General features: G+C 35.8%; 1 protein-coding gene across 1 annotated transcript; it reads right to left on the bottom strand.

Annotated features, from left to right (window-relative positions):
• Nucleotides 1-26,028: 26,028 nt before the first annotated feature.
• On the bottom strand, nucleotides 26,029-58,337 carry LOC150110680 (uncharacterized). Its single transcript, XM_090400296.1, has 6 exons — nucleotides 58,112-58,337; nucleotides 47,413-47,565; nucleotides 45,101-45,186; nucleotides 39,549-39,640; nucleotides 33,693-33,750; nucleotides 26,029-26,730 (listed from the first exon to the last, which is right to left on the bottom strand). Exons 2-6 carry the CDS (start codon nucleotides 47,480-47,482, stop codon nucleotides 26,689-26,691), a joined length of 348 nt encoding a protein of 115 aa, XP_090256422.1. The 5' UTR covers nucleotides 47,483-47,565; nucleotides 58,112-58,337; the 3' UTR covers nucleotides 26,029-26,688.
• Nucleotides 58,338-72,089: the final 13,752 nt, after the last annotated feature.

Below are 72,089 nucleotides of genomic sequence, written 5' to 3'. Positions count from 1 at the left end.
GCCAGTAAAGCTAAGATGAGTCCATGTATTGTTCTGTCACTGCGTATATTCCCATGAGTGTTTGTCCAATTTTCAGAGTTGTCATGGATGAGGAAATATTATTCCACCTCCGCCAACATTTAGCATATGCTAGTTTATTTATTTGATGTGTTGCTGACAAAGATGAATTGGTTTGAACACCCAAGCAACTAAGGCCCCATTGTAATTATGCCTACTAATTGAGCATGTTCTTCTGATCAATGTGCCTATTTTGTGTAATAAAGAACCCAAGTTTTCGAGGGAAAACCAATTAACCTCCGTATGAGATCTGCTCGAACACATTGACTGGTATGATGGATTACCCAAATTATTCTCAAGGGTAGAATTCCCTGGGATTCAAATAACAGAATAGAATAGATCCCGAAGTATGACTGTCGTTTGGCCGCAAAGTAAGTAATTTTCTAAATTTAGTCTTTTAGAAATGAATTCTGAGTATATTAATGATATACGAGAATCGGCTGGATATATTTGTCTTGAACAGTGTACTGATTTTGTTAAAGATACCAAGCAATTTTTTAAACTTGGTTTTAATCCTTTTTCCCAAGTAAGCAAACAGACCAGTAAGTCAAGTTTGTGCCTGCATGTAGTGCAAGTCTGAGGCAACTCGTGGTAAAGGTGGAGTAAGTTCCGATCACTTTCCTTAGTATTTTCCCCTAATGCAAAGCACATCCCCTTGCAGAGATGTAAAGGCCACTACCCAGACCGGTTTCGACCTTTATTGAGGTCTCGTCAGTGGGTCCTTGCCTTTAATTCATAGCCTCATACATCTCCGCAAGGGGATGTGCTTTGCATTAGGGGAAAAATACCAAGGAAAGTGATCGTAGCTTATTCCACCTTTACCACGAGTTGCCTCAGACTTGAACTATGTTCAGGAGCAAACTTGACTTACTTGTCTGTTTGTTTACTTGGAAAAAAGGATTAAAACAAAGTTTTAAAAAATTGCTTGGTATCTTTAACATAGCATATACCCGAGGTAAAAAACTTTCTACAGTGCACCGATTTATTTATTGTAAAACTAAAATGAAGGAAGAATTTAGTGCAAACGTTGTTCATTCCATTGAGAATACTTCGTTACCATGGGATTTTAAATAATGGATAAACTAAATTCGTATAAACCAAAGTTGCAAGGAAAAAGAATGATTTAATAAATTACAGAATTGTCCCTTTAATAAACATGGGAATGAATTGTGCAGGATTTTAAGACAGAAAAAGGAATACAAATTACGACAATACGCCATTTCTTTCTCTCCTACGGAGACAGACAGAGATTTTTTATACGGGGACTTGTTCCCCATAATTTATTTGTAAATAAAATTTTCATTTTTATGTATTAAAAGCACGGGATTGATCAATAATTATTTCTTCTTTTTATCAAAGATTAGGCATTTTGCTTTGTTACATCTTCGCTGGTTAATTTGTTTAGTATTTTTATTTTTAAATATTATTTTTATTTTGAAGAAAAAAAATTGTTTCATCTTTTTCTTTTTGATGTGTTATTATGTAACCCAAATAATAGAACAGATAACAGAGTTTAATTAGTTTATCTTATGATTATTTTTAGTGTAATATAATCTTTACCTTTAATTGCATTGTTTTTGTTTTAATTTGTGGATTTTTTTACCGTATTGTTGGATTATTTTAATTTACAAGCTGATTTTAGAAGGCCTTGATTATCTTATTATTATAATTATTATTCGTGACACCTCCAAGGAGTCCGAAGACTCATCGCGGAAGGACACCTACAACTGTCTCAACCACTACACCGAACTGAACCTCTACTACGAATCATCTCCATCAACGCCATCTACCGCCCACTTCCACCACCACAACAACTAGTATTTTTTGTTTGTAAATTGCGTGTGTTCTGAAGGGCCGATTTTGTCTGTATGCGGGATGAAAAACCCGAGTTTCCGGGAGAAAAACCCTGCTACCTCCTACCCTATTATATTATCTTGTAATATAATCTGATCGTTTGCACACTGGCATACTTAACCAGAAAAACTATTGTCAAAAAACATTTCTGTTTAACGACACAACAACAACTTGTTTTGTTGTTTTGTCGTTTTTCCGTATATTTATAATTTGATAGATTGTTGGCAATATTTCTAAGTCCTTTCTTAAATATTGATAAAACCTTAGCATCTGATCAATCTGATCGCACATTTTCTCCAACACTTCTTTATTCATTTTAAGAATATTTTATGTAAATGTTTTCACCGTTCATCCAAAGCTCTACATTAATGCCATCTATCAAGTTGATTTTCTAAACCTTTATTGATTTTTTTTTGTTGTTGTTCTTACATTCTAATCGGTTCTATACTGTTTTTCAGTTAAATAACTTAAATAACGTCATTTTTTTTTCTCGTGTACTTAAACAGAATTGGATAAAATGGTATACACCATTTTAGCCGCTAGAGGGTGCTCTTCCAAATAGCATATGCATGTTGCGATAGCTTCATTACTTCTCGTCTGGAGTAGACGCTGTTTGAGTGAGATGACGTTGGTGCCTCGTGTCAGAAATTCGAAAACGAAACAACCGATAATAAAATTTTATACTAATTTGGCAAAATCCGCTTCTTAAACATTTAATGATTTAAAATGGCACAGGAATAAGGACTGCTTGTCAAATGAACGAATTTTTGAATGGTTCGTACGATTTCGAGATGGTAGGGATTCAACAGAAGATTATACGACCAGGAAGAATTCAAACTGATGAAAATAGGAAAAAATTCCTGAACTTGCCAAAAGCGATCATCAAATCACCACTCAGATGACTGCGCAGAAATTAAATATCGGATGTAATTGTCTGTGAAAGTACTAGTGGTGGTAGTCGGCGGTAGATGGCGTTGGTGTTAGATGATGAAGGTTGGTGGAGTAGTGAGACGAAGAGTTGTAGAGTAGATGCCCTCCCTCGATGAGTCTTTAGACTCCCTGGAAGTGTGATGTAATAATAATAATAATAATAATAATAATAATAGGAAGAAGCCCGTGTAATTTTCTTGGAAAAGTTTGTTCGCGTTTCTTCACACGTTCTTTGACTGTTGAGTCGAGCGGGAGATTCGTGTTGCTTGAACATTTGGTTGAAATATTTTACAGAGAATCGTGACGGGTGATGGATTGTGGTGCTTCGCCATTCCATACTTTCCATAAAACAGGAAAGTTGGAATAGCGAAGTCTCCAAGACAGCAAAAGTTCGGCTGTCTCGAATCAAAACAAACGGATTGTTCGTGAAGTTCGTGGAACGGTTTATGAGGAATTTGTTCCGGAGCACCAAACGGTTAACAATCAGTATTATCCCGGTGTCATCGAACGTCTGAATCAACGCATGAGACGAGTGAAAAGGGAGCAGCACCGAACAAACGTTGCTGCATGAGAATGAACATTCATTAAACGTGAAACGGTTTCTCGCTTCCGAATCCATCACAGTGCTCGAACATCCTCTGTGTTCGGCATCGGCGGACTTTTTTTATTGCCGAAATTGAAAATGAAATTTAAAGAACGATGGTTTGACTCGGTGGAGTCAAGAGTCAGAACTTGACTCAGAAGAGTATGACCGCCAGACTCAACGCCTTCAGATGCTCACCAGAGGTGTTTCGAAAATGTGTATCCAGTTAAGGGACATTATATTGAAAATAAATAAGTGATTCGACTTGTGTAGTCGCTCTTTATTTTTATACAAAATTTATCTTGTTATTTAGCGGACACACACCCTATATATCTGTACTGATTTCTTCACTGTTATTTTCTATTAATAAATTTCGGTCATACAATAAATCGTTCTCTCTCTCCATTGTTTTTATTGTACTGTGTTAATTCGTAGTGCTGGATCTCTTCGATTATTTAATTTTCTCAGTATTTTACAGGCTATTTCTTGCCTCATGTGTATCTTCTGTTTGTTTAATAAATCTTTCCCAAAAATCTTGGTGACCTTTCTTACTATGGTTTGAGTAATATTTCTTTTATTTTTGTAGATTTCTTCTTTGTTTTGGAAACGCATGTTAATTGTCTTCTTTTATTCCATTTTGTACATCTTTGTTCCCAACTTTCAACGCATGTTGTTTTATTATTTTATTTTTCTTTCCAATTACTTTAAAGATAATCATAACGCAGCCTCTAAAATTTTCAATCTTCTTCTATATTTTCGTAAATTCTTTAAATTTGTCTTTTTATTTAACGGACACGTGTTGTATATTTTCTCTGCTTTCTTCTTGTACTAGATATAATTCGTGTACTTGTTCTGTATATCATTTTTCGTTATTTATTCATTTTCTCCATTTTGTTAGTATTCGGTTTCGAACCTGCTAATTAACGATTTGGAAACATTTCGTCTGTAAATGTGAATATTTCTTACACAAGGAGGTAGCTTACGATTACTGATGATCTCAATTATATATCTTCCCTCCCTCCCCCATCATTTCAAGTATGTTAATATTCTTTTATGCGAAAAAAAGTATTAATTATTTTTAAAATGATTAAAAATGCTAAAGTCCAATAGTTCTTGAAAATTAGTAAATAATTTTGTGTACATTTATTCATATTTACCTAAAATTTCCGATTGAATTATTTCCAACTGTAGCATTGAGATCTTCTGCTGCTAATAGTCATTTTTATGGTATTTATTTAAATAGTTTGTAGATCCTCATAAAAACGTTCTTAATCATCTTTTCGATATTCTTCAGCCACATTGATGCCACATATTCAAATTTTAAAATATCTGTTACAGATCCCCCCCCCCAGTCACTTTGTCATAGGCGCTCTGTTCTTGCCTTAGACCTACCTTTGTTTTCTAATAGGTACGTCTAACTATAAGAAAATATAAGGCAAGTCACTACCATTCCTCCACTTTCTTCTGACATGTAAGAACCAGGACACTGACTCACACCCGTAGACTGCCCAACTCCGAACATATCAAACTAAATTTCCAATTAATACAACCTTTATGTTTTCAAGAAACTTTTAATAGATTCCTTAACTCTTGCTGACGCATGGTACCGTTATGTTATGGATCTTGGACCTCGTCGTGTGTGTGTGTCAATATAACATAACATTATATATATATATATATATATATATATATATATATATATATGTGTGTGTGTGTGTGTGGGTGGGTGGGTGTGGGTGTGGGTGTGTGTAGAAAGTATTTTACCTTGGGTACAATAAATGTTAAAAATACCAAGCAATTTTAAACCTGGTTTTACTCCATTTCCCAAGTAAGCAAACAGAAGTTTGCGCCTACAAGTGATGCAAGTCTAGCTGATCCTACAGGTAGTGCAAGACCAAGGCAACTCGTGATAAAGGTGCATAAAACCAGGTTTAAAATTGCTTGGTATTTTAAACATATATATATGTACAGCATAATCCTGTCTATGCTTTGTTTTTTGTTTCTGTTATAACTGCTTTTAATATTTTTATTTTTTAGTTGTTTTACTAATTCAAATTCCTTTGTTACACTTATTGTCCCCTACTCCTAAAATGTCAAAAATTCCTATCCTTTTACCTTCATTCTTTCGTAACCGTTATTTTGTTCAATGAATTTCCAGTTGGAAGCTTCTGAGTTATAGAGATTTTTATTTGATAAAATAACCAGCCTGACTCACAACTTTCCCACCCACTCCCACCTGGAGGAGTAGGGCATCTCTCTCTCTCTTAGTCTGACGCTTATTCTTGACCTGTTCCGCTAGAAGGACCTACCACTAGTTAGTTAACGCTTTCATGGTTCTTAAGGTCATCGGTGCACTCTTACCACTTCAAGAGGGAGATGCCATAAAAGAGGAAAATAATTATTTGGAAACAGTAAATCATTTTATTAAAAAAAACTTAGCATATATTTCCGTATTTACTCTAAAAATGATTTTATAGTACTGAGCTCAATATCTCTTTTTAAATTGATTTTCAGGTATTACAGATTATCATTATGCTATACCATAAAACATGAAAAGAAAGATTAAGAAAAATATCATTCTTATTAATATTCTTAAATATTATACAAGACATTTTATGTATTACATTATAAATTCTTTAGGTATCGGTAAAGAAAGTTGCATTGTTATGCAATTTTCTCCGTATGATGAAATTTTATTTTACTTGCGATTTTGTTATGTAATTATATTATAATAATATGTAATATGTATATTATATGAATGTACATAGTGTATATAATGAAAATGCATTACATAAATTTTTGTAACTCTATGCATATCGTAGCTGGATGAGCTGTTGCTTTTAGGTTACGCATACGATTATTCAACATATTCTACTATTATAGGAAGCTTCCAAATAAACATGATTTTTTGATTTGGAAAAAAATATGTATAGATGGAACTCTAAAAAAATAGAGAACAAATGTTTCCTTCATCAACGAAACATTCGAATTATTCTTAGAATAAGAACGAAAAAACCGGTTTTTGAAATATTGTACCAGCTTATGTTACATATGGTACAAATTTTCAAGATTATTACCATATAAATAGGTACATACTTCTTCAGTATTGTAGTTGACAAATCTCTGAAACATATTACGCTTCGTTTCCATCAAGCAAGCTCGATACTTCCAATTTTGGAAAAATCATTATAACATCAAAAAAATTAATTTGACGCAAAAAATCTCCTTCAGAATTTTTTTCATTAATTCTCTTTCGAAGAAGCGATGAAAATGTCATTTGATTTACAGGCGTGGTTGGAAATCCGTTTCCGCCTTCACTGATCCATTACGCTATCAACAGTTATCCTCGTACTATCTGAAGCCGATAATTGTAATATAATGTCAGGAAATCCTAAAGATGCCACTGAAACATTAGAGAAACACAAAATGTAAATTTTCAACGACTGAAAATTTCTGGGCTCATAGTGAATCCTCAATCCAGAAGCCTACCTCTGTATGTTTAGTGAATTGGATATTCTGTACCTGGAAGTGGTCTCATGAATATCGGAGTACCAAATAAGATAGCGTACATTACTAATAGCGCTACTGCATGAGACTTCTCTGATCAAAGGGATGGCTAAAAACATGGATAAGTGGTAATCCTAGGAGAGGTCCCATAATCCGATCTCATTCTGCTGTATTCCTTGTGCGACCATATTAAAAGCAGTGCAGCGGCGTCATCTTGAGAAATTTGTGAAATTTCAATATTCTCGAAAGAGTGCGGCTTTCGATGTGGAACAAATAGATTAGAATTGTAGTTTTTCAAAGCTAATTACGTGGGTAGTCTGAAATGTTCTCGGCTTCAACCATAAATGGCAACACTATCGGCAAAAAATTTTTCTAAGTTGGTACGTCTGTCCTAAGCATCCCTGTGAAATTGGAAGTCATTCTATCGAGTAGTTTGTTTTATACAGCTGTTTGAAGCAAAAGTGTTGTCTGTATCCCTTGTTATAAAATAAAATTGAGGATCGTGTGATTATAAAATTATTTGTAAAAGAAGGTTTAACGACAAAAGAAATTCATTTGAACTTCATAAAAGTTTATGGACACTCTTCTCCTTCATTTTTGAGAATTAAGAAATGGGCTGCCGAGTTTAAACGTGGCCGTACCAGCCTTGAAGATGATCCACGTGAAGGACATCCAAAAAGTGTAACAACACCAGAAATCATTGATCAATGCACGATATGGTATTGGATGAACGGCCAGTCAAAGTGCGTGAAATTGCTGAGACTACAGGCGTTTCCAAAGAACATGTAGGATACATTTTACCTGAAGAATTGTAAATGAAAAAGCTTTGCGCAAGATGGGTACCGCGCAGATCAAAAACGGATTCGCATGAAAATCTCTGAACAGTACTTAGAGCGATTTAACAAGGATAAAACTGATTTGTGCGTCGATTTATTACTATGGATGAGACTTGGATTCACCATTACACACCAGAATCCAAACAGCAGTCAAAACAGTGGACAAAGCCGGTTGTTCAGCGCCGAAGAAGACAAGATCATGGCATCGGTGTTTTGGGATGCTAAAGACATTTTGTTTATTAATTATCTTTAAAAGGGTAAAACAATAACCAGGGAATATTATTCCGATCTTTTAACCAGACTAGACGAAAAAATTCGTGAGAAAAGACCCAGTTTGAAGAAGAAAAAAAGCATCTTTCATCAGGACAGTGCACATGCCCACAAAGGTGTTTTGGCAATGGAAAAATTAAGGGATCTGCACTATGAATTGTTGGAACATCCACCCTATTCCCCAGATTTGGCTCCATCTGACTTCTCTCTCTTCTCCAAACTAAAACTCTTCCTCGCCGGTCAGCGTTTTTCTTCGAAACAAGAGGTGATTGCAGCTGTAGAGGGGTATTTTGTAGATCTCACTGAGACCACTACAGGGACGGGATAATTGCGCTGGATCATCGCTGGAATTAATGTATTAATCTTAAGGGAGATTGTGTTGAAAACTAAAAATAATTTTGAAATTATAAATTCGTTTTTTCATTGTTAAGTCGAGAACTTTTCCACCACCCACGTACAATGCTCCGTCAGAGATACGTTCACTGTTAGCAATGATATTGTGAGTAGGGTGACAGTACATTAATGTAACGAAAATAGTGAGATTGGTGTTGCCATAATATCACAGACTTCAATATAGCGAACTGAACATTTTACGTACTCTGAAAAATATTTTAGTTTTGTGACTACTCCTACAGAGTACAGATAATTTATCCCTTGCAACATAAAGACAAATTTTGTTCCTGCAGTAAATAAATAGCTGGTCAGGTTTGCGCTTATCCGTCTTGAACATTCCTGGGATTGTAAACACGACCATGCCGAATCTAGACCATCACGCTGGAAGACGAATTTGCATTTATCGACAACGAGAAGGAAGTCAAAATTCTAGATAGGAAATATCCCAGTGCCGTGAAGATTTTCTTTCTTGTGCAGTGCATTGCTAATTGGTGAAGAGAAAGGAGCTCTATGGACAAGCTTCAGTGGTAGTAATGATTGTTCATATTAAACAGCTCCAGTTATATTAAAATCAAGCGTCTTCATTAGATGTGGAAATGTCGAAATACCGTAGCTGTTTAATAAAATATATATTCTTAAATCCTACGGATCCATATCATCTGATTGTCGACCTTCATGTTGCTGTAGACTATCCTAAGATGCAACGCCACAATTTTTATTGAGAAATGAAACAATCTTGTTTGAAATTAGCGTCATTTACATTTTGTGTCGTTTAAATTTATCCCGAATATGTTTTTGCTGCAAAGTGCATTTAAATCGATAACATTAAAATACCCGCCATTTTACTAAATTATTATTATTATTATTATTATTATTATTATTATTATTATTATTATTATTATTATTATTATTATTATTATTATTATTATTATTATTATTATTATTATTATTATTTCGGACTTCACTTCGATGCTGATCAAAGTTGGAATAGCCATACAAACTACCTACATACCAAGCTTAGGATAATAGCATGCAAACTAATCAGATTAAAAGACATTACCCAACCCACATAAAAATACTAATCTATAAAGCATTATGTGAAAACATTTTAAGATATGCAATCACATTATACGCATTCTGCGCAGACTACAGACTTAACAGGCTACAATGGTTGCAAGATAAAATGGTAAAACTGATATTCTGGGAACAACCCACTCTTATGCAGGCAGCACGGACAAAACACAAAATATTTAAGGTGAAACACTTATGCTACTACATAGTCATGTTAAAACATTACTACAGCCCAACCTACAGAGTAACCAGAACAACATACCAGATAAAAAGACCACAGTCAATAAACTACGTAACATATAGGTACAACAATCACTAAAGCAAAGCCACCCGCAACTTCTACGTACCTGACATGATAAACAAACTGCCGTTCGACAACAGAAACCTTTGGACATACAGAGAGCTGAAGCAGGCGCTATATAAATATTATAGCGAGAATGAAAATTAGAGCAATTCCTGTTTCTCTCTCTCCCCTCACACACGCACACACACACATACACACACAAACCCCTCTCAAAAAACATCACTACAAGAACACAAAGAAACAAACATACCATGTCTAAATCCAACCCTATTTGCACACAAAAAAAAAAGTTAAACTGTAATGGTCGCTTGGTGTCGCACTGATTAGATCGTCGGCTTGTCGAGAGCTCCTGAAAAGATTAGTAGTATTTTGTGTTAACATTAGAAATTTTACTAGAATTTTAAGTAGTATTGTTTGCTTTTTGTTTCTTGGTGTGTCTGTGCAATTTTTGCGTGTTTTCTGTTATTTTAATTATTAATTTTAAGATAAGATAGCGTGCATATGGCACCGATAAAGAAAAAAATGGCGGCCAGGTCGCCATGTTTGTTTAAGAGTTTTGATGTAAACGAATTTATGCAATGTGCTGTCTGTGAGATGTATGCCTTGCGAAGAGCGGTTGGAGTCTGGTTAGAAAGTGATAGTGGAGTTAATATGTGCAGAAAGTGTGAAGAGAATGAGGATTTCAAGCGTGTTTCGTGTGGCGAGAGTGATATCGTTAACGATAGTCAGAATGTAGAAAATGGCGGTGTGCTAGAGAATTGCGTGGTAGTGCCAGATAGGTGTGAGAGCGTCGTTGAAAGTGTAAATGAAGGTAGAAATACAGAACGAATGGATGATTTGATTGATAATGAAAATGGTGAGATAAATGCGAGTAGTGAAATTGCCCGTTTGAACGGTGCGATACACAGAGCTAAACGGCAACTGGAGCGTATGGAAAAATGTGTGCTGAACGTACAGACAAATAACCGGCGAAAGTCTGTGACGGCAAATAATAGAATGTTCGTAAACGTCAATAAAATGAAGGAGCGAGTGCTGTATGGGGATTCGCTATTAAGAGGCGTAATAATTGAGTTTAACGTAGTCGTACCAGCCGGGTGCGAACATAAAGGACGTCAGCGAATCTATTCGACTGCAAAAACAGAGGGTGAAAGAGATGATAATCGTGGCAGGAACAAATGATTTGAAAGAGGACAAAATGGAAATGATAGAGGATGTGAGGAAATTAATTGAGGAGCCAAAGAGAAGAGTGAGAGAGTTAGGATGGTGAGTATTTTACCACGGTATGACAGCGAAGTGTTTAGGAGGGCCATAATTGCCAATGACTTTATGCGTGGGTTATGCATGGAGAGTGGTGTGGAATTTGTGGATGTGTGGAATGAGTTCGATGGGCGAAAGGACTTATATAAGATGGATTGGTTACATTTGAATGGAGTTGGTGTACGGAGACTTGAAAAAGTGTTGATGAATGATGTGTAAGTGGATGTACAGATTCAGGGAAACTAGATTTATTAAGGGGGGGAGTAGATATGCAGACTTTAGGGAGGCAGTTGAGTGTATGAATGAGTATATTATGCGAGCGAGTACGAAGGACAACAAATCAGAATGGGATAGTTAGTATAAGGCATCAAAGTAGGGATAGGGATAGGACAAATGGGCTTCTGCAATTCGTGTACACTAATGCCAGGCGTATTAGGAACAAGAAGGAAGAGTTTTTGGCCATGGTTGGCACTTCCAGGCCACAGGTTGTCGGTATTAGTGAAACATGGCTGACAGAAGATGATAACGCTAGTGGGATTGAATGCGACGGGTATAGCGTGTTCAGGAGTGACAGGGTGAATAAAAAGGGGGAGGAGTGTTATTGATGATAGCTGATGAGCTGCAGCCAAGGAGTATAGAAGTTGAACTGCAGGATAGAGAAAAGAGCATATTTGAGGCTGTTTGGTGTGAAATAGAATCTAGCAGAACAAAATATACAATTGGGTGCTGCTATAGACCAGGTGATGGAATAGATGGTGGGGATAGTATGCATAGGCAAATAGAAGAAATGAGTGGAAGGAGGGTAATTTTTATGGGTGATTTCAATTATGGTAACATTGACTGGAAAGAGGAGAGGGCACATGGGAGGAAGGAGGAAGGAGGATGGATTTTATGCGGTTATTAAGGGACAACTATCTACGGCAACATGTAGTGGAAAATACCAGGGGGCAGAGAGTGCTGGACCTTATAATTGCAACTGAGAATGTGGCTGTAACGAACATGACCATGTTGCCACCAATTGGTGAGAGTGACCATATGGTCATGACTTGGGAGGTGGCTAAAGGAGTGGAATTTACAATTAAGACAGGGTACATGTGGAATTACCGGGCTGGTAAGTATGACAAGCTTAGGTGTGTGCTTGGCTCAGTGCCATGGCATGTAAAATTGCAAGGGCTGGATGTTGATAGTGCATGGGAGGTGGTTAATAACTGTTTGCAGGAGGCAATGGTTGACTGTATACCAAGAGTACGAATAATAAATCAAGTAGGGGTTAAATGGATGAATAACACTATTAAGCTTGAGCTGCAAAAAAAGAAACAATTCTGGAGGGAATTTAAGGAGAAAGGTGACCATCATGTGCAGGAACAGTATAAAGCTCAGGCCAGGATGGTAACAAGGGTGGTAAGAAAAGCAAAAGCAGATTACGAAAGAAAATTGGCCATGCAGGCTAAAGAGAATCCCAAACAGTTTTTTCGATATGTTGCAAGTAAAAGGAAAAATGCTCATGGTAGAATGATTTTAAAAAATGCTGAGGGTAGGGAGGTAACCGAATCAGTCGATATTGTGGAATTACTGAGCGAGCACTTTGCAAGAATATATCATCCAGGTGGTGACTTTGCAGGAATGGAAGAACCAACAGCTTATACTGGAATTGTGATGAATGAAGTAGAGGTCTATTACAGAACTAGTCTATTACAGAAAACCTCAATGTCAATACATCTGTGGGATTGGATGGTATACCAGCTCGTGTCGTACGTGAAGCGGCTAAAGAATTGTCAGTGCCCTTGACCATTTTGTTTAATTTGAGCCTCGGTCTGGATCAGTTCCAAGGGGGTGAATATAGTTCCGAAATAGGGGAAAATAGTTCCGCTGCTCAAAGGTGGTTCCAAGGCTGCTGTTGAAAATTACCGGCCAATCAGCATAACAGGAATCATTATCAAGGTCTTAGAGAAAATAGTCAAGAGGAAAATACAAGATTGGATAGAAGAAAATGGGATACTGTATCGGGGACAGCATGGTTTTGTGAAGGGTAGGTCATGCCTCAGTAACTTGCTCACGTATTATAACACAGTGACGGCGGAACTGGATAAGGGTAATGGGTTTACAGTGATTCTACTGGACCTTGCCAAGGCCTTTGACAGGATACCACATGGAATTCTAATCAGTAAATTGCAGCATATGGGGATGGACATAGGGTTGGTGAGATGGATAGGAGGGTGGTTGACGGAGAGATATCAGAGAATGGTTTACTCGGGAGTAGAGTCCACAAGACGGCCTGTGACTAGTGGTGTGTGCCACAAGGATCTGTTCTTTGACCACTGCTGTTTAATTTGTTCATTAATGATATAGGAAAAGATCTGAGAGGAACAGTTCATTTGTTTGCGGATGATGTGAAGTTGGGTAGGGAAATAGTGGATGCAGATGACGTCAAAATATTGCAGGATGATTTGGATAGATTGGAGGTCTGGGCTAAGGAGAATGGATGTCAATTTAATGTGGTAAAATGTAAGGTTATGCATTTTGGGGTGAAAAGATTGGCGGCAGTTTACTGCTTTGGTGGAACCCTGCTCCAGGAAATTGATGAGGCACGAGATTTAGGAGTGTTGGTGGATAAGGAATTGAAATTTAGGGGACACATTGCAAAAGTGGCCAAATCAGCTCATCATATCACTTGGTTGCTGAAGAATACGTTGACAAGCAGAGACAAGCAGGTTATTGTTCCTCTGTATCCAGCCTTGATAAGACCCCATCTCGACTACTGTGCCCAGATTTGGTCACCTAGGTTTCTTCTTGATGGGGAAGAGGTGGAGAGGATCCAGAGGCGAGTGACCAAGATGATAGCAGGTCTGTGGAATGAACCTTATGAAAAACAGGTTGATGATTTGTGGGTTGCAAAAATTAGTTGATAGGCGGAGGAGGGAAGATATGATTGAGACATTCAAATTACTGAAGGGTTTCTATAAAATTAATTCAGAAGATATTTTTGAGAACAGGGCTGGTTGTGGGAGGACTAGGGGACTTCCATGGAAACTGGGCAAAAGTGTGGTTAGTAAAGGTGTTAGAGCTGGGGTCTTTACTTTTAGAGTAGTGAATGAGTAGAATGCGCTCCCCGAGTCTGTGGTGGATGCTGTGACAGTGAATGAGTTTAAGGCGAGGTATGATAGATACTGTATGAATGTCGAATAGTTGTGATGAATATGATTTGGGGCCTCCCTCGATGAGTCTAATGACTCCCTGGAGTTGCCCGTAATAATAGTAATAGCAGTCGAAGTCTTCCAAGCACATACTAACAAACAGTAAAATCAACACCTGGCTTGTGACCAGTATAGGAACATAACCATGAAACCACCACCATCTATCATCTATCATCTTCTTCAGATAAGCTCTGCTAAGCTTCGAGGAAGAAAATTATTAACTTGCAAGTATATGTTATTCAAAATTGTAATGTGATATAAATATTATATATATATATAATTATTACAGCATCTATGTATGCAATTTATTTTAGACATAAAAAATAAATAAATAAAATAAATAAATAAATAAATTATTATTATTATTATTATGTATCTCCTATATCCAAAAATTCTGTATAATCTTTATTGTAAATATTAGAAGAACATGTGTTGTAAATACATAATACAGAGGCAAAAAATTATTGTTAAAAATTTTAATTGGAATCCAATGTAGAAAATGTAGCACTTTGTGCTGAATTCTGTAAAACTATAAGTAGCAATGTCACACAAGATGTTTATTGTATGTGTTAAAATATTTTAGCAGATCAATAAAAATATTACCATATCAAAAACAAAAATTAAGAGAGACCTCCAGGGAGTCAAAGACTCATCGTGGGAGGCCGCATACTACACGCACCAGCTGTCATACTTATTCTTGAATTCATTCACACACACACACACACACACACACACACACACACACACACACACACACACACACACACACACACACACACACACACACACACACACACACACACACACACACACACACACACACACACACACACACACACACACACACACACACACACACACACACACACACACACACACACACACACACACACACACACCATCCAGACGCAATCTATTCCAATCATGCACCACTCTATAAGAGAAAAATCTAGCTCTCACTCCCTTCTTGGCGGCATTCATTCTTAGCTTCCCAGGACGCCCTGTTGTCCTTTCCCCCACTCTCCATAAAATGAAAAAATTTATCAATTGAAATCTTGTATGACCCGTTTAGAAGTTTGTAAGTCTCAATCACCTCTCTCTCTCTCTCTCTCCTGGGTGTTAGTGTACAGTCTACAAATTCTATCTGTCTTCATAATCAGTATTCCACAATTCTGATATCATTTTTAACACTCTCCTTTGTACTCTCTCTCCAATATATCAAAATCACAACGGAAACCAAGAGACCAGACCTGGCACAATAGTCCAAGTGAGGTGTTATCAAGGCCTATAAAGAAGTAAATGACATCCTTATCTTTACATGTGATTGTCCCTTTCAGCATTGCGATTATCTTTTGAGTTGTATTTGCATTCTTTGCTACATGCGCCGTGAACTTCATTTTCCAATCTACTAACACTCCAAGATCCCTATCTCGATCAATTTCTTTTAGCAATGTAATTTTAGCATAATCCCACCAGTGGCATTGGATATCTAATCACGCCAAAGTGCATGACTTTACTGACATCCATTTTCCCATGCTCACAATTCCAGCCTATTCAAATCATACTGCAAGTATTGCATATCAGCAACATTCTAGCTACCTATCTTTGCATCATCAGCAACATTCCAGCTACCTATCTTTGCATCATCAGCAAATAGCTGTCTGTCGTCTTTCAAATCATTCCCAATATCACTAATGTACAGATTGAATAACAGTAGACCAAGGACTGATTCTTGTGGTATACCACAATTTACCTTCAATCTTGCAGACTCACATCCCCATATACCACTTTTTGATATCTGTCAGCCAGTCATTCTCTTATCCACGCTAATATTTTTTAATCCAATCCATAGTCTCCAATTTATGCATGCCGTATTCTGTTAAAAGCCTTAGCAAAATAGCAAAATCCAAATTGCCTCCATTCTTCGTGTATCCATTCCCCTTGTCTAACTCAGTGGCAATATTATAGAATGGTTATAAAATGTGAGCAAGTTGCTAAAACATGACCTTCCCTTAATAAACCCATGAAGTTTATTGCAAAGCACATTCTCTGTCAACTGTTTTCTAAATGCAAGTCCTAACCAACTGTTCCAAAATCTTCACCATTACCACTCCCGAGATGCTTATTGGTCGATAGTTGGATACATCGGTCTTTGCACCACCCTTGTGCGATGGGATTGCCATACATTCTTTCCACTCCTGTGGAATCTTCCCTATTAAATAGCCTGGTCAAAGGAATGGCCAGTTCAGCTGAACACTCTTTTCGCAACCGTGGTGATATCCCAACAGTCCCAATTGCTGAACTCTTATTCATTTTGTGCAACAGCTCTAATACCTCCTCCTCATACACCTGAGTTTCTTCATCCAGTGAGGAGGAAGCAGTGAGCTCAATGTTGCATTTTGATAGCTGTTAGCAAAATGGGCACTCATTAGTGGAACAACCTCTTCTGCATCTGTCACCCACACACTCTGCATTCAGTAGAGTTATATTTATTCTTTCTTTTATGAGAAGCATAACGATAAAATTCTTTGGAATTGTCTTTAGCTTGCAAAGCCAGTTTGTTTTCATACTTAGACTTAACTTTCCGTACAATAGTTGTGACTCATCTAACCTACTACGTATACTTTTCCTCTCTTTCCGAAAAACCTTCCTACATTTGTAATGTTTCCCATCGATATTTATAACTTGCAACCACTGCATATTCTTCTGTGTAATATCGCCATCATTACAATGGACAAGGAATGCGGCAAGTACTGTTATCAAATTTCATTTACCCGCGAGCTCTGATTCCTTCACTTAACACCGGCCATCTGGATATCCATGTAATAATATAAATTCTAAGTTAAGTGGATATTGAATCCAACATTATTTCAGAGCCGAATAGAGAAACTACAAGAGTTTCATGCCGAATATAGAAACTATAATAGTTTTGGCGAATTCAAGCGTAAGCAAACCTTTCATGACAAGGGCAACTCGTGATAAAGGTGGTGTAAGCTCTGATCACTATCCTTAGTATTTCCCATAATGTAAAACTCTTCTAGCGGACATGTACGATGTTATACATTATGCGGGATCACTACCCATAGGTATTGAACCCCATGACTAATGTTTAGTATAAAACCGTATACGCTATTTTCAGAAAACAACTCGATATGGTTAAATTACTAAGATGGATTTTAAGTCTTTTTATGTCATTTAATGAAAAATCGCATTTTAAAGTAGTCATGTTTTAAGTAATACGAATGAACCTTTCTTGAATTATTGGTACATTAACCATTTTAATCACTTTTCTTATCATTTAGTTTGCTTTCTGTGCATTGTTTGTCTTCTTGGTCCTTGAAAGTTTTTTCTCTTCACTGTCTTCATTTTGCTTGAAAATTCTTTGTCATCGTTCACTTCACGTTTGAATCGGGACACTCCTTCTCAGTTTGTGTACACAACCAGTTGATAATGAAGAAAAAAAAAAGATACTTGGATTAAAAGTTAATCATTCAGGAAAGGCAACTACTTATTCTCCTTCAGTCTAATTTTTTTTTCAAAAAAAAAAAAAAACTTTCAACGATTTAAATAATTAACGAAATGTGTTAGTAGTAAAACGACTTATTTTGTTTTAATAATGAAAGAGAAAAAGGTGGAAGCTACTTGGAATGATGAAACAAGAGCATAAAGAAGAATTAGCCAATGAAATATAACAGCTGTTTTAGAGGTAGAAAGGATATGGTTAATAAATATTAAAATATTAGCCTAAAGGCTGAAATGAGATCAACATAATTTGCAATAATGCAGAAAGAGCTGTGGTAAGATAAGATTATATGCGCAATAATGTGGTTTCGATGGGCATCCAAATACACCAAAATTGAGTTCAAAGAAATCTTGTTAGCCAGAAATGGAGGAAAATCTTTCCCCTTTAAGCAAAAGCTATTGATCTTTATAAATTCTAGTGAACTAGATTCAAATCAAAATTTCATTTATGACCTCCTGTTCTGTGTCAGTATATACCGTGTAGAGAGATAATTTTCATACTAATTAAGATAATTATTACACATTTTGATAATTTAAAATCTTCTGCTATTTTCATTGACATTTCGATTGCTTGATAAGCTTGATGAGAAGCCAGGCAATACGTCGTCCACATATGAAGATATCATCTCACTCCATCTTATCAAGAATTTTCTGGAAAACCTTGTAAACAAAAAAGATAATAGCAAAACATTTTAAACTGCTTATTTTTTTTTCATTTTTATTTTAACAGCTTTTTCACGCCGATCGTGTTTTGATAGAACTTTTCATCTTGCTCATCTCTTAATTACGCTCAGGCTGATTCGAATGAACTTTAGATGAAAAGCAAAATAATCAAAATAACTGTGACATCATCTCGTTTATCTATTTTGTGAATTGGTGTGAAGCGTGGAAACAACTGGTTTTGAATCTGATAGAAGCTATTCAAAACCGTTTCCAAATAAATTAATAACTTACTCAAATTATAATAATTTGATTAAAATGGATTGTATAAGAAATTTTTGCACATGTGATATGGGAATCTGTTGCGTAGGAGTTTTTCCAATACAATAAATTCAATAAAAAAATAATTGAATTGTTCGCAAATGTTTACGACAGTAAAGTAAAACCAAATTATTAACGTTGGCAATAGAAAACGTTTCACCTTAACTTCCTCATGGATTAAACGATATTTGTTACAGAATGCAAAGAAAGTAACAGAGTGATAATACCGAAAAAACATAATGTGAAAGAACCGAATCAGATGTCACAGTCGTTTGTTTCAGTTCGCTTTCTTCGTATAATAAATGAATTCCTCACAATTGCCGGAACTATATAAAAGATTGCGCATAATACAGACCTCAGTTATTCTAAATAATTTTTTAACAACACAAGAAATCCGATGATAAACTGAGGATGTGAACAGTGTGTTTTTCATTGAAATTTATATATAAACAACTTCCCTTGAAACAATTGCGTGTGTGTGTCATATATCAGCATCGTTAGGTGTTATTTTTATTTTAGTGAAGTGTTCTTCGCTAGCTGTTTTGCCGCTTTTAAAACAAAATTTAATGCAAACATCTTGTTAAAAACATGTTGTTCCACTGTATTTAAATCACTCGCCAGCATTCAACCGTAAACATCCACAATGTTTTGAGAGAGTAGCAATCTATCGTGCTTTTTGACTAGATAAAAGTTCATCGATGACATGGCTCGTGTTTAGAAGAAAAATTGAGTTCTTATTTTCCATCACTTAACACTGAACAATACGATTGGATTAGAAACCCATTTATGGAAACTTCAAGTGATTTTGGCTTAACATTAACAGAAGAAGAAGAACTGGCAGCTATATCCACTGATCACGGATTGATGATTAAACATAAGGAATTGTCTCTTGAAGCCTTTTGGATTTCTATAGAAGAAGAATATGTGTTGTCAATATCTAAAAAAGCTTTGAACATTTTACTACAATTTTCAACATCATATTTATGTGAATTAGGATTTTCTACCCTTACCACAATTAAGTGTAAAAAGAGAGGAACTCTTCAATGTATTGACGAGGAAATGAGAGTTTGCTTTTCAAATATATGCCCAAACATTGAAGCAATCGCTAGGACACATCAGGCTCATGTTTCTCATAAACACAAGAATGAATAAACTTAAGGTATGTTTCATTTTATTTTTTTTTATCGCATTATTTTTTTTCTGTAATATTTGACTTAATTATTATAACATATTTCTCAGAAATTTGTATATAGTGCGCCTACAATTATTTGTAGGATTTTAAATGCGCCCCGACTTCAAAAAGTTTGAGAACCACTGCTCTATGGAAATGCAGTGAATCTATCTTCCCATTTCAAAAGTAATATTTGAATGCTAATGTTAAGTTGGATTTTTTTTTAAATATGAAAAGAGAGCAGAGCAGTTAACTCAATAATTCTAGTAAGTTTACATAATACGTATTGTAACATCTATTTAGCTGCAAAATATTGGTTTCCATTATTTCAGGAGATTAATGCTATAAATACAGCAAATAAAATTAAATCTAAGACCACTATCTCAATGTCCTTATTTATTTGTTCAACTATTACTGGAATGTTCAACTATTATTGGAAGTGTTTCATTTATGCAAGTGTTACTTACCAAATTACCATTTACAAATTACCTTCCACAGCTTTTCTTTTCCAAATCTGTAGTTTTTTCTGAAACGCTTTCATTTTGTCAGTGGATGTGAGAATATTTTCTTCTGTCCCTTGCATGCTAGTATTCAAAATATTGAGATGCTGAAATATATCGACCAAATACTGTAACCTGGCAATCCAAAATTCACACCGAAGGAGGTTACAAAAATGCAATTGTTTCATCTCTTCAAAAAACGCAAGAAGTTCTTGTCGTAGCTCGTGTACACGGGTAAGTACTTTCCCCCTTGACAGCCACCTCACCTCACCTCAGTGTGTAAAAGCAGCCGTCTGTGTTGTGAATCCATATCGATACAAAGCTTTTCGAATAAACGCGATTTGACAGGTCTTGTTTTAATAAAGTTTACCATCTGAACAACTTGATCTAAAACTTCTCTTAATTTTTCTCCCAATGTTTTTGCCATCAAGGCCTCCCTATGAAGAAAGCAGTGAGTTACGATAACATTCTCATTTTGTTTTTTTTACAAAAGATGTAAGGCCCTTAACACAGCCTACCATGGAAGGGGCTCCACTGTACAAATGCCTACACACGACTTCCATGTCAACTGCCATTTATCAAGATAGCTATTCAAAATGTTAAAAAAGTCCTCACCTTTTGTAGACACACTTAATTCTTTATAAAAAAGAACCTGATTTACTATTTGATCTTCATTAATAAAATGGACGAATGCTTAGAGTTGCGCCTTGTTGGTAATGTCTGTTGACTCATCAACTTGCAATGCAAAATCTTAATACTGAAGTTTATTACTGCATACATTTTTCTTGATATCAGAAGACATTTCTATAATACGCCTGTGAACTGTATCGTTGGACAGAGGAATCTTGCTTATTTTCATTGCTGCTTCATTTCCTAGCATTGTCATTACCATTATTTTGCATGCAGGCAAAATAAGTGACTCACCCAAAGTATGATCTTTCATATTTTTTGCTATCAGTTCTGAGACTTGATAAGAAGCGATTTGAGCTTTATCAGAAACAGTCATTATACTTTTAAAAGAATTTGCCGCTTTTGTTTGCTGTTCAGACAATCTCTTGAAAAAACTTACAGATTTATCTTGTAAATTAGAGTGTAAAGTTTTAAAATGTTTACTCAATTTACTAGGAAGCAATGATTCATTTGCCATTTTACATCTACATACTTTACATAGCGGCAAAGGATGATCTTTCACTTCCGGTCCAAGTGAAACCAAAGCTTAAATAACTTTCATTATATTTGCGAGTAGGCCGCGATTTTGCTTTCTTACTTGCACTTAACTTTTGCTCAATTCCAGAATCTGATTCTTCAATATCACGCTTCTTTTTGAGAAATCTATCCATTTTATTTGGGTGTATTTATCTGAAAATAAGTAACATGCACATAACATCCACTTCCAACATTTTTAAAATAAGTAATATACACAACAAGAATAAACCATATTCTTGTTCTCTTTGCAAGAAAAACCGATGTTAATTAACATAGTAATGAAAAGGTATAATAGAGTAACTATATTTATTTTTATATCTGGACATATATTTCTCTGGAATACCACAGGGCGCACCCGGAAATCTTCTAGGGCGCACCCTTCGAGAACCACTGCCATAGAGTAATGCCGTGGAGCCATCGTTACAGTGATTTCGAACCCGTTGATCTATTATTTAAAATAAAGAGCCAATAGGCTTCGATGTGGGATTTAATATCCCCCTTAATTTAAATACCGTTGATCTATGCTTAAACTAGAAATTTTATTTAAGTATAAAGAGCTAATAAGCTTCATTTCGGCAATGAAAACATTACTTAAATTAAGGGGATATTAAATCCCACATAGTTTTAAAACCGAATAAGAAACTCAAAGATTGGAATCAGAGAGTTTCATGCCGAATATAGTAAACTATAAAAATATCGGCAACACTAGCGTTAGCAAATGCAAGTGATCCTAGTACGTAGTACAATACCGGACGACTCGTTGCAAAGGTGGGGGAAGTTCAGATCGCTATTCTTAGGTATTTTCCATAATGTAAAAACACATTTCCTAGGAAATGTATGCTGTTATTACATTATGGAGAGAGGTCACTACCCAGACCGGTTTCAGCCTTTTTTGAGGCTTCATCAGTGAGTAGCTAGACCTAATGCCAAAGTGTATAGCGAAAAGAACTTATATACTCTGCGAACGAGTTATCCAAACAGGTGCAACCATTAAGTTACTTAAGTATAAAGAGCTAATAAGCTTCATTTCGGCAATGAAAACATTACTTAAATTAAGTTCTTTTCGCTATACACTTTGGCATTAGGTCTAGCTACTCACTGATGAAGCCTCAAAAAAGGCTGAAACCGGTCTGGGTAGTGACCTCCCTCCATAATGTAATAACAGCATACATTTCCTAGGAAATGTGTTTTTACATTATAGAAAATACCTAAGAATAGCGATCTGAACTTCCCCCACCTTTGCAACGAGTCGTCCGGTATTGTACTACGTACTAGGATCACTTGCATTTGCTAACGCTAGTGTCGCCGATACTTTATAGTTTTACTATATTCGGCAAGAAACTCTCTGATTCCAATCTTTGAGTTTCTTATTCGGTTTTAAAACTATGTGGGATTTAATATCCCCTTAATTTAAGTAGAAATTTTATAGTTTACATTTCTAGAAACATTCACAGTCTAGTATACGTCATTGCCCGCAGAAACTTACATAGTATACATTTCTATACGCCGCGCTTCGTTTGACTAGAGAACCCAGTCAATCGAATGATTTTTTATTGATTTTCAAGTTGCAATTTCCTTATCCTCACGCAAACTAAAAAAAGAATAAAAAAGAAAAATGACCAAATAACGTGAAAAGGAGAAATCACGAAAACTGATAAATTTTGTAGTCAGACTAAACTGTTCTAATTAAATGGTTGGAACAGTTTAAAATGTCATGGAAAATCTACGTAAGATAAAATCAAACTTAATATCTTTCGGAATGATTTCATTATTCTATAATGTAATTTACTTAATTTGTTGCAAAGGAAATTATTACTACATTAATAAAATTTCAGTAATTACGAGCAAAATTATTGTTCCTAAATTGTTTATGGCAGCATAATTGTACACTTTACTTTTTAATACTGTTATCTTGTCACCAATGTGAGTTTCATATATATATATATTATTATTATTATTATTATGTAACACCTCCAGGGAGTCCAAAGACTTATCGAGGGAGGGCACCCACTCCACAACTCTCTGTCTCCACCACTCAATCCACCAACTACAACGAACCGCAACTACTATCATCATCTTAACAACGCCATCTACCGCCCATCACACACACACACACATTTAAGAATAAAATTATTTATTTTAATAATAAAATAAAATAATATTTTATTTTATTATTAAAATAAAAATAATAATCGGGATTAATGAATAAATATTTTAATTAATAGAGACGAAAAATGCGCTCTATTTCGGGGGGGGGGGGGATATTTGAATATTTAGTTGTTCACAAACTAATGTTTGTAAACAACTAAATATTCAAGAATGCACTTAATTTTAATTGCTTACAAAAATTATCAGTTTCTTATGTCTTTCAATAGAAATTAAACTTGGCTTTAGTTTAATTTCTTTATATTTTTGTAAGAGTAAATGCTTCTTTATTATAATAATAATAAATGAAAACTTTATGAACATTCAAATCTGTTTTATTTTACATATTGGCCATAAAAATTTTAGTGGGTCACGAAGATGAAGTATTAAAATAACCGGGCCACGGAAAAAAAAGTTTGGGAAACCTTGGTCTAGCAGACTGTGTTTATACAAACATTATATAAACTGTTTATATAAACAGTAATGTTTATACATTATCGACGATGACCTTGGCATCGTCTGTTTTCTTTGTATGAGGGCTATACAGTTTCTCCATATTCCAGAGATTTTTTACATGCGCATGGCGAGTATTGTGCTAAGATTTAAAAAAAATGGTTATTTACAAACTAATGTTTGTAAACAACTAAATATTCAAGAATGCACTTAATTTTAATTGTTTACAAAAATTATCAATTTCTTATGTCTTTCAATAGATAATACAAAGTTTTCTCCATATTCCAGAGATTTTTTACATGCGCATGGCGAGTATTGTGCTAAGATTTAAAAAAAATGGTTATTTACAAACTAATGTTTGTAAACAACTAAATATTCAAGAATGCACTTAATTTCAATTGTTTACAAAAATTATCAATTTCTTATGTCTTTCAATAGATAATACAAAGTTTTCTCCATATTCCAGAGATTTTTTACATGCGCATGGCGAGTATTGTGCTAAGATTTAAAAAAAAAATGGTTATTTACAAACTAATGTTTGTAAACAACTAAATATTCAAGAATGCACTTAATTTTAATTGTTTACAAAAATTATCAATTTCTTATGTCTTTCAATAGATAATACAAAGTTTTCTCCATATTCCAGAGATTTTTTACATGAGCATGGCGAGTTTTGTGCTGATAAAAAAAAAAAGCGGTTGCCCCTGTAAAACCATTTCGTCTGTAATACATCTGTGCTGGACAAAGTCGTATATACTTCATTGAATCTATATCGGATAAAAAATATACCGGTATGTATAAAATCCAGACATAACTTTGTTGTCTGTTTTCGAGAAAAAATGATAATAAAAAATATTTAAAAAGAAAATAAATTATTATTCAATACTATGCTAAACAGACAAAACACACGCAAAGCAGAACAGACATTATAGACAAAACACACGTTACTGATAAGCATAACAGACATTATTCATTCAAACGTTTACTCGTGGGGACTGAATAATTTTTACCTTTTTATACGAGTAAGTAAATGCGACCGGATTTTAAAAGAAGTACCGTAGTATTCTTCTGTTAAATTGGTGTTGAAACTAAGTTTACAATTTTAGTATTAATATAAGTTAGCTTTTTTATTGTAAGATATTAAAAATCACAATTTTGTATTTCGAACGATTTAGTTTTAACCCCCAGTTTAGCATGCTTAGTGAATATTTTTAACAAGTCACGCATTTTAATACAAAAAATATCTGTTTTTTTTTCATGAAGAAACCTTTTCCTAAGCACGCTGAAGTGATATTTGCTTCATCTCATAAGGATGTGATTAGTTTTTTTTTTTTATTTTAAAAACAGCGGACAAATGCGCGCAGTTAACAGACCTCACTCACTGGCCTCATAGCCTTAAATTACTTCGGCTAAATTCCAAATCACCCAAGACTTCGCACGAATTAAATGCATTCATAAACTAATAATAATTTCAACATTATTTCAACTCTTCAATCACACCACACCTTGGATTGAAGAGAATTCGCATCGAATGACTAAGTATTCATTCATACGACTTGATTCCGAATTTTCCTCTACTCCCACAAACGTAGTGAGAAGAGATGTGACAATGAATATTTGTGTAGGATTATTAAAGTGTCTTAACAGACTGTTGAGTAATATGAATTTAACCTTCACAGTTGCAACGCCCTTCAGATCTGTGTGTCATCAAGTGCCTTTTGATGTGACGTTAAACACACCATAACGCATCAGGGAAGTAGTGGCGCCAAGTTCGTTCTATAAATAAACACCAGATTTCTCTTTCTGATACTGAAATCTTTATTTAACTGAAATATATCGTATAAAAACCACTAAAAGATTATATCACATACACGCTTTCTAATATGGGAAAGAAAAAACTTTTAGAAAATCATTGATGATAGTACACCGTATAAAATGAAGGCCTTTGAGTGATAATGAGGACAGATTCGTTGTGAGTTACAGAAACTCATTTCTAAATAAGGAACCTAAACAAAAGTCATACTAAATATAGTTGGGGGTGTTAACTACAATGGTCATTCATATTTCACAGTATTTCTCGGCCGTTTCTATTCAAGGCCACTCAAAACTCGGTAAGGTTATGGCAGCAATGATTTGATCATGCTGACACTTGAATGTCAAAAATACATAGTATCCATAGTAACATCAGTTTTCGGCGTTACACAATCCCAAATGAATACACTCTGTTGGTTCGCAGTGAACTTACCATACGTGCTATTTTTTGAAGTTAAAAGAATTTCCGTTACTTTATTACTCCCATTTTTTCTTTTCTCCAAATACTGTTTGGCCCGCAGTTTCCTTTATTTGAATATCAAGATTGAATTCATCACCATCAGTAGAGGGCGCTATTGACTGCAACTCCAGCTTTCTGAATGAAGGCACGTAAGATGTTTCGAAGCGAATGGTCCAATACTGTTATGTGACATGCTCCAATTCATCTTCACTAAGATCACGACCCTGACGAAGAAATTAAAAAAAAAAAAGTAAGTGTTCTTACACAGCATTGAATTCTTAATTATAACTTGCATATTGAAATTTCTGGAATTTTTATATCGCACTGGTTGCGTACGGTGTGTAAGTAATCAGTGCTGGATTAGAATTCAATAACTTCGAAAATAAAAATTGTCAGTGACTATGACAAAATCGGTTACCATGGCAAAATAAATATACACATACTGACCACGGAATTAGTCACGTGCGTCACCACGTGTTCTAGATAACTATTTAAGAATACGGCTGGTCAGTGATCGCCAATAGTGTTGATCACAGTGGGAAAAAGAAAAGATCTTTCGGTGTTCGATAAAGGGCTAACTGTGGGTGCCTGTCTGGCTGGAGCTAAGATTTTGGAAACAGCACAGCTGACTGACTTCTCAAAAGGAGAGATATGTTAGGTGTTTAATTGCTTATCTGTCATGAACGGGATCGCAGTAGGTTTGACCCGCAAGCCGTCTGAGAAGGCTTACACGGACAAACAGAACTTCCTGTGTGCAGCCGAAGTATTTAATGAAGACTGTTCCTGATTCACATCTCACCAAACTATGCGCAGGGAATTGAAGAGGATCGGTATTGGCAGTCGCTAAAGGTGATGTAACACGGTACGAAATAAAAGTTTTCAATTCAGTGGCCGGTATGTGCACATACTGTGAATAACAGAAAATTATAAGCGTAGAATTGATAATCTTCGTGTTTCTGTATAGATCGTATTATGCACCCGTGTTTTCATAAATCTTTTCTCAGCCTTGATCTAAGAACATGTTAAGAACACAAACTTTATTCCCAAGTCAGTTTGTGATAGTGCGAATTAAATACAAATAGCAATACTAAAACCTCATGCACAGAAGACACTAATGATCATAGTCAGCAATTTTACGTCATACTCGGAGAATATAGCACTAGAATCGCATCTGGTTAACAGTTTTAAATATGTGGAATCCGTACACTGTAACAGTGTAGACATTTCGCCTAAGAAACGCATGTGGAGCAATTAGGTCACATTGTAGTAGTGTGCACTGTTACAATTTCTTCTCTCAGGCAAGAATAAGACGAGGTTTGGCAATATGCCTGCCAGTTTTCCGACTTTTTTGCAAGTTCTGTCCTGTTTCCATTCTATCAATTTCACGCGATGTGTATTCGATGTTTGCTTTGTTAAAACCAAAGGGAAATAAGCGTTTCTTTAATGATTTAATTTAGCTACTAACATTGGTAATTATGATAAATCTAAATAAATATCATATTGCAATCTTAATTTTACTAAAACTCGATCTAATTATACTCTTTAATTGTAAAAATCGCTTTTAATTTTCTTCCAGAAATGAAAACGTTTACATTAAATTTCAGAATTTGAAATTTCAAAATTTCAAATATCAAACGAAAAGTTTTTATTCGAATATCCATTCAATGTCAAAATGAAAATTTCAACCGATTCTTGTTTCTGAGCTTTAAAATTCAAATACGCAGCAGTTGAAATATAATTTTAGGCTTAAAAATTGAAATTCGACTATTATACGAAATTAAATTATTACTAATCTTTAAGTAGATTAGAATTAAATAAAAATTCTACTTAAAAGTATAATTTATGAATTTATAAAGAACCAAAAACAGATGAAAACCCGCCTATTCCAAATGTAATTTTCTTGAGTTTTCTTCTACAAAATGATCTTTAGTTGCAGTGAGTGTAGAATTACATCTGATAGGTGAAAATCAATAAAATGATACGTAGATTTTGATTATATGCGTCATGGAATGTAATTAACTTTCTACAGGAATAAGTGTCACAAATAAACAAAAAACTGGCCTTATCATTAAATAGAGCTACTAATATTTGTATTGCCGATAAATATATAAGTTCCAGGTTGATTTTCATTACCCAGTGCGATACTAACATTGTTTTTCTTTAAGATGTGAAGTAACAAACTTTTGGTCTCCAAAGCTGGGATGGCTTGGCTTTTTTTTACTCCATTCATAGTACTGAGAAAGCTTGGTTTTTAGCTTTTCGCGGAGAGTTGACGTAGAAAGGGTGTAACTTTCAAGTTTTAAATCGCGAATTGGTTTAACAATAGTGTCTTTTGAAAGATATATCGATTATAAAACAGCAAAAGAATATCTGATAGAAGTCTCTGTAGAGTTCATCTCTCATTGAATTAAATGCATCTTGATCTTTGAAAGACCTTTAATTTGGTTACTAATCATAACAGGAATCTGTATTGTTCTCATATTACAGAAAGGGCTTAATGATACTCGTGTGATGTTTCACTGTTTTTCGATTAATTCGTCGCAATGATATTTTAAGGGGGAAAACACTGCACGATTTACTACACGAATTCATTGTTATTTAAAGAACTCTGAAATCAGATGAGATAAAACATTTTCTGCACATTAAAGTACAAATCGAAGAATTGTTGATCCGCGCTTTTCAAGGAAATTCATTGAAGATCCCAAAACGTTTTGCTATAACATAATAGTATTTAACCAGGCATGTTAAAACTATAACACATTATTGTACAATTTATTTCTGGCGACTAACAAATCAATTCTTGTTTTATTTACATATTGTTTGTAAGCTGCTGCTGTGTCTAGGTTTTATACGTTGTTTTTCATACTTACATTTCTGCTTAGAAATAAACTTAATGTCGAAAGAGTTCAGTTTCCTTAACAGCCAGTAGTAAAAATCGAATTCTAAATCAAGATGCATCATTGCTACATTTTCTTTATTAAATGTAGCTGCAATAAAGATTGCTAGAACTATTAACACTTTCGTTGTAATATTGAGAGAATTTCCTGTTACGCTTAAAAACAATTAGCAATATAAATGCTGCTCCTGACATGGATGGGAAAATGAATAATTTAGATTCCGAGAATACGCGTGAGCTAATTATTGAACTAACACTGTAGCCATAGCAACAGAATTTTTTTTTAACTTTGTAGATCAAAAGCCTGTTAGCTAGCAAAACAAAAATGGCTCTTAATGGAAATCCCTAACGAGTGGTGTGTAGTTTTTTTTTTTTCATTGTGTTTTTAAATTATCACATCTTCGTGTACTAAAGAAATTATAGGTATACACCCTTAAATTGGTATTACATCCGCTGCAAAGAAGCACGTTTCGTACATTGACAACAGAACGCAAAATCATTGACAACAAAAAATGGCTTGGATGATCATGTTACAAAATCCTCAGTAAACTATCGTATAGAAGTATAAATTACAGAAATTAGTTATAGTATATTATTGTTCTAAAACGTATGCATAATCTTTTAAACAACCATCTGCTGCTATGCAATACTTCCCTAAAGTTTATTCCATTGATTGTCCACTTTTCACTGAAAGAAATTTCGTTAAGTGCTATCTGCAGCGATTCCTTGCTGATTTAAAAGTACGTCTTCTAGTAAGCGATTTCTGAGAAAGAGTAATTACAAACTTCAATGAAGACTTTGTAATTCAACTTACCCCGCTCTCCATCTTGCAAGATTTATAAACTTCAAATTCTACTCTTATTCTTTTCCTCTTATATCAAAGATTTCACTCAAGCAGAATACTTTCCTTATACGAGAAATTATTCATGCCAGGATCCATTAAGTTGCTTTTATCATTCCATTGCACTCCAGCATATTAATATCCTTGTTTACGTAGGGACTGACTGCAAACTCAACTATAGTATTACAAGTGACCAATTATTCATACACTAGAATATGCCTGCTAGCAAACATTCTTAGTAAATTAATGAAGGAATTCTTCTTGCAATCTTTGTTTGCTTGCTATATTGCTTAAAAGTTTTCTAATTGTACTCCATTTCTATTCCTAAATTCGTTTTCTGCATAACCCCCTCTACTTATTCAGATGAAGAACTTTATATTTTAAGCGGTTAATCTTAATTTTCCATTTCTCAACACAGTAAATATTCCATTTTAGTTCTGCTTGAAGCAATAGTCCTTCTCTTTATCAACTACACACTTTCCACTTCTTCTGAATCAATCTTCTGAAACACTTCATTGTCTTATAACTAACGCAATAATGCTGTATGCTTACGGTGACCATACGTCCTTTATTTAAGAGGACAGTCCTTTATTTCACTGCTCTGTCCCATAGATTTATTTATTTTTCTAAAAGGTCATTTAGAAAAATGACCTTTTAGAAAAATTTTGTGAATTGAAATAGTAAATTGAATATTAGGGTGCAGCACACGGCCCATACAAACATGAAACTGTCATTTCACCGGCACTTGCTAGCGGCGCGGCATATATGGCTGCGTCGTTGATGTGCGTGTGTATATATTATACTTGACTGTGTGCAGTATAGAAGCTGTGGTAGGAGTGAGTGGATGTAAACACGTTTTAAAAATTGTCGAATTATGCTTATGTCTCCCTGGATCTAATGCCCCCACTAAACGAGTATTTTCATTAGTGAACAATATGTGGACTGAAAGAAAAAAAAAATTAAAAATCGAAACATTGAAAGCATTCGTTTATACCAAATGCAGCTTTGACATGAATTGTACACAGTTTTATGAATTTTTAAAACACAAACCTGATTTATTAAAAAGAGTTCATTCTTGTGAAAAGTATCAAAATTAAAAAGGTTTAAGTAATAATATGATTGTTTATAATGCTATATATGCTAATATTTTATAATAAATGTTATTAAGCTTTTTAGTTTTAGTCAAACAAATAAACGTAACTTGCGTTTTTTTTTTATGATGAAACAATTTCTGATTTGTCCTTTATTTTCTCCAAAAAATATGGTCACTGTATGTAGCATCACACACTTGTGTGATGCTACATATCGAATCAGTTAAGTGTGTCCCTAACACACTTAACTGATGGTTCCCTTAGTGAGGTACTAGGTCCAGTATGCTAATATATCTTTTATATACTGATAAAAGAAACGGTGGTACAACAAAAAAGGTGTCTGTAACAATTCAAATATCCATAACGCAATCATTCGATATCGAGGACACTTGTGTCTTCAATAAATACTAATTTTTGCTGGCTTATTTTATCTCTTCTAAGAGTCTTTCGTCATAACCTGAACTCTCATGTATTCAGTAACGAATCCCGATCCTTAAAATTGAATTGGTAAGTTTAATACCACTCCAAAAGAGATTCAATCATGGAATTATCACTAAGTGGGAATTTGGTACTTAACGTTTTTATAAACCAGTAATATGTCCCACTTTCTCGTTATCGTCAGCGAGTAAGATCAGTCCTATATTCACAGCCCTTAATATCAGGATGATATTATACTTACATTAGACCTATTATATCTGCATGCTTGCTATTAGTAATTAGCTCAAAATATCATGGCGCAGTATATGAACTTTGCTGTCCTTACACCATACAAAACCACAAATCAACCAACCAGTTATTAGCTTAATCACGATATTTATGGATCATAGTTTATAATTAGTAAAATTCGCCTTTATCTCACCCCAAGAGGCATTCCATAAAGACAAATTAAGTATTTTCTATTGAAAACTGTCTTATATGATCCCTATAAACATCAACGGAAGTAAAGTGTCCATTCATATAAAATTGAATCTTCAGTTCCGATCACTGAGTGCCAGCTCTGCTGGTCTGTTTAATTTTGATGGGCACTGAATATGGGGTGGGTATAAAGAGAATCCTATCGAGCTCATTTGAGAAGAATTGAAATGATGATAATCATTGTTAAGAAAGGTTTAGAGGATACGTTTCTTGATAAGGAATACCAGATAATAAAAGCAATAATTAAAAATAATTATTAGTTTAATATATAGCAATCTTAAAATAGCTTAACAGTTACAATGTCGTATATTTACGAGTACTTTATTTACCCACCCCATATTCCTTGCCGATCTAGTAACAGTAGTTTATCATCTTTACTAGAGCTCTTTGATCTTCACCCACATGCAGTCCTTTCCATTGTGGGTAGAGTTTCGCTTTTCAAAAAAAAAAAAAAAAAAAATGAAATAAGGAAATTCCTTCCAATCTACAGAATTTAATACCAGTTTTCAGCAGCAACTTTATAATCTTAAATTAGCATAACAGGGCTCTTACATGTTTAGTTTTACACTCTATCTATCATTGCTCTTGCTTCAGGTAGCAATATCATGAAGCTGCTCCAACAGTCCTGTCTGCACAAAATGCGTCCATATAATTACCAATGAGTTCCCAAACATTAGCAACTTGTCATTCACCTCGTTTTTATTAAACTGACTGACCCCCCCCACACACACACACCTCTGATCAACAGCTTCGATAAGAAAAACGGTTGGCCACAACCGCAAGATCAATCATCACTCATTTTTGTCTGTTATACGATGCTTTTGAATGACTTCCGCTTCATTCTGCACCTTTTAGACTTCATATAAACAGCTTCGTTGGCTTTCAACGGCATTAAACTGTGATTAATTCTTATTCAATACTATGCACTCGGAATATTTCTCCCTTATTACCTTCCTTTGCAACCATCTTTTTTTTTTTACTTTTTCTGGTTTAGATATATGCATCCTAAGATATTCATAAATTTCTCAAATGTTGACGCATTTATCGAGTTCACGATTCTGGTATGCATTTTCCTCACCTAATTTAACTGCAAATTCAAGACAAATCTAGTCGACAATTGAATATATTGAATGGTACTGTTCAAGTCAATGTGGAGTTAATTTTCGGATATATATATAATTATTTGAGTAATAAATATTTAACTAAAACTTTAACGAGGTTATGTAACATGATATTCTCTTCCGTTCTCTCTCTTTTTTTTACAAAATAGACATTAGCACTACAAGAAGAGTTTCTATGCCACCCACCGGTAAACAACGCGCAACGGATGACCTTTGAAAAACAACAAATTGCCTTAGGGATCACTATTGTGGGATTAAGTAAAGCAGCTGATATTCGCATTACAATCTTAACACTAAGGAGTAAGAAAGTTGCTGTTCTTACTTGGTTAATTTTGTCTTCTAGATTCTTGAAGAACTCTACCTGACTAGGAGTTCTGTGCCTAAGGGAAAAAACAGCGTTTAATACAAATGTTCTATTGATTAGTTAAAACATATGACACAGGAATGATGGTATTTAAATATAGTTATCCATATGGCATTGCAAACAATGATTCCTTAGCATGTATTTTGTCCCTCGTTATCCCAAGGGCATTTCTGGTCTAATGAAACCGTGTAGCCGAAGTTCGGTGGACTGAATGGCTGCATTTGTTAGTGTGTTTAAATTACCACTGTTGATATATGTTTTATTGGATATGACAGAAAGCAGGATTCCATGTTTTTCTACTTCACTACATTTCGGTAGTGAAGAAATGCAATTAAATTCAGAAGTATCAGAAGATTTTTTACAAATACACGTAGGAGGTTTGACAGATCAACGCCAGTTGAATATTTTATGTATACTGAGCTTTTCGTGCATGCATAATCGAAGGAAATAAGAATGTGATATTTATCTCCAAAGTTTGTCCCTAAATATTTTATACTTATCATTAAAAGCCAAGTCCTGTTCATAAGGGTACACTAACCTACTTCAACCATTGAGACGGCAGGACAGCGATATGTGGGAATATCTATTCCACGAGATTTTGGGTGTTTCCGTAAATCTCGTGAAATTGATATCACCATCTACATCCTCAACAGAATTGAGATCCGGTCACTAAGGCCAATCATTTGGATAGAATTACTATCATATTCACGGACGGCTCGTGTCCTGTGACATGACTTCTTATCCCACTGGAAATGTGTAATACATGGAGGACTGAACGGTTAGCATAAACCGGTTTACTTGGTAAGGTGGGTACAAGTAGGCAGGTTTTATAGCTGCAGGTTTTTACGATAATAAAAAACTACACGATCGAGCAACAAATTTTATTTAATTTTGGAAAAACACATATGAGAAGTGCCAAATGGGGTATAAGCATTTAAAAACATGCACTAAATCGTTCTAAGTACGAGTCGTACATGGCTACATACTGGATTATATGTGATTTATTTACATCATCGTTTTAACGTGTACTTTTCAACTAAATCAAAGTTTCCTGCGGTTAAAAAGAAATGAAGGGTAAACTGAGCAGGAAGGTGGCTTAATGTTGAAACATATGTATGACAGGTGTATGACACTATTTCTGCTTCTATTTATAATCTATGTAGCTCACATTATCAAGCAACAAAAATAAACCTCAAATGAAATCACGGTATCACACACACCGAGAACAAGTAATGCAGTTTAACTACCACGTACGATTCGTCGATGAACAAGAAAAAAAGAACTGTAGAAATGGCAAAATATGAATGTTATTTTATGGTGGAAACTAGGTTGCATGATTTATGTGGAAGAAGAGAAATAAAAATACCAAATTACCTGAGCATTAGTTTCAAACAACATTAGAATTAAGTCCAAGTAGATAGAATTGAGAGCTAGACGAAGGATAGCCTTTAAGGAAATTAGAAAAGACCGATCGATAGATCAGTTGAAGTATTCGAAACAAAAATAGGAGTGAAAAAAAAAGGATATCTAATCACGCCAAAGTGCATGACTTTACTGCCATCCATTTTCCCATGCCCACAATTCCAGCCGATTCAAATCATTCTGCAAGTGCTGCATATCAGCAGCATTCCAGCTACCTATCTTTGCATCATCGGCAAATAGCTCTGTCGTCTTTCAAATCATTCCCAATATCATTAATGTACAGATTGAATAACAGTGGACCAAGGACTGATCCTTGTGGTATACCACAATTTACCTTCAATTTTGCAGACTCACATCATCATATACCACTTTTTGATATCTGTCAGCCAGTCATTCTCTTATCCACGCTAATATTTTTATAATCCAATCCATAGTCTCCAATTTATGCATGCTGTATTATGTTAAAAGCCTTAGCAAAATAGCAAAATCCAAATTGCCTCCATTCTTAGTGTATCCATTCCCCTTGTCTAACTCAGTGGCAATATTATAGAATGGTTATAGAATGTGAGCAAGTTGCTAAAACATGACCTTCCCTTAGTATACCCATGAAGTTTATTGCAAAGCACATTCACTGTCAACTGTTTTCTAAATGAAAGTCCTAACCAACTGTTCCAAAATCTTCACCATTACCACTCCCGAGATGCTTATTGGTCGATAGTTGGATACATCGGTCTTTGCACCACCCTTGTGCGATGGGATTACCATACATTCTTTCCGCTCCTGTGGAATCTTCCCTGTTCTGAGACTCATTAAATAGCCTGGTCAAAGGAATGGCCAGTTCAGCTGAACACTCTTTTCCCAACCGTGCTGATATCCCAACAGCTCCTATTGCTGAACTCTTATTCATTTTGTGCAACAGCTCTAATACCTCCTTCTCATACACCTGAGTTTCTTCATCCAGTGAGGAGGAAGCAGTGAGCTCAATGTTGCATTTTGATAGCTGTTAGCAAAATGGGCACTCATTAGTGGAACAACCTCTTCTGCATCTGTCACCCACACACTCTGCATTCAGTAGAGTTATATTTATTCTTTCTTTTATAAGCAGCATAACGATAAAATTCTTTGGAATTGTCTTTAGCTTGCAGAGCCAGTTTGTTTTCATACTTAGACTTAACTTTCCGTATCATCTAACCTACTGCGTATAATTTTCCTCTCTTTCCGAAAAACCTTCCTACATTTGTAATGTTTCCCATCGATATTTAGAACTTGCAACCACTGCATATTCTTCTGTGTAATATCGCCATCATTACAATGGACAAGGAATGCGGCAAGTACTGTTATCAAATTTCATTTACCCGCGAGCTCTGATTCCTTCACTTAACACCGGCCATCTGGATATCCATGTAATAATATAAATTCAAAGTTAAGTGGATATTGAATCCAACATTATTTCAGAGCCGAATAGAGAAACTATAATAGTTTTGGCGAATTCAAGCGTAAGCAAACCTTTCATGACAAGGGCAACTCATGATAAAGGTGGTGTAAGCTCTGATCACTATCCTTAGTATTTCCCATAATGTAAAACTCTTCTAGCGGATATGTATGATGTTATACATTATGGGGGATCACTACCCATGGGTATTGAACCCCATGACTAATGTTTAGTATAAACCGTATACGCTATTTTCATAAAACAACTCGATATGGTTAAATTACTAAAATGGATTTTAAGTCTTTTTATGGCATTTAATGAAAAATCGCATTTTAGAGTGGTCATGTTTTAAGTAATACGAATGAACCTTTCTTGAATTATTGGTACATTAACCATTTTAATCACTTTTCTTATCATTTAGTTTGCTTTCTGTGCATTGTTTGTCTTCTTGGTCCTTGAAAGTTTTTTCTCTTCACTGTCTTCATTTTGCTTGAAAATTCTTTGTCATCGTTCACTTCACGTTTGAATTGGGACATTCCTTCACAGTTTGTGTACACATCCAGTTGATAATGAAGAAAAAAAAAGATACTTGGATTAAAAGTTAATCATTCAGGAAAGGCAACTAGTTATTCTCCTTCAGTCTAATTTTTTTTCAAAAAAAAAAAAAAAACTTTCAACGATTTAAATAATTAATGAAATGTGTTAGTAGTAAAACGACTTATTTTGTTTTAATAATAAAAGATGGAAGCTATTTGGAATGATGAAACTAGAGCATAAAGAAGAATTAGTCAATGAAATATAACAGTTGTTTTAGAGGTAGAAAGGATATGGTTAATAAATATTAAAATATTAATCTAAAGGCTGAAATGAGATCAACATAATTTGCAATAATACAGAAAGAGCTGTGATAAGATAAGGTTATATGCGCAATAATGTGGTTTCGATGGGCATCCAAATACACCAAAATTGAGTTCAAAGAAATCTTGTTAGCCAGAAATGGAGGAAAATCTTTCCCCTTTAAGCAAAAGCTATTGATCTTTATAAATTCTAGTGAACTAGATTCAAATCAAAATTTCATTTATGACCTCCTGTTCTGTGTCAGTATATACCGTGTAGAGAGATAATTTTCATACTAATTAAGATAATTATTACACATTTAGATCATTTAAAATCTTCTGCTATTTTCATTGAGATTTGGGTTGCTTGATAAGCTTGATAAGAAGCCAGGCAATACATTGTCCACATATGAAGATATCATCTCACTCCATCTTATCAAGAATTTTCTGGAAAACCTTGTAAACAAAAAAGATATCAGCAAAACATTTTAAACTGCTTATTTTTTAAATTTTTTATTTTAACAGCTTTTTCACGCCGATCGTGTTTTGATAGAACTTTTCATCTTGCTCATCTCTTAATTACGCTCAGGCTGATTCGAATGAACTTTAGATGAAAAGCAAAATAATCAAAATAACCGTGACATCATCTCATTTATCTAGTTTGTGAATTGGTGTGAAGCGTGGAAACAACCGGTTTTGAATCTGATAGAAGCTATTCAAAACCGTTTCCAAATAAATTAATAACTTACTCAAATTATAATAATTTGATTAAAATGGATTGTATAAGAAATTTTTGCACATGTGATATGGGAATCTGTTGCGTAGGAGTTTTTCCAATACAATAAATTCAATAAAAAAATAATTGAATTGTTCGCAAATGTTTACGACAGTAAAGTAAAACCAAATTATTAACGTTGGCAATAGAAAACGTTTCACTTTAACTTCCTCAGGGATTAAACGATATTTGTTTACAGAATGCAAAGAAAGTAACAGAGTGATAATACCGAAAAAAACGTAATGTGAAAGAACCGAGTCTGATGTCACAGTCGTTTGTTTCCAATTCGTTTTATTCGTATAATAAATGAATTCCTCACAATGGTACCCCTAGCAGGAACTGTATAAAGATTGCGCATAATACAGAATTCAGTTATTCTAAATCTTTTTTAACAAGAAATCGGACATCATCGGACATACAAGAAATCCGATGATAAACTGAGGACGTAAACAGTATGTTTTTCATTGAAATTTATATATAAAAAACTTCCTCTGAAACAATTGCGTGCGTGTGTGTGTGTGTGTGTGTGTGTGTGTGTGTGTGTGTGTGTGTGTGTGTGTGTGTGTGTGTGTGTGTGTGTGTGTGTGTGTGTGTGTGTGTGTGTGTGTGTGTCATATATCAGCATCGTTAGGTGTTAATTTTATTTTAGTGAACTGTCCTTCGCTAGCCGTTTTGCCGCTTTACCGCATAATATCAAGATCGTCCGCGCGGTTAGCCTAGTGGCTGTGCGCTTCGCAACCATATGCCTGGGGAAGGAGTGTTCTAGGTTCGATTGCCGTCGGCGACTGGAGGAGCTAAAGGATCTTCCTCAGCCATAACCAAGTTAGCCATTCTTCGGCGTGGACAGCAGAGTTTTCCCCCAGTTTACTGGGGTTTCTCATCCTGCAAAGCAGGCAAACCAGCCTTGAGAACTCAATAGTACGGATATAGGATAATAGGGCTGACCACCTTATCCTGTGAACGGTTTGAGGTCCGTTGATTAATAACCCTCGACACCGCAAGGTAAAAGAGGGTAAAAGGAAAATGAGATGAGATGAGATCTATATATATATATATATATATATATTAAACGAGATGTAGTAAAAATTGTATAGATGTGCTTGAAACATGTTCTGCAAGCATCGTAGTGATCCACAATCAATTCAAGAGTTCGACACACGAGATTGATGCATTTCATGAAGTGAATTTCGTTCATGTTCTGCATCTTGCAAGGAGTAAATGTGGATGTGTACACTTTCAATGTTAATTAGTTCAATATTTGTAGTCTCTACTCGCTATTTGAAATAGTAACACTTTTACAGTTCTTTAGATCGTGTTATATCAAAGACTAAAAGAAAAAAACAACTTACAGAGGCGCAACAAGCGGACCAGAAACGGGACGGATACTACTCTTTTGTACTGCTTTTCCTTTAGAATTAGAATTTCCTGACGATCTTGATGACTACACAAAAGAAAAGCAAACAGGAATGTCAGAAATAAAATAAGTGTTCAAAATAGTCTCTTAGAGGTATGAAACCTCTTATCGTATTCAACTGGATTAGTTTTTTTTTCCCTACCCTTTCTCAAGCGATACATTCTCTCGATCCCCCCCCCCCTTTATCCTGGTAACCACAAACAAGTTTATCCAATTACATAAAACAAACTAATCGCTATGTACGTAATGATTGTCTAAACATAAGCATTTGCAGTAAACAAAATCGTATAAAATTAAAAAACAAAAACGTTTGCAGTCTCACTTGGAGATGGTCGCTTCAAATACTCCTGCTTGTGATACAGACTGCCATCATTTTTTTAAATTTTATTTTAGAAGCATTATTTTGAAGTTAGCTTAAACAGTCGAGATTAAACTTTCCTAAATCAGATAAACGTACTCAGAATTTCATGATAAAATTCAACCTTGAATTGCGTGTTTAATGAATAAATTTTTAAAATACTGTCTTATATAAAAAATAGCTTGCTGTTTTTTTCAGTAGCTACTTTTATTTGCAAGATCAAATATTAAGTTTTAGACGAGAATACAATTTATGAATGTAGATTTGAATACCGTCCAACGTCGGGCGCCAATTTTAAGCTGTAAGACCTAGCCAAGAAGAGAAAAGAGATGGTAAAGTTTTGCTTTCAAAACTCGTCACCAAGCTAGTGAATGTGCCAAGAAGTTGTAATCTGCAACTGCATTAAAACTTCTATGTTTACGTTCGATTTCGACCTAATAATATTGAATTACAGTACTTAAATTGATTAAAGAGCCTCAGCAGCTCAGTTGATTCGACGCAACCTTTTGTATGGTTGGAAAGATCTGGGTTTCAATCCTCTGTATTTTTTTTTTCTCTCCGGGAAACTCAGTTTTTTTCCTACCTTAAAACAAGAAAAAAAAAAAAAACAGACCAGCACGAGAATAAACATTAACCAGAATGCAAAATCCCTGCGGCGCATTTAATGAAGAGAGTTTCGTTTAATTCCTAAAGATTAGTCTCAGACACGATGAAACGGGAGACGCCATTCGGCGGTGAAAATAAGAATCAACAGTAGCTCTTACGTGCCAACAGGTGTTAACATTTTTCTAGAATAGTAATTAACTTCGATGTATAGTTTCTCTTTCCTCATTCATAAAATAAAGTAGCTCATTTAATACCATTGCAGATACTTCCTGGAATGAGCGGTAATAAAAGAAATCACACGGAAATATATGCTGAATAAGAGGAATGAAGAAATTAAGGTAACAAGAAAAGCTGGATATTTTTCTTTTGTAGGGAAAACCCATAACTGAAATACACATTAATAGGTTTTTGTTAAGCACAATCAGATGTTCTTTATTGCATTCGGGGAATATTTTTATACACGTTTTCCTTCTGTTAGAAGGAAACCGCGTTTAAAAATATCCTAGTGATTAATGCTCGAGTTTCATTGAAAGCCTTGACTTTTATCACAAATAGTAAAACAAGTTTAAACTAAGCTAGTTTGGTACTTGATCAGGTCGCGAGGACGCATGGGGATTAAAAGGAGAAAGTCATGTTTGGAGTCTCCTCGTAGCATATTTGATAATATTTCTTTCTAGGTTCAATACAATATAAGTAAATAACCTCCTTCGATAAAACTTGCACGGGATAAGCTAGAATTGGAAAATCATGGGCCAAGAAGAACTCTGTTTTAAATTTAGATATTTGGAACCAACAACAAGGAGCAAGAGTTATATCGAAACAATACTGTATGATGACTAAAACAGAATATTAAGTCATGTTGGTTTTTATTCTTTGGGGTCTTGTTAATTTGGAACTGCTGATCAAAGAAGGCCATTCTTCGATCAACGGATTGTCAGTGGCTGACAAGTAGGTAAAGTCGTAAAGTCTGTAAATTTGTGACATTGTTGCAGATTCAAAAAGCCAAGACACGGACACATTACTGTTGATGTTGCCATGGGGATGTGTCTCTAAAAACATACACACACACACACACACACACACACACACACCGGACAAAAATAATTTTAACATATTAAAATTAAGCGATCTCAGCTTTTTCCTTAGAAATACGGCATTATGATAGATTTCTTAGACTTTTTCTTTCTGTTTCGAACTGTAGATTCTCAGGCAGCAACCTAGAAGACAAAAGCTGAATACCACAGCAGTCTCCAATGTCAGAATGTTAAAATCCTCATAAGTGGACCGTCAAGCCAGTGAAACCTAATTAAAGCACTAATGAAAGGTAAGCAAACAAGTTCCCGAGTAGAGTTTGTTTTTTAAATAGTGTGTACCAAGGCAATTCCGATACCGAAGGTTATACTCTCAAGACATCTATTAAATTTTCGAAAGTTTTGTTAAGTTTCTTTTTATATTTGGATATGAAATGTGGCTGACTTCATAATATTCTTATTGTAATGCAGGTTGAAGCCTTTTTCGGTTATTTTAGAATTTCAAAAAGAAATTAAAAATATAATAAATTCAATAAAATATCGTTAATAATCCTTGTGATACAGATAAAACAAATCAGGATTTCATCACCATCTACTACGTTTTCTTAATTAATATAAGGCCATTAAAAATAAATGGGAAAAAGAATACACTAAATGGCCACACGAGTACATCCTATTATATCGCATGTGGCACAGTGTAGGCTTTCTGCATCGATGTCTGAACAATCGATTCATTAGATCAAGATAGTCAACAGAAGACGAAAAGTGTTCTGTTGACAACAAATGTAAGCAGAGATGAAATTAATTCTGAATTTTTTTAATTTTGAAGGCCAGCTGCACTTTGCCATATAATATCAAAATGAAAAAAGATGAAAACATCTGTTATTCGAGATGTTTTTCTGATTCAGGATAGAAATTAAAGAATCTAGACTTCAAGGTCGAACTTTATAAAGAAAACAGCTAATAGCCTTCGCCTTGGCTATAAAGTTTTCAAAAAGCTTTATACATCGTCTAAGACAAACATGTTGTTTTCCTCCTGGTTAGGTTTCTAGGGAGAAAATTTTGCTGTAAAAAAGAACTTTCCATCGCACAGCTAAAAAGGAATATCAGGAGGTTTTGTAAAAATAAAAATATTGCAGATATATCGACCTAAAGACATCAGTTACACTTAAGATATCGAAATTAGAAAATGAGTAAATTAATTCACCAAAACCATCAAAATGTCAAATCAAACAAGGCCTATTCAATTACATTTTCCTGGTTTAGGGTACTAGAAAAATTGCAATCTCACTATCTGTTGATAGGAATTTTGGAAATCGTCGAGTGCCATGTACTTGAAAATTAATCTTACTACGGTGTTAAATGAGAAAATCAATAACTTACACATTAACGTACACTGTCCTGCAAAAACTGACACTCAAATGTTATACAAACATGTGTTTTATAAATACTGATAAATGACGACCGTATTTTAACGCATGCTTCTACTCAAATATATCAAGTTCCTGTGGCACAGGTGGACATTTTAGTTTATTCTCGATTATCTCCTCTCACAGATGATCGACGTCATTCAGAATGGGACCACATTCTAAAGCGCTTAGCTGTGCACTTTCTTTTCCTGTGTCTTTACAACCTTTCGTATGATACTTAACTGAGTAGTTTAATACAGACCTACCATAGCACCGACTTGACATAATTGCCCAGAATGTCAAGCGTAACCTACAGTGTTCATTTTTGGGCACTGCAATTACAACACGGGAGGACTCTTATTCTAATATCATTCCGTCTGAGCTGAAGATTGGGCATCGCGATTCGTCACTCCTAATACAGTTTTCCCAAAGCCCATTAAATCGAGGCGAGTTCTCTCTAAACTAAGCAAACATAGCTTGTGTATGCAGCATCCCATCCATGCAAACGTGCTGTTTATCCAGCCGGAGGAACTGAGCACGTAACGTTCAAACACAATCCTCTGAAGCTACGATTTCGCTGGGAGGCTTTGTTAATGAGAATTCCCCGAGACAGTAGGATGAACTTCTTTTTTCACCAGTATCTCGTTTCGTTAATTTGTGCTCCGCCTGACTGACTATTAAGTTTCTTTTAAGCAACATGTTTTCAACTTTTAATAACTTCGCAGTTATTTCTGAAGATCTGATTGTATTGCAATCACGTGGATTGATGACCAATATGGTAGTCTATGATAACTTAGCGAGAGATCAGTGATTTTCTAGGCCTTGTGTGTGTGTGTGTGTGTGTGTGTGTGTGTGTGTGTGTGTGTGTGTGTGTGTGTGTGTGTGTGTGTGTGTGTGTGTGTGTGTGTGTGTCTTTCACCCCCGAAAGATTGTAAACCTATGGTAAATCGGTATATCGTGATGAACTAAGAAGATTTTTTTATTATTTATTTTTGTATTTTTTTTTTCTCTAGAGACCGAACATCGAGCTTTTCAAGCCACTTCAGGCCTCCAATATGTATGGGGGTAGGGGGGGTAGTGATGATCTCGCACTATCCAATGAAATTCATCTTCATCTCCCACCTAAAGACAATCAAGAACATCTATGGCAACGGCGCGATCTACTCCCGCAGCCAGTTGGTTGGAGAGCGCGTAGCTTATCCACGCTGCCAACCAGGCTCACGATTTATGCACAATCAGTTGTTTTCGGATCAGACTTACTTCTCAAAACAAGCATATAAAATCTTAATTATTTTAGGAAAAGAAAAATACTTTTCTAGTTTGTTTAATGTCAGTAAACATCGTCCATGTGCCTGGCCTTACTTGAGCACAGGTGTATTCTAATAACTAGATGTAAAATTGCAACTTAAGTGTATACATTTTGGATATGATGATTCGGCTTAAAGAACATTTCATTGCTATCTTATGAAGTCATTTTATATTTTAACTAGGGGGCTCCTCCCCCCGACGCCTACGACGCCCCCCCCGACGCCCCCCCCCCCGAGTTTCGGACTGGTAGGCCGGTTCTCCTTGAAGTCTGATGACTCGAATTTTGAAGACTCGAAAAGGGGGTTCCTCCCCCCCTTTTTCCCCCAGGTGCCCAACTCCCTGAGTTCCGGACTGGTAGGCCTGTTCTCCTTGAAATCTGATGACTCGAATTTTGAAGACGCGACACTCAGGGTAGCCCTGAGTTTCAAAACATTTCAAATAACTTGACAAAAAACATTACAAAAAAAGCCTTATCATCTTATATTATAGAGTAGATGTATTCAGTTAGAAACTGCTTTTAAGTATTTGAAGTATTTAGACAGTAATTAAGGTGAGAAAGGGAAAAAAAGGAAGTGGAATGGTTTTGTAATACTCCAAATGGGAGGGCAAAAAGAGAAGTAGTAACATCATGGGGAAAACATGGGATTGTTTAAGAAGAAGAGGAGGAGGAATAGTCCACCCTCTCCTTGCTACAAGAATCTAGCACAGATAGGGAAAAATAATCCATTTATTGATAAGTTTCTGTTTGATTTAAAATTCATGCAGCGATACTTACAGGCAACTCTCCGTTTCTCGTTCCTGGAGACATGGGATAGTCCTTTGGGACTTCGTTTCTAGTCACCGCGTTGACCTCTTCACCATCTAAACGAAATAAATACAATTAAAAGAAACATCTGGGTGGGGCTAACACGTGCAATAATTCCCGTTTTTCTATACACAAACGTATATAATCTTTACACCTCTATAAAAATCAACCATTTTAAAGTTGCACTTGATTTTCGCCACTTGATTAGCGGCTTCATCTTGGTTTTAATGAACATACAAATATAAACTTAAAAGAAGAAGCTTTGATTATGAATCAATACATAACTGAAAAAATACGAATGCATAGGAACCAAATTCCGACACCAATAAATTCATTCATAAAGCTTCTTGTTTTCAGTTTATATTTGTATGTTCATTAAAACCCAGATGAAGTCAAGTGGGAAACTAGTTGGTTACTAGGTGTATCAAATTCCGACCAATAAACCCAGTTCAGTTATCCTATTGTATCAATTTTGTGGCCAAAAAATAACATACTGTAATATAATCCCCTTAAACATAGATCTTTCTAAATGGAAGATGGACAATATGGCGAAATTGTAACATATACTAGCATTGATTTTAATATAAATAATTTAATATAAGATTTAAATAATATATATATTTCATTATAATTGATTTTAATACCTAAAACATTTTTGAACTAATATACCTAAGTAACACAGCAGAACTGAAGTGGAAGGTGTACCCAGCATATTTTATCGTATTGTGAACAGCCTCGAAGCACCAGCTTGAAAATGGTAGCCTGAAACGACACCTGCTTTCTGTATCAGCGAAAAATATATATAAATTATGAATATAATAGTCTTTTTATTGCTGCACTTTCGATTTCTGCTTTGCTAAATTTCGAAGTCTTTTATATACTTTAGTTGCTCGATATCATTCGCGTGCGAAGTATTATTTCATACTTGCACGCAGACGATAGAAGTTACCGGAAATGTAAAGGTGTGGCATTTTGTACGAGACATTGGCTATCATGATGAGTTGGCAGAAAACGGATCTGTAAATACGAGAACTATTTCTAAAAACAACCGAATAATAAACAAGTCATGATAATCTGTTGTTATTGTTTGATACCCTTTGTCCATTTAAAGAGAGAACGGATTTCAGTTTTTTGGACGACTAGACTTGAAAATTAATGGATAAAATATCTCATAAATTCGTTTTCAATTATTAGTTCCAGTAGTTAATTATAGAAGTTATCACTCAATAAAAAAAAATCTAAAATTTATGCCTACACACGTAATATCTGTTATGCAGTTTTATGCACTTATATATTCGCGATCCTTCCGGGAGGGGGGGGGGGATTTCCGCTGGGAGTAAGTTAGATAAAGTGCGATGATTTGTTATCACTGACGCCGATAAAATTTTAATGAGATGTTTATGAGATGAAAAGGCTTTTAATCATCCACCTAAGTGCAGTCAAAATAATGATGAGTACGAAAGTATTCACTCATATCACAACTTTTTATACTGTCTACCTACCACTAGTTTTCTGTTTTATTTTGTTTTTGTTTTTTTTTGAATTTCATATCTCAAACTAAATGCTTAAAATGAAATGTAAACCTTCCGACTGAAAATTCTTCGAAAGAATAAACACAGCGCCCTCTATGTCACTGACACTTCAGAAATACAGACATGTGAATTTCTGCAAAAGTTTTGCATAATCCTGTTTAATAAATAATATAATCCCAATAAACCACAAATATCTAAACGAAGGAATACATTCGTTTTACCTCACTTTAAGGGAACCTCTAAATAGCTTTCTTCACTAAATATATTCTCTCCAGAATGTAAAAGACTTAAGCATTATTTTGTGAAGAAAAATATTCCATCCAGGTGGATGTTACTGATTCACTGTATATTCCTTATTTCTCTTTTAACTGGGAGATACTGGAGGCGTAGATCACTGAAGTATCGAGAATGTTATAAACTAATTAATAAAACCTTAATATGTCTAGTGAAATTCAGAGCGACTGAATGTTCAGACCAATAAAAAAAAAACAATGTTTAATTTATATCGGATATTTGACATCATTTCTGAATAGGTGTGTTTCAGCTGAAGATCATTGAGATATGAATGACAATATATGCAATGAGATTTAAATAAACTTTGTTCTGAAAATAGACTCTTTGATATCATGCAGAATAGTCAAAGAATACGACGTCAAAACCATAATTAAGCTTCCAATGGAAAGGTGGAACAAATAAAAAAGAGAGCAGGATGGAAGGAAGAAGTGATAGCTGAAAGATGACTCTACTTACTTTGATCACACGCCTCTTCCTCTGTGAAGGAGCAGCGCCTCGTAGAAGGCTTACTCGGGCCACAACCCATGACGTCATCGTAGCATGGACTCTGCGCAGGCGCAAGAGAACAATCACTTGGAAATTTCAGCGATTTTCAAAAGGACTGACCACCTGTAAATAAAAAATACTTTTGTAATATGCGCCACAATTACTAACCGAATTCACTCCGACGCGTATGGTGGGTAGCCGACATTTTATTTAACAGTAGATAACTGAAAGAATTTTATCAGCCTAAGAACAGAAAGCTATTTCCTACTGCCGACTGTTTATATTTAAGTACTTGTGGTGCGTTGAACTACTTAAGGAATTTAGATAAACAAACACTTATCACCCTCCAAAGGAGACAGAGAAATGTGAATGGAGAACTCACTTAACCTAACAGAGACAGTAATGCATCTTGACATGTGGAGGAGTTCACGATACCTTATCTCAACTAGGGTTCTAGTAACTTCGAACTTTACTTAAAACTACATCTCGGCTCCCCTCTGTCCCCATTAGGTCGCCATACACATCCAGACCCTTAAAACCTTATGCTCTTCACAATGAGAGAATTTTTGCCTGTTAAGAAAAAGTGTGACACTTAAAATTCAATGTCCCGATCTTTCTGAATCAAATACTAACTCACAACCTATTGGAAAATTTTAGTTATACAAAATTATCTATCACAGACCTTCAACTATTAATTTTCTTAACGAAAGATACTAATAGTACTTATGCTCCTCAAGATGACAATCTTAATTGTAAGTCAGATCACAAGCATAATAATATGTAATATAATTATCATACAGTAGGTATGATAATGAAAATAAAAAATATTTCATAAAAATACTACACAAAGTTTATTAAGAACAATGGCTTTTAAATAAAGATCGATCTGCCTTTACAAGTGAATACTTTTGAGAAGCATTGTCATAAATGGTTTCCATCACCCATCGTGAAATTGCCATTCTGCCTGAAATCTCAAAATGGAGGTAGAAAACCCCTAAAACTCGGGTTTTTATACATTTAACGAACGTTATTAAAAGATCACATGGTTAGTGATACAAAAGTGAAAAGGATGAGGAAAGAAGTTTTGATGATGGCAACAGATGAAGTGCGATCAAAAAGAGTTCAGCAGGAGGTCAGTGAAAACAATGCATTAGAGGCAAGCAATAAGACAAAATATACAGCTGGTTGTTGCAGGCCAGGGAATGCAAAGGATGGTGTGCATTGGCAAATAAATTCAATGAGTAGAGGGAGTGGGATTATCCTGGAGACTTCAACTATGGAAACATAGGCGGAAGGAAACGGAATTTATACAATTACTCAGGAATAATTACCTGAAGCAACATGTGATCGAAGGCGCCACTTGGTGAGAATGATCGTGTTGTGCTGATCCAAGAGTGCCTAAAGGTGCAATTTTCAGTTAAGGGATATATCTGGAATTAGAGCTGGTAAGTTCGACAAACTAAGGAGACAGGCTGAAGATGTGCCATGGCATAAAAAAGCTGCAGAGTTGAATATTGATAGTGCATGGGAAATGGTAAAGAGATGTTTGAAGAAAGTAAATAGTAGCAGACTGCGTATCTAGAATCACGAAAATAAATCGAGTGAGAGTTAAATTAATGAACAGCATTATTAATAATGCTATTTAAGAAGGTTCGGGATGGAACTCGAGGAAAGAGGCGATCAGCAAGCCCATGAGCAGTACAAAGCACAGCTTTGTACTGCTCATGGGCTCATGTACAAAACAGTGCATGTGCATGAACATGCACTGCTTTGTACTATCTTCCAGAAAGGTGGCCAATATGGGAAGGAAGGAAGGAAAAACCAGAGTATGAGAGGAAATTATTATGCAAGCCAAAGATAATCCCAAAGTGTTCTTTCAGCATGTGGCAAGTAAAAGGGTGAATGATTTCTGTGAATTAATTTTGACGAATGCTGATGGCAGACAGAGATGATTGGAACAGACAGAACAACAGAGTGATCATTTTGCAAAGGGTGTTCATCCAAGTGGAGATACCGTAGCAGCAAGTGGGGAAAGAGATAGATTAACTGAGGTGTATAGGATATTAAAGACCCTTGACGTCAATGCAATGTCTGGGATTAGATGGTTTTATTTAATCCCATGTATTACAAAAATGTGCTAGAAAACTGGAAGATTATTCAAGTCTTAGGGATTTGGTCCGAAAAGTTGAAAGGGTAAAAGAAATAGTTCCATTGCATAAAGAACACTCCAAACTGAACTAGCAAGTTACAGACCTATCAGCATCTGATGAGTAGCGGACAAGGTACTGGAGAGGAGAAGTTGGTTTAGGAAAAAATCCATTAATGTGCGGACAGGAAGGGATACTCTACGGAAAGCAGTGTGGTTTTAAGGACATGCGTGGAAAGAACTGGTCATGCTGTAAGAGTGTGAGGGCTAGATTTATTTGGAGAGTGATGAATGAAAGGGGGGGGGGCTGCCAGAATCTGTTGTGAATATCTTGCCAGATGACAGATGTTTGAATGTTCGTTATTGTCAGGTGAAATGGTAAGGACCTCCCACAAATAAGTCTGGTCTCCAATGAGATACCGTGTATTAATAATATACCTGGATGATGACGTTACTTATGCGCAATACAGAAGACATTCCAAAGTTATCGTTTACTTTCTGCCTACTCTTCATCTTTCGTTGCGCTTCATATCACTCTAAATTCATTTCTTTTCCCAATCTTTAAGTTGAAGAAAATAACTCCAAAACACGAAATTATTCTACAGAAGCTTCAACACTTTCCAGGAAAATAAAAAAAAATAATAATAGAACTCAGTTGGTCAATCGTCTCAAGTTCAACACATTTCACAGAAAGAGGAATAAACTTCCGCCCGTGGGACTTCTTAGAAGTAGTCTGCCATTCGGATATAACCTCAATTCAACTTCCGGTGTTTCGTGAAAATTATTACGACAATGGTCCGTTGAAAGAACAAAGCAAATGAAAAATTACAATCTAACAAGACTAGTGGAAATGAAGGAAAATGTCCAACCCAGTTTGTTGAATTCGGCGAAATATCCTGTCTGTCTCTTTGTGAGTAGAAAAAGCACGTTTAATCATTGATGTTCTGCAAGTTGGAATATTAGTCTATTTTGATCACTTGGATGAACTAGATATTCAAAGATAAATCCCAGACAATATATAAACTCAAATATCCTTAACTAATTACCATCTTCATTCCAGTGGAATACACCTACTTTACTGCACTTTAAAAAAGGTACGTGTAGTACTGTACAGTAGCGGGCGTAATTGGATATGCGGTTTTGCAAACCCAAGTGTTAGTCATGTAAAAATCTCGTTATCTTTTTTTTCCATGAGAAGGACCTAACCTATCTGTAACCACCAACTCCAGTCATTAAACTAAAGGAATCTGGAGAGAAAAAAAAAATATGCTTGTGGTGAGTGCAGGGCACGATGTCTCGAAAAGCTTTATCGACAGATGGTTTCGATACAAAGTGCAGCAACATCTCAGATGAAGATGCACTGCAAACCTCGCATGCATGCACATGCATGTGCTGTAGGTGGGCAGCATCGGTGTTGCTGACCACCTACAACAGAAAACTATTTTAGAAATCCAGCAGAAGCAGGTAGAGCTATGAGGCCAATGTATTATAATGTGTCCTTCTGACCGGTTTGCTCTCACGTGTAAGATCGGCTGACTCGCCTTCAGTTGTAAAGCTCTTATAATAAGATTCTTTGCGTCCTGGAATTCTAACCCTAGGTATTTCAATCCCAAGAGCGTCGTCGATATCCCATCACACTAAGGTTGATGGTTAAGTAGAGTCACAACAGAATATCCTCATGTACAGTTTTTATCGTCCAGACTAAAGACCTTATGGAGTCTGGTTTTCTGGTTAGGATCAAGATCCCTATTGCATATAGGGATCTTGATCCTAACCAGAAAACCAGCAAACGTGCATGTAGTGTATTTTACAGATAGGGATCTGTAAAATACGCTACATGCACATTACCATGTTGCAGTTGACGGACAGTCGGATAGAACGATACGTACCACGGCATCCGATCCACGCTGCGCGGAATTAATTGAAATACAAAAGGTAGCCCTCATTGGACTTCGGAAAGCCTTGCATGCCTCATTAGACAACCACATCATCAAACAGAAATGGAATTTGTGTCACATATATATATATATATATATATATATATAGGCTGTTACGATGCATAAAGCAACCAACATGATAATTAGGTTGCTGTTATAATTCAATATTTCGTGCGTACACATTCCTTCTATGATGATGATGGGTTCGAGTGGCACCGAACATGCGATGTGCAAATTGATTTGATTTTAATTCACAAATCTAATTCTTATGGACTTCTAAAAGAATACAGCGAGATATCTTTAGCAACTGCCTTCTACTTGATCACTTGATCTATTCGTTGCACGTGAATATATCACAAAATGTGTGTGTGTGTGTGTGTGTGTGTGTGTGTGTGTGTGTGTGTGTGTGTGTGTGTGTGTGTGTGTGTGTGTGTGTGTGTGTGTGTGTGTGTGTGTGTGTGTGTGTGTGTGTGGAACCTTTTTTATAAACTCGAGTGAAAGAGCATAGTGCTCTCTGTCGGAGTTTTCCTTATGACTGACTGTGATGTGCAAGACACATTTATCAAAGACTGTTCTAAATATTTTCTAAGCCCTGCATATGTGTCATAAAATAGACTCCGATGTTCAGACGTAAATACCGTCCTGCTTATTTCCGTCTGGATATTTGGGAACTCGAAATAATAGCGAACGATCCAGTAGCGTCGAAATGTTCATCGTCATATACTCACTAGTTTTAGTTCAGTATTGTTTTCGTTCTGCTGATAAATTAGGATTTATTTCGTGAAAAATCACTCAAAAAGTGAGGGAGGACAGAATGAAAATGTTATTGGCCCTGTGGTTTTCTTTCTTATGGATCTTTGCCAAGTTAGGGTTCCTTCACTGACGTCAACTTCCTTCTTTTCTTTACCTCACAGTATATCAAATGAACGGCTAGGAAAGATACTGAGGGTTCTATTCATTCAAAATTGCGACTTACTCAGAAAAAAAAAAAACTGACAGCAATGAATACAATCTGTTCTAAGAATGTGTTCAGTTTGGGTTCGTAAAGTAAATTGTAGGCTAACTGCAACTGGCTCCTTTTAAGCTGATGCCAGTAGGTGATTCTGAAAGCTAAGAGTACGTGTGGTGCGATAGATCGTTTCACCACATAGTGTGGACTTCAGAGGTTTTTCACTAAACATCCACTCTTGTCTTACTACCTCTTGTGAAATGGACTCGTCTGCTAACTCCTATGGGCGTTGCCCTGAAAGGGAATTGAGCTGGTGACATGCATGTACAAATGTTCTTCGTGTGTCAACCTCCTCCAGGTTTATTGCCAGTGTAATCCTGCCATCGATTTGCTCCACTTATAAACTAGGCTCCACACGCACGGCGTCACGGAAGGAAGAAAATAGGACACGAGTCATGATCGGCGGGACAGTTCACTTTTTCCCCCACTTCGACTTCTGGCAACTGTCTTCCTTTCTCCATGGCATTCTTTCAATCAGTATAGTCTTCATTAACGTCCTATTTGGGTTTCTTTCGTGTTTCATTTGTTTTCCTGACCTGTTCTTTTCCTTCTTGATGTAGAGATTCTTGAGATGGTATACAAGATCTCACTGTGCTACCACTACAACAGAAATTATGCGAAAATAGTTATAATTTGTAATAAGTTTTGTAATAATCGCGCAACTACAATTGAATGGTGATGATAAAAACAGCTAATCTGATCATTCGCAGTTAAAGATGGTTGTTTACAGCTACTATGGCAGGTCGATTAAATTCTTTATTGTTAATAGTTGTTTTATTCCCTTCTGTTTGGCAACAGCGGTCATAGAAATTAAAAACCTCATTAAATTCATTATGAGGATCCGATCCGGTAATAGCACGCCAATTCCTTGATGTCGTTGAAGCCGTGCTGCTTTTCCCTATTTATGATGCGAAAGCACTGTAGTTCTGAAGGAATCCATTCAAATCATGGTCGATGTGGCATGAAGGAATGTAAATGATATCTCTATTATCAGTTAATGCGTACTGATACCTCTCTTCTTAAAATAGATTTGTCTGTCAGCTTCACCAGACATTAGACGATTAAAGAATTGGTCTATTCAAATGAATGACCAATGTTCTTTAGATGTGTGTGTCAATCTTTGCATCTATGACCTGTCCGCACCCCGGCCATTATCTCAGCATATGATCTTGAAACCACGATGGCTGTACAGATTGTTAGTACTGTTTAAGGATCAGGTGGTTTCTAGCCTTGATGTAACCGTCAATCGCGGAGTGCTATACCCAGTTCACCTGACCTTTCTATATCCGATAGTGTTTTTTTCACTTAGTTATAAAGTAAATTATACTTACCAAGAAATTATATTCTTGTTTAATTCTTTACCAAAGTGTGAACAAAGTTTGCAGGTGAAGTAGCTTTATGACTAAGTTACTTGTATATAGATGCTGTTGACCATAATGAAAAGCACACTTCCTTTCGATTGTATATACACCCTTTATCCAAAAGAAACCGAACTTTTCGAAAATAGAAGAAACTAGTGGCGCCACCTTTTGTATCTTTTTGTGGTCGAAAGCGCAACCTTCATTAGTGTTGTGTCAACTGTTTATGACATTTGTTTCATTAGAAGCCCAGTTATATTGCCAAGAGTGACAGTGTGTTTTGACGAACGGTCGGTCGTCACGATATTCATGCCGTACGCTACGAATTTTTGCTATCAATAGCTTCAAAACTTCGAGATAAAACTAACCATTGACGTTTGGCCAGACGGAACGAATTCTTTGTGGATAATGCCCTTGGAATCGTAGAAACAAATTACCATTGCCTTTACTTTCGACTTCTCGAAGCGACTTTTTTCTGATGCCCCTCTTCTGGTGGTCTCCACTCAGCACTCTGGAGCTTTGTTTCGGACTCATACTAAAAACACCACGTTTCGTCACCAAGATCGTTTCAAGGAAGTTTGAGTCCTTACGAGCAGTTTTAATGCGGTCCTTGCAGTGTTCAACTCGATACATTTTTTGGTCGTCGGTCAACTTGTGGGGAACAAATCGCGAATTCAATTTACGAAGGCCCAAACTGTGGGTCAAAATGTTATGCACAGTTGATTTTGGAATCCTTAATTCATCTTCAATCAATCTCACGGACGATTTCGGGTTTTCTTTGATGAAATCACGCACTTTTTGGATGTTAACTTCGCTCAGTCCAATTTTTGGACGGCCCGGCTTTTTGTCGTCCTCAAGGATCTCACGACCACTTTGAAATCGCTTAAATCACTCGTAAACTTGAGTACGGGATAAGCATTCATCACCATATGCTTTTTGAAGCATTTGATGCGTTTCGGTAAAACGTTTACCAAGTTTAACACAAAAGTCAATTGCAGCTCTATGTTTGAAACTCATTTTCCGACCGTTCTTCAAAACACACTGTCACTCTTGGCACTATAACTCGGCTTCTAATGAAACAATTGCCATAACAGCTGACACAACACTAATGAAGGTTGCCTCTTTCGACAACAAAAAGATTCAGCATTTGGCGTCACTAGTTTCTTCTAGTTTCGAAAAGTTCGGTTTCTTTTTGGACAGAGGGTGTATTGCTATGCATTATGGGAGATCATTACCAAAACCCTCCGCGCGGTTAGCCTAGTGGCTTTGCTCATCTCAACCATATGCCTGGGGAAGGAGTGTCCTAGGTTCGATTCCCGTCGACGACGAGAGGAGCTCAAGGATCTTCCTCAGCCATAGCTAAGTTAGCCGGTCTTGGGCGTGGACAGCAGGGTTTTTTTCCCCAGTTTATCTCGGGGTTTTCATCCCGCAAGCAGGCAAATCGGCCCCGTGAACACACGGATCTACAGCCATAAATACTTAACTCCGCAAGAGGGGGCTCAACTCGCCCCAATAGGGACTGGGGAGAAAAAGGGAGGAAACTCCATACGAATAAATAAATAAATAAATTACCAAAACCTATTTCGATATTTCTTGAGGTATTAAAGTGCGACGTACCCCTCCAAAAACAGTGATCTATAAGATTATTCTAAATCTCCTGAGTGATCTCAGGAGATTTAGAATTCTTACTCAGAGGTGGCTCCGTTCACAAAAATCTTCAACTGTGCAGAACCGTTCTGCTCCAAAGAAACAAGCTCAAAGATGGATATTATTCAAATAATCATCAGCCAGATCCAACAAAATACAATGGTTGATTTCATGCAGAAGCCACATATTTCTATAAATATGTGATATTTATATTGATGTGATTCATCAATATCCTTGATGAATATTGAACTGAATGGAGAAATATGCAACTAATATTTAAAATACAAGTTTAAATATTAATCTTTCTTTTTTGTAAGAATTCCAAGAAAATAATTTAATATGTGAATTCCATCCACAGAAAGTTATAAGTCTATCATACTCGTCCATTAGTATACTGGTTTGCTAATCTACGAACCCTGGTTGACAATACTTTTTGATGCCACTTCAGGCGTCCACAATAAGAAGGATGGTGGTCTCATACTGGAGGATAAAATTCATCTACCGTCTGAAGACACTTATAAAATTCCATGTCCACGATTGAATTCAAACTCACACCTGCTGGTTGGAAAGATCTTTTTCAAACATCTTTTTTCTTCCATTTTTCCTAGCATTTCATAAAAACAGATTATTGTCGACGCCTGAAGTGGCATCAAAAAGTATAAGGGGATATTTTAGTATGAAAGTATATTTTAGTATGATGTTTTAGTATGAAACGATGCTTGAATTACTGAGTATTACTCCAATGTCCATATTTAGAAATCCTTTCAATTGATCGCCAAATACCTTTAAAAAAAACAAATAAATAAAAATAAAGGAAAAATAAATAGACCACACCTGTGAAATTCTGCCTTACTGAAGATATTAAATGAGGAATGAACATGAGCTTGTCTAATTGCAGTTCACGAGTGCATGACAGATGCTACGTGTCTAAATCTCCAGCTGATTGTGGGCTCTACTTTCTTTCTAAGAAGGTGGTGACATAAGGATGAGAACCGCAACCTACAACCGCTAGTATAGAGTGTATACTTCTCAACCTTGAACAGTTGCGTTTATAAACAAACAGCTCCGTTGCCCCTAGTAACTTGAGATAAAAATCATCGCATGCAAGGACTATAGATAAAGTGTGCGATTTGCTTACTGTGCATAACTCTTGACAGGCAAAACACGTGTTTCCTGTCTGTTCAAGTGGCACAGGCGATACCAGAAATAACTAGTACAGAAACTTCCGTGGAGACAACCAATGCTAATTAGAGTAGCTGCTCTCTCCAGTCGGAAGCTACAACCAAACACACCTAACAGGAAGCTTAAGGAAATTGACGTTGGAGAAACAATTCGTTTTCTGAGTTCAGCGTTTCATTGTTATGGCTGAGGTGATCTGTTTATGGATTTTAACTCCTTTTTTTAGTTGATGCATGCCTTTTTATCTCTAGGAACGTTTCAAGTTTAAATAAATGAAAAATAAGAATCTGACGGCTCAGTTTAGGAAGTTTAAAAGAGAGATGGATGACTTTTTTGCTTTTCTCTCCTCTTCAGAAGAGAAAAAAAAGGGGGGCTGTTCTCTGACTAAATAAGCTATATAACCTTGCCTCAGTATTCAAACTCATCATAGAGAAGATACGACCACACCCCTGCCGACCAGAGATAAGGCTCGTAGAAGATAAGCGGTTCAGGGTAGAGAAATACCTGCCAATGTAATTCCAGCCATAAACGCCACTAGATCTTTGGACACATGTTAGCGAGCACACATAGCGGTTTATTTGTTTAAAAATGCCTCTGAATAGCAGTGATATTGGCTCTATCAACTCTTAAGGTCAGCTGGAAGATGGCACTGATAAAACATGTACCAAATAACGCTCACGATAAGAAATGAGGTCACGGGCTTATAAAAATATAATGAGATCACAGCTATGCTGAAGGGAAGAATTTATCATTTTTTGACGTATCACTTATCTCGCAACCCTTTGGTTTCTGTTTGTTAAGTCTCTTGGCTTTTTTTGAAGTTGTTACGACAATTCATTTCCCACTTTAGTTGTTTATACGGACATGCAATAAAACACAAAGTTAGTCGGAAATGGTGTTATATCCAAAGAGATGGGTATTAAAAGATAGTCCCTTTCTTTCGTACAGTACTCCCCCCCTAAAAAAAAAAAAAAAAAAAAAAAAAAGCATGGTATCGGAGTAACGTCATAGTCCCGCAATGTAAATATCTCTCTACAGCGCAATTAATTCTTCATATACGACAGAATCATTCATACCTGAAACTTTTCTTTGTATGTTTTCTGCAAATTCGAAAGGTATAAAAATTTACTAAACTCACTTAGTCCGTCTCCTGTGTCTTTCTGCTGTTAAACGGCAGAAATTGCATACACCTTTGATAAACAAACATTAGAAATGAACCCATACTTAGTTTACAGCAAGCACACGCCATGGGAATATTTTTTTTTTAAATTTATTTAGTGCAGAAATGCACAACATTGTTGGTAAACAAATCAGCATTAGAAATAAACAAACTTAGTTCACAGTACGAAAATACCAGCACTATAGAATTTTACTTAGTTCCAATATAACTTACCTCATTTTTAAATCATCATGCAGGGAAAAAAGCAGAATTCCATGCAAAAATTAAGAACTTCCGGTATTGTACGAACATACAACTGTTTCTCTCGTTACTAGAGGTACAGTTCGTCTGCGTGTTTGCCTTTTCCGTTCTTCGTTTCGATGTGTTTCAGTGTGCCTGGCACTGTCCAGAATAGTGTCGCGTCGGCTGCTGGTTTATGTTGATATCCGAGTCGAGGCGCCAGTTGTCTCCTAGGGCAACACGCCAACAATGGTTTGATGGCTGTTGTAACATTGTGTACACGTGAAAAGTGTGGCGTGCGCACCGTATCCCAAGATCCACGTGGGCAAGCAGCCAAAAATATTGGTTTCCGTTTAACAGAACGTGCTCAGAGTTTAATGGAGCTAATTAGGTGACTTAAATTAAACGTGATTCATCTCGAAATTAACAAATAATTGCAATGTTGTACATTTTAAGAGCAAAAATAAATAAAATAAACTTCCTCGTTGAGTTGTTTCGCTACTGATTAGTGTTTCGTCAGGGAATAGATAAACAGTTACTCCCCTCCCCACATCCTCCTCATTCTAAAACTGGAATATGCAGTTGTTGACGGCATAGTAAGCTAAATAAATAATGCAGAGATTGTAGGTATGTTTGTGTGTATATGTTATGTTATGTTTACCTGTGTGTGTGTGTGTGTGTGTGTGTGTGTGTGTGTGTGTGTGTGTGTGTGTGTGTGTGTGTGTGTGTGTGTGTGTGTGTGTGTGTGTGTGTGTGTGTGTGTGTGTGTGTGTGTGTGTGTGTGTTCTCGATCTTTCGATGTCAACACACTGGTTAAAAGTGTCAAAAGGATGTTTCGTTTTCACAACGTATACAGCATTTTGCAATTTTATCGAACCTTTACCCTATTGCTTGATACTTCTATATATCTGCTGGAAGAGACAGACGAGGAGAAAATTTTGTAATACCTTCAATCGACACAGAAATGTCAAGCTGTAATGAAAAGAAATGTAAGGTTAAATTGCATAACAGTTCTAGTTTTAAATAATAAACAGGCAGTTCATTGCTCTCAAAAGAAAATATTAATTAAACGTCATTTGTTTATGTAGCTCAAGAAATATTCCAGTTGTAACAGGGAGTTTAAGGGAGTTTGTTTCTCACAAGCTAATCTCAAAACGCTTCTATAACGCACTCAGTAGCGACGACTTTTCGCTAAAACGCGGGTTAGAATACCGTCTAGGATGCAAAGAGTTTACAAGAACTTTTCAACTGAAGGTAAGTTCGTTGGTTTCTGGAAATGGAATGATTTTCGTTCCAATCCAAACAGATAGCAATGCAAATAAGAGGAGAGAGAGAGAGAGAGAGAGAGAGAAATGCACGCCTGGAGCCTGTTAGCTAACCATAATATGAGTTAAGTTTTATAATTAAAACGAAGATGAAATGGAATTGAAAATAAATCCAATCTCCAGAAATGAATCAGAGTTAGACTAGACTACCTAAGGCTGTGAGGAAAGTGTCTGTCAACTTCTGGCGGTTTGTCTATCTTGTTGAAAGAATATCCGAATTTCTAGACTAAAAAACCCCTTCCGCCTTCTTATAAGGCAGGCTAACTCACCTTCTTTAACTGAAGGTTCGTGTCCTTGATGGGAATGGAACCTAGGGCATATCCGATATCGACTAAGCTACTGATGCTCTTTAAGGTATCAGAAACTAAACGGAGAAACCCATTACCCCACCCCCCATCTCCTCCAAAACACAAAGAGTGCAGAATCTAAAATGCGTTAATGCCTCATGTGCAGGTTAAAAAGAATGAGAACTTATTGACCATCTCTTGAATAACTTTTTGGTTTTATCTTTGGAGAATACTGGTGGCTATTGTAAAAAGCAGGAGGAGGAGGAAACAGATGGAGAAAAGAAAAATATATGAATTGTAACTAGTAGCAGTGGTGCTTTGCAGCTTTGGTGAATAAGGATTAGGTTCGCTGTAAATTGAATTCTTGGAAAGAAATGCGTAAAACAAGAACAGACTGCGTGAAAGAGAGTGAAATGGATCAGTAAGATATAGGATTTTCAGTAAGTCCATGCAGTGGCGCACCCGTGGGGGGGGGCCTAAAATATTGAAAAAAAACACCAGAAAATTTTCCAAAAATCTTTTCCCTATTAAAATTCATTTTTTTATTTATGTTGTGTCGTCTCTTCTATTTCTATACTACTTATGAATTAGTGGTCACATAAGGTGAAAATACCCTATAGCCCTCGGGAATCACGGCCACTGTGAACGCAAGGCGAACGAGGTAATGCTCCAGGGGGACCGAGCGCTACTTCATTTGCCCGAGCGGGGGCCAGAGGAGATCGCGGGTATCATGTATTGGCGATCACTGCAGATCAGTCATAGGCCGTATGCAATGCGTGGTGTGTATTCTCAAATCGTCTACTGATCTCGGCTCCCCCAAGATTAAATCTTGAGTGCTCGGGTCCCCCAAGACTAAATCCTGAGTGCGCCACTGAGTCCATGCAAAATTTTAGAGATCATTTGACTTGGGGTGATACCGCGATGATCATGACCACTGTTCTCGTTATTTCAAGCCTAACTTTAAAGCGGCTATTTGAATATTTCCAGAGCAGAGAAGAGTTTTCCACTTGTTTCACTGGTGGTCCAATCAATGGAACTAATAATAGATTTTCAAGTTTTCATGAACAGGCTTTCTATAAAAAAATAACTGCTAAGAAGTTATGCCTAGAATGAAGAAAAGAAAGAAAGAAAGTCGAGATTTCTAGAGGGTCAGGTGGCCATAGATGATGTGTTTGTGTTCTTGTCACGTGATAAACATTAACTCAGAAACGTTGCATGTTGCCTAAGAATCTAAAGGTAATGAGAGATTACGAAGATGACGATAGCATTTTTTAAGAAACAAGAAAAAACTGCATATTGGTTGAATTTGACTAGTTTGTTCTTTTTCGTTCCATTGGTAGACGGCATGCAGAGTAGCATTTAAGCTACCGACTAACGTCTGTTTTTCGAACTTCCGATTAATAATCACTGCAAGAGGGAGAAGAAGGAATGTCCCACAAGCATGAGGTTATAGAGTGGGACATATTCACGCTCGTGTTTGAGAATAGACTCCGAGAGAAGGAGCCTATTGGCATGATCCTCAGGAGAACACTTTGTAAGGAAGACTGTTCTGGAGAATAGAGACAGATGGACTGAAAACTGGGAGGAGAATCAAAGGGAGAAACAAGTTTCGTGGGTTTGCAGTTGGAATGTGAATGATAATTTATGCTGCACAAAATTTTAGTTCCAATCCAGTGCATTTTATTGGAAAAGTTTAGAATAAAGAATCGAACTAATATTAATAACCCATCCCAACCGAGTGGAACTTAATGAAATTTGAGATTTAGGATCGTTTATTCAATTTTTTCTCATTCCCATCCGCCTATTTCAATGCAAAACATTAAGGGGAACCAAAATTACTTACAGTACCAATACGGCTCAGCTTCAGTTATGATGATGTCATTATAAAATTCCAAGAATTTTATTGTGACTTTGTCACTATAGAATTCCAAGTACAGCGACATCACGCATTATCACAAAAAACTTTTGTAATAATGCATGATGATGATGATACGACAAAAAAAATTGTGATTGTTTATAATCACTTTTTGTTATATAAAAATGGCCATTCTAAATCTCAAATTTTATTAAATTTTATCCAACCGGGACGGAGTTTCGAAATTTTTTTGAATTTCAACACGTTTTTCTCCTTATTGCCATTGCAAATGGTGCAATAGTTGGAATGGCAATAAAATTGTTTTGAAGATTTCGAACACTAAATTCCAGTAAAATTTCAACATGCAGTAACTGGAAGCGAAATACAGAATTCTGATTAGTATGGATCATAATTATTATAGAATTATTAATTAGTATGGATCATAATTATTAAAGAATGCTAATTAATGTGGAGGATAATTACGAATTATAATTAGGAATAGATTGTAATTAATATAGAATTTCAAATAATGTGGAGCAAAATCCTTAATAAATAAAATCCATGGCAGATTAGCTCTAAATGACCTGCTATGAACATCAGACCATTTTCACTGTCTAATTATTGTATAAAAGATGCAATGACATTTTTTATATCTTAAAATACACTCCAATGCACCATTCAATTAGTTTTAGTAGAAAAACAGAATCATTTCGTGCCTGTCTTATTACTTATTTTAATCAGCATATAATGCAAAGAAATTAGTCAATAATGCCTTATTCTTTATACAATATTCAATTCTGGGAAACATCTGTGGATGAAGTAAAAGCAGAATTAATAATCAAAAAGAACTTTAATTCATTAAAAATGAATTGAAAAATAAAGAAGAAAACATTCATCGTGAGAAGAGGATCTTAAGTTATCAATAGTGCAGTGGGGAAAAATTGCACAGTAGGAGATGACAGTTTTTGATAGCCTTAGCCGTGTCATCATTGGTATTGACAGTTATGAGCTCATAACTGATTATAAGTCGCTGCGAACAAGTAATACAGCAAAACTCTTTTGATTGAAATACCTCAAAGAAATAACTGCTTAAATTGGTTAGAATTTAGAACTAAAATAGTTTATTACTTTGATGACTGTTTGGGTGAAAATGTTACGATATTTGCATTCAAATAGTGCATTGATTGTTTGGTAGTTGGACTAAACATGGATAATATTATCAGCATTTCAAATGTTTCCTTGCTCTGCTGATAAAGTGGTATCAACCGTAATCATAAAGCATTTATGGTTGTGAAACAGTAACTTTGCAACATTTTTATGTTAAAAATATATCCGTATTCGTATTACATAAATGTAGTATAGATATATCCAGTGATTTTATGTCAATACGTTTTATTCCCTAAGGTCATTCCCAGTCAAAATTATCATAATGAACATAAATCTGATTCATAACGGTTACAAAACTATGGACATGGGAAATGTAACAGCTGGCATGAACTTGTTCTCAGGAAAGCCATGCGGTATTTGGTTTGCCACATAATTTAAGAAAGTGTTGTTTGTATTTTAATATGAATTTGTAATGATAAATAATTCGACTGCTGCCATTGAAGAATATTGGCGACAAATATTTCAACAAACAATACCACGTGTGTTCGATAATGTCAATCAACAGTCGCGACAGGATGGCTTGTTTCCGAATATTTGTCGACTACTGAACTCATCCCCAGTACAACAGAATGTGGATGAGAAAGAAACATTCATGAGCATGTCTGTTTTCCGCTTTCTCCCTAACCAAGCTTTGGATTAGAATTTCACTGTGAACGTTTGTGATTGCGTGTAAGATGCTTATTGGAGGTATCAAAGGAAATTTCGAGACATTGCAATGCAGGGTCTGAGCCATACACATCTAGCGAATCCAACATCATAAATTAGCAGATGGATAATGCTGAAATTCTCTCTCTCTCTCTCTCTCTCTCTCTCTCTCTCTCTCTCTCTCTCCACATTTTGTTTTCCAAAAAAACACAGTTTATTCGCAATGGATTCACTAGTACTAGAAACTCCCATTTCCACACGGAAGGATACAATGCAATCTCCAGGTCGCTTTGCAGTAAATTTGTAGTCAGTTCTTTGGGTCATTTATCTTTCAGCAACGACCGGCAGGTGGTGACTTTGAAAAATTAATTACCTACTGTTATTGATAGATGGAATAGTGAATGAGATAACTAAAGCTATGGCGGCTAGTGTATTATTTCGTTACATGTTATAACGAAAAGCATTATTACGTTAGTAATACTTTAACATACAGAATAGATTATATAACTGTGATTTCATCAAGCAACAGAACATATCGCAAGTTTTAGTTATCACTATACATTGCGGATCCAGACATTTGAAATATTAGTTTGTGTAACCTACGATCTGCGAATATTTTATGAGTCTAAACCAGATATTTTTTTATCTATTTAAAAATAACAATCTTATGTATAGGATTAGCCGGTTTTGGTTCTCCGCAGTTAGACAGAGAGGTTACATGCTCATTGTGTTGAGATAAATTACATAAGAATAACAGTTGTTATAAGACGATATTACACTTTTCATTCCACTAACAGTTATTTTTACTATAATATGCCTCACACGAAAAAACAGTTACTATAAGACAATTTTGCATATTTACATGAACGTAACAGATTTATCCTGTTAAGCACGAAAATCTTTCTTCTCCCCTTCTTTAGGAGGCGGAAGTAATGATGCCACTTCTATGTTAGAAAGTGGACTGTGATGCAGCCGCCCTGCTCAGCCAGGAGTTGATTCCATGGATTCCAGTCTGGAATCCATGAAATCCAGACTGGAATTTCCACCAACTTTCTTGGTGGAAAAGATCTATGGTGTTGTTCTGCCTGTGGTGGTGATAATAGTGTAGGATCCAACTTCTTGCCTTTTGTTTGAAGCCTGCAAGGATGTCACCTGCCTCTCTCAGTGAAATTGTCGTACTATCTTCTCTTGTGTGTCGAAGATAGAAACTGTATATTAGAGCTTTCGCAGTGATGAAGGGGTAGTTGCAGTTCGAATGGTTTTTTTGACTCTGCGTGGACAAGCTTGAGATATTCCTCTTCTGTATGGAGACAATCGCAGGTTAATGCTGCCGTTTCCCGAGACGAAAGATTAATTGAGTGTTGGTGGGCATTCTAAGTCTGTGGATATTCTCCACATTCTCCACTAAATATCCACAGATATTCAGTGGAGAATGTGTGAGAATTCTCTTGCGCGATGTCGTAGGTCCTAGTGAAATAATATTTGGTGGCGTGAGAATCTTTAGTGAATGCCAAAGGACACTGGTGGCTATTTGGTTGACAATTATTGTTCTCCCTCTTGTGGAGACAGAGGCTCTTATTGCTGTCCACTTTCCTAGTACTTGCTTGAAACGTTTGTTTAGTGTTTCCCAGTTCTTATCCACGTAAGAGGTTGTGTTTCCTAAGTAAATTCCCATGTAGTTGTTTCCCTGTGCGGACCAGTGACCAAACATAAACCAAATAGCTCAGAGTTGTACTTTATTTCTAGTTCATATTAACAAACGATATGAGGATCTCAGGCCGGCCTGGTTGGCTGAGTGTTTAGCGTGTGCGCTCTCCAGCCAAAAGGCTGCTGGTTCGAATCCCGCTTAGGCATGGATGTTCGTGATTGTCGTCCACCTTTATACATTCATTCATACAAGTGAATAAACGCTCTCCCAAGATGGACTGAGTCACCAGGGGAGAAATAGACCCAACCCTCCCGCAATGGGAGAGGCCTTTACCCCAGCCGTGTTACAGTTACAGGCTGGAAAAAAAGGAGGATCTCAGTAGCTTCTTTGAATTTCGGGTTGAAGCGGTGAGGTCAGTTGAAGGGTGACGTATACAACTTAGAATTATTTGGGAATGTATTGTATCTTCCATGAAATCTACTGTATGTACTTTTTCCTTAATTTTCGTTTGACCTTTGTATGCCATGGTATGCAACTTCATATTCATCTTCCTTTTACCCTCTTTTACCTTGCGGTGTCGAGGGTTTATTACTCATCGGACCTCAAACCGTCCACAGGATAAGGTGGTCAGCCCTACGCCCCGGTTTATCCTATGTCTGTAGTGTTGAGTTCTCAAGGCCGGTTTGTCTGCTTTGCGGGATGAAAAACCTCAGGATAAACTGGGGAAAAAACCCTGCTGTCCACGTCCGACTTGGCTATGGCAGAGGAATATCCTTCAGCTCCTCACGTCACCGACGGGAATCGAACCTAGGACACTCTTTCCTCAGGGATATGGTTGCCAAGCGCACAGCCACTAGTCTAACCGAGGGGACACAGCTTTATATTGTACTTCCTTAAGTTTTGTTTCTTCAAAAAAAAAAAAAAATTACCTCCACAACCGGATAGGTGGACATGAAATTTCCCGATATTAACAACATAATAATAGAATCTGCGCTTTTTAAGATTTAAAGGGGAGTTGTAATAACGTCTTATACAATCTTATTTTCTTGTTCGCTGCCTAATTATGTTATTATATTTCATTCCACAGTAAACCCTTCGCAATCCACTTGATTTTTACTCGAAATTATGTTACCTGTAGTTTGCTCCTATATAATCCCGTATGTGTTCTATATTATGGAAATCGGTACCTGTTTTACTGGCTGGCTCAAGTGATTTTCTCTCTCCCCGTTATATTAGTGACGCCAATTTAAGTGAAGCGAAACGATTCCAGGTATTTGTTCTGTTACATGCAGTCATACAGGTAACATTCATTTCTTTGTTGTGACACACGAATTATGCTGACACACGTGCGAGCGTAGGAAGAGTTTTGTACGTTGTTGGCAACCTTATGAAATAGACTTACAGATCAGATTCTAAAAAAGATCCACGTGATGTTTCACAAGAAAACGCGATTGTAATTATACACACAAAGGAGTTTTCTTAATAGCCCTTTTTTCTTACAAAAAAATGGTCCATTGCCAAGTAGTATATTCGCTTAGGGGCTTCTTTTCTGGCATTTGTTACGCACACTAAACGCTTAAGTTGACAGCATGCAATTGAAACCTTCTATTCAAGAGTGATCGCATTACGTGGAGTGGAGAAGATGAAAGCAGAAGCAAAACTGAATGTCGTTTTCTTCTGTTTAAAATAATAAAAATAATAAAATAATTATCATAAAAAAGTTCACTAATTTATAAATATTTAAAATTTGTTCAGATCGGACTCGCAAATTCAGTGCTTTTAAGGTTTATTGCCAAGCATTGTTATTTTGAAAGATAAAGTAATGAAAACAGATGCTGATAATTATTTAAATGAAAAAAAGAAAAAGAAAAAGAAAATTTCCACGTGTAAGTCGCACAGTTGGCGGTGTTCACATACAGAAAAGTCGAATTCAACTGCGCAGAAAATCAAGGTTATCTCAACACTGATAGACAGAGAGAGAGAGAGAGAAAGAGAGAGAGAGAGAGAGAGAGAGAGAGAGATGAATACCCAAAAATAACAAAAAATCTAACATAGAAAAAACGTCCTGATACTCTCAATTTTATTATTTGCATACAAGCATATTACATATTCCGACACATCACGATGTTTGTAATCTTAATTCACAATTCCTTAAGTCGTATACGATTCATGGTATAAAAAAACTAAGGACAGAAGTCATGTACACACGTTTTCAGTCATTTAGTATCTTTCAAAGTCACCGGGCAACTTGCGATAACATCCTATCTGAAGTTATCAGTTGGCACAGCTTTTTGTGTACCGCCGAAGTCATGTTATCTGTAAGAAAGAAGGAAGAGGATGGGGGAAAGGAAAGAAGTGTTCAGTTTGCTATTCAGATAAGATATCGTTTATAGGAACAGATGTGTCGTTTAGGGAAACTAATTTCGTCAATAACTATCTATCGAAACAGTTTTGAGTGCCCCGCTTGTAATAGGCGGAGTTTAATATATGCAAAAAGCTTTATGGATTTGAAACTAGTCTTTTTTTCAAGGCTCAATACTCTCTATTATAAGCTTCAAGGCACTACATAAACTGCCGAAACGTATAGGATTCATCATTCTAGGTATCAGTGACTCCTATAATGAGGAGTTTACCAAGCAAACGATATTTGTTGCAATGCTTTAAAAACCTACATCTTACTCGCCTCCACAAGTCGTCCGCTAAGATCCCCAAATAATTATATCTACTCCACACTCATAACCGATCGTGCAGGTGCATGAAACTAGCTTCGATTTACATACTTTAGAAAGATCTCTTTACCGTACTGTCTCCTTCATTTTCTTATGAACGTGGCCGACAGAGATATGCAGTTACAGATGTTTTCTTTCTAATGTATACTTGACTACCTGTCATATATGAATCTGGAACCAATTCAAGGTCATATTGAGATCAGTTTACTAACCGAATGATCTTTGAAAGTATATAAATTCATCTGTTAGCTTATTTTCTTCATCAGTGCATCAATGGCTGCACAACTTAAGTAGGGTGCAGTCTTTAGGAGTATGCGATACAGATTTTGGTGGCTTTTTCAAAATTTTAAGATCCGTTCTATTAATTATTTCTCTCCAGGTTATGTTCATGATACCATAATGGTATCTCATGATTAAATTCACATCATTACTAGCAAAGATTCGATTCAAAATCGGGTGAAGTTACTAAGAAATTGAAATTCTTATTAGTGTTTACTAGCAATCTCATCATCTCCTCTAGTGCTATCATCGCCATGCTCTTCTTTTAAAAGATTTCATTTAAATAATAATTCAAAGAATGATCCTTATTAATATTTTCACAGCATAAAGTTTTATCGTTTAATAGAATCCTAAACCAGTTCACTAAGTATTCGATGGAAGAAAACTAACAGAGGGAAAAAAAAAACATCTCTGATACCTTGTCTGCATGCAAGACACAATCTTGCTCCACCAACTTAATTTCCTAAAATTGAAAAAAAAAAAAAAAAAACATTCGACTTGTGCGAAAATAATTTATCAATCATCAGTTGAACATTTAGGTTGGTTGCCCCTGGCAACTGTAAGAGTTGGCGATTCCGCATTGTTCATTAGAGGCCCACTGATAAAAGTTTGCTATTATTAGGAATCTCAGAGAATGTCAACAGTAGCTGTACAACATGTACGGTTGTCTTAATCTTTACTTTATTATCTCTTCAAGTCTGGTTTGTAATTTTCCTCTAATCTTCCTGACCTTTAAGCTTAAGGAAAGGAGCTAAGAAGCTTAGATGTTTAATGAAGATTCCAAAAGACTTCCTTCTCAATCATGTTCTAGAAAGTTGTGCAAGTACTCTCGTTATCTTATGGATTAGTTATCCACATTTCATTTCATAGGTGGCGCTGTTCAATATCATGTTAGGCTACAAGCTTCACTGTAATGATAATGCCATTTTAAAGAGGTGTAATAAATTCACTATCGTTCCATCCTTCATGTGTATTTTTTTATGTTGTTGTCTCACAACAAAATAACAGGAAAAAAATAAATACAATAATAATTTAAAGCGATATTTTGCTGGGTTTCAATCATAGTCCTATGATTAGCGAACAGAAAGCGCGCTAATCATAGAATACAAGGCACTAACTAACTTAGTTATTATACAAACAATTCCAATCATGGAAAACATCGTGCCTTAGGGGATGCCATGAGGGGACGTTAGTGCTTTGGTCACGGTTTTGAATTGTTTCTATAATTCAAATTTGTGAACAGTGTGTGTGTGTATGTGTGTGTGTGTTTCAACTAAAGGACTTCGTTAAAACCGACTACCTGAGCTACGGAGACATAGCATGTAACATACATGATACGCTGACTTCATAGCCTTAATTTTTTTTTTTTTTTTTTGGCTGTAATTCCAACGTATGTAAAGTATCTGTAAGTTTTTTGTAAGAATTATTTATCTGATATAATAATTCTGTTATATTTTAACTTCAGGAAGGCACAGCGGGCCAAAAAATGGTGCCAAGTTTAAAATTATGTAAGTAACAATACCCTGTTGGCAATCGTTCTGTCGCTCTTTGTACGTCACAAACCTTTGCGTGAATTCAGTAGTTGGTGTAACCTGACATGCATAAGTGATCCTGATTTTTCCAGTTGCTCACATCGTATTATACATCAATATTGTAATAATGGCAGTTTAAGATATTTTTTGTAAATGCGTATGTTAAAAGCGACTCTGTAGAATTGCGTGGATTGTAATCAGTAAATAGCAAATTAATTCATTAATTTTTTTACAAATGCGTCACATAAATATTCCAATGGGGTCTCCTCAGGCCGACCAATTCGATATACGTTTTTTTTTTTTTTTTTTTTTTTTTTTTATCTAACCGGCTAAAGAAGATCTCTTAATAATCACATTAATTAGTTCGAATCCTCGTGCGTGCATGAATGTCTTTCTTGAAATAGGATTTCACTTCATCTCCCGGTGTGAGACTACCTATCCATTTATTGGCGGCCGGAAGTGACTTGAAAAAAAAAATTCCTTGTTTGGTGCCTAGAGGTGGGTTTCCGGATTATCTAACTCTTACCCACCCACCGTACTAATTTCCAAAAAAGTTTTTTTTAAAAAAAAACTTTTTTGGAAACCAGAAATCCGACGTTGAATTTTTTCTTTTTTTTTTTTAATGTTTACTTATTTAAATATTTCAAATGTTTACCATTCGTTATCTTTCTATAATATTGAAACAACTCCTAATTTCAAAACGTTCTCACCTAATAAAAATGTTCAGTCATAAAAAGAAAATTAAAATTAAAATTTTAAATAAAAAGAAAGTGGTGATTGATTTTTACTGAGAAAGATAGTGAAAATAATAAAAACAGATTTTGAACAATAACAGTCTATAATTTAACCGTTTAGCCTGTGGTTGAGTATAAAAGAATCATCCAGATGTAAACTGTAAAACGTGGCTCTGAAGGTTATTTAGGAAATACATTTCTCTAAGATGTTATCATTCAATGCACGTGCTCAGAGAGGCGAATGCCAAAGTCTTAACCTAAACCAGTATTTCCCAACGTTTTTTGGATCGTGTCTCACCTCAACCCTCAAAGATTTTGATGTCCCCCCTCGCCGACAATGGTGAGTGTTTGGAGTATATCAGTGATGAGGTGACGAATGCAACGTCATTTTCTAATTGCCCTCCAAAATATTCAAATTGTCCCCTGTGGGGGCGTACGCCCCACGTTGAGAAACACTGACCTAAACGGTCTCACTTGTAAAAGCAGAAATTTTCCCTCTGTTTAATAGATTTTTTTCACACAGAGTAAATATAAACCGATTCGCTGAAGCACAACAGATAAGTCTAAAAGCAAATTCTCCACAACCGGGATACCAGAATCGGATAGTCCTATTACGTACGCTATGATAGCACCACGTAAATAATATAGATTCGATGCGAGAAATATTTAAGTACTTTTCAACTTGAAGCGAATTATTTAGTGTCGTATGCAGCAGCTGCATTTTTAGCTGAAATCCCCCTCTCAAAGCGAACAAACTAGCCGACAAATACACTTCATGAATTGAATACATTCGCTTCTGGGTTTTAGCTGCTTTATGCTAAAGGAAGTAAATGTGGCCATAGATATGTATATGCATCTTCATTCCTTAAAATTATGATCACATCCAGTGGCAGCTCGTGGCTTCAAATCTTGGGGGTGCTGCAACTTTCAAAATATACATACACACTGTAAGTACAGTGTATACGTGTTTAGATAATATATCAAAATTATGGTAAAAATTAAAAAAAATTAAACATGAAACAATATTGTTTATTATCGATAAAATTGTACAGTTTAGTATAATTCAAAATTACTCAAAAATAAAATCCATTATCACAACCCCAATAATGTTCTAAAATAAAAACGATAACAAATGTTATGTCTTTAATTGTTATGTCCAAATATTTAAAGAGACGGAGTAAACACGATAAGCACTGCGAACACTCTACTACTGGTGCAAAGTACATATAAACAACAGTGGAACTGCGCGACGTTCAGTGCCGCATTACGCTAATTGCTCATATCTCACTATGACGTACATATGCTTGCGCGCATAGCAATATGGCACTGTGGTAAACACAGTGCTGCTAGCGTCCTTCGCCTTATTTTTTTATACAAAATATACAGAATTGTATCGGATAAAATTAAATATTACAAGCAAATATAAATAAATTGATAAATATATTTATATATCGAGAAAAATTGGGGGTGCTGCAGTTCCGCAGTGCCTGTGCACGAGCCATCCCTGATCACATCTATCAGAATTCGTATTCAGATTTTAAAAAAAAAGCCTGGGGGGTGCGAAGGAAGGCAACAACTGTGTCCAAAATGAATGTAAACAAACTCAATATTCCTTTCTTTACAATCTTTCTCAAGCGATGAAGATAACCTTGACTTATTCAGAAAAAATGTAAAAGAAAACGTAGCTTTATTATTTTGATAGGAGGTTGTCAAATAAATTTAAATCATCACCACTGGAGTGAAGTTGCCGTAAATATTACTACTATGTAAC

Source organism: Typopeltis vanoorti, chromosome 1 (assembly GCF_054136105.1).
Source record: "Typopeltis vanoorti isolate ZY-2024b chromosome 1, IOZ_Tvanoo_1.0, whole genome shotgun sequence".
Classification (NCBI taxonomy): Eukaryota; Metazoa; Arthropoda; class Arachnida; order Uropygi; family Thelyphonidae; genus Typopeltis; species Typopeltis vanoorti.
Note: the sequence above shows the minus strand (reverse complement) of the source record. Positions and strands in the feature narration are given on the sequence as shown.

Bases quoted from the DNA above. Each gene is read 5' to 3' on its own strand.
- LOC150110680 (XM_090400296.1), bottom strand. From the start codon at position 47,482: ATGGGTTGTGGCCCGAGTAAGCCTTCTACGAGGCGCTGCTCCTTCACA. The intron at 39,641-45,100 runs GTAAGTATCGCT...TCTTTTGTGTAG, and splicing joins CGAGAAACGGAGAGTTGCCT to TCATCAAGATCGTCAGGAAA. The intron at 26,731-33,692 runs GTAAGAACAGCA...TTTCTTCGTCAG, and splicing joins TAGAAGACAAAATTAACCAA to GGTCGTGATCTTAGTGAAGA.